Raw genomic sequence first — 72,089 nt, 5'->3', positions numbered from 1 at the left:
TCCTGTTTTCATATCCATTCTGTTAGCCTGTGTCTTTTTTTTTTTTTTTTTTTTTTTTTTTTTTTTTTTGGTTTTTCGAGACAGGGTTTCTCTGTGTAGCTTTGCGCCTTTCCTGGAGCTCACTTGGTAGCCCAGGCTGGCCTCGAACTCACAGAGATCCGCCTGCCTCCGCCTCCCGAGTGCTGGGATTAAAGGCGTGCGCCACCAACGCCCGGCAGCCTGTGTCTTTTTATATGTGAATTGCATCCATTGATATTAAGAGCTATTAATAAACAGTGATTGTTAATTCCTGTAATTTTTTGGTTTTGTTAGTGGTGGTGGTAGTGTGTGTGTGTGTGTGTGTGTGTGTGTGTGTGTGTGTGTGTGTGTTTCCCTTCTTTGGGATTTGCTGGTGTGAGGTTATCTGTTTCCTGTGTTTTTGTGGGTGCAACCAAGTTCTTTGTGTTGGAGTTTTCCTTCTATTACTTTCTGTAGGGCTGGATTTGTGGATAGGTATTGTTTAAATCTGGTTTTGTCATGGTATATCTTGTTTTCTCCATCTATGGTGACTGAAAGTTTTGCTGGGTATAGTAATATGAGCAGGCATCTGTGGTCTCTTAGTGTCTGCAAAATGTCTGTCCAGGATGTTCTGGCTTTCAGAGTCTCCACTGAGAAGTCAGGTATAATTCTGATAGGTCTGCCTTTATATGTTACTTGGCCTTTTTCAATTGCAGCTCTTAATATTTTTTCTTTATTCTGTATGTTTACTGTTTTGATTATTATGTGGCAAGGGGACTTTTTGTTGTTGTTGTTTTGGTCCAGTCTATTTGGTGTTCTGTAAGCTTCTTGTACTTTCATAGGCATGTCCTTCTTTAGGTTGGGAAAGTTTTCTTATATGATTTTGTTGAATATATTTTCTGTGCCTTTGAGCTGGAATTTTTCTCCTTCTATCCTTATTATTCTTAGGTTGGTCTTTTCATGGTGTCTCAGATTTCCTGAATGTTTTTTTTAAGGATTTGCTTGATTTAACATTTTCTTTGACTGATGAATCTCTTTCCTTTATTGTATCTTCTTCAATGCCTGAGATTCTCTCTTCTATCTCTTTTTTTTTTTTTTTTTTTTTTTGGTTTTTCAAGACAGGGTTTCTCTGTGTAGCTTTGCGCCTTTCCTGGAACTCACTTGGTAGCCCAGGCTGGCCTCGAACTCACAGAGATCTGCCTGCCTCTGCCTCCTGAGTGCTGGGATCAAAGGCGTGCGCCACCACCGCCCGGCCTCTTCTGTCTCTTGTATTCTGTTGGTTATGCTTGCATCTGTAATCCCTGTTCATTTACCCAGATTTTCTATTTCCAGAACTCCCTTGGTTTGTGTTTTCTTTATTGCCTCTATTTCAATTTTCAGATCTTGAAATGTTTCCTTCACCTGTTTGTTTTTTCTTGGCTTTCTTGACTTTCTGTGAGGGATTTAATGCTTTCTTCCAATTTTTTTGTTTGTCTTTTCCTCAATTTCTTTAAGGGAATTCTTCATTTCTTCTTTAGGGACCTCTGTCATCATAAAGTTATTTTTAAGGTCATTTTCTTCTGCTTCATCTGTATTGAGATGTTTAGGTCTTGCTGTTGTAAAATCACTGGGTTCTGGTGGTACCATATTGCTCTTTATGTTGTTGAATGTATTCCTACACTGCTGTTTATGAATCTGGGTTTAGGATAATCATAGGAATGGGTGTTGATTCTTGTGATGTCTTTGTTGGATGAGACTTTTTTCCTTTGTTGTCTGTTTCATTTATTGTTTTTTGGCCTGAATTGCCAAGTGTTCTGATGATTGGCTGGTTGTCAGGTCAAGTAGGGTTGTCTCAGCTGAGGTTTGTGTGCCTATATCTAGCATATCATCCAGGTCTTCTGTCTAGTATGGGCTTTACTTCTGCATATGGGGTCTGTTCTTCCAGCTGGTGTGGGTTGTGCCTGTGCCTATGGAGTCTGTTCTTCCAACTGGTGTAGGTTTGGCCTGTGCCTGTTCTTCCAATTGGTGTGGGTGGCATTTGTGCTTATAGGATCTGCTGATGTTGATGGAGAGGGCTGTTCATGGGGAGGCTGCTCTTCCAGTTGGTGCAGATGGTATTTGTGCCTCTAGGGGCTGTTGATTTTGTAAGGGATGGATGGCCAGGGGAGGACCATGGGTTCATTGGGTTTGAGTGGCAGAGTGGGTCTTGTAGGTTACAGGGTCCAATGGGTTGTGGCAGTGGTGGAGCGGCCTGCCTATAGGACTCTTAGATGCTGGGGCAGAGGAGAACTTATATCTTGATCCGCAAGTAGGAGGCATAGAGAGAAAATTCACTGGGAAGAGCTAGAGTCTTTTGAAACCTCAAATCCAGCCTCCAGTGACCCACCTCCTCAAAAAAAAGCCAGACCTTCTAATCCTTGCCAAATTGTTCCATCAACTGAAGACTAAATATTTGTATATTTGAGTCATTTGAGCCATTCTTAATCACTACATGGCAGGCGGGGTGGGAGGAGGCATAACACATGAGGGTTTTCTGGGCAGGGAGGAGCCAGTAGAAAGAAGTTGGCAACTTGGTGGTAAAGGAATGACCTGAGTTTTACCCCCAGGATCCACATAGTGAAGGAGAAAACTGACTCCATTACAAGATGTCCTCTGCCCTCCACACACATGCTATGGTGTGCACGCACACACATTTTTTTTCTGAGACAGGGTTTCTCTATAACCACCCTGAATATTCTGGAACTCTCTTTGGCCTTGAATGCACAGAGATCTGTCTGCTTCTGTCTCCAAAGTGCTGAGATTAAAGATTTGTGCCACCAACACCTGGCTTCATTTTTTTTTTTGTAATTATTTAAAGAGAAATTAAAGAGGAGTTAGTGGAATTTAGTAATGTCACCTCTTAGACCCTGTCTTAGTTAGGGTTTCTGTTACTGTGGTAAAACACCCGACCAAAAACAACTTTATATTTCTTCCAGGAACCTGGAGGTGGGAACTGAAGCAGAAGCCATGGAGGAGCACTGCTTATTGGTTTGTTTCTTCTGACTTAATCAGCATGCTTTCTTATACACCTCAGTACTACCTGCCCAGGGGTGGCACTGCCCAATGGGCTGGGCCCACCTACATTAATCACAAATTAAGAAAACACACCCTCTCTTTAGACTTGCCTATAGGCCAATCTTAATGGAAGCATTTTCTCAATTGAGAGTCCTTCCTCCCAAATGACCCTCATTTGTATCAAGTTGATATAAAAACTAACCAACCAACATCCCAAAAGTTTTCCTTGCCATCATCCTAGCCTTAGAGACAAAGATGTGTTGAGTGTTTGTTAGAAGTACAGGCCTGAAAGAAAGAAATTAACAGAGGGAATTCTGACTAATATTTTGTCATTGCTGCTACATCAGGCAACCATTTTTAAGATAACTGGCATTTGGATAGTTTCTCGAAAACCAAGGGTACAAGATGAACCTAGCAGGATTTCATCTTAAGTGTCAGGGGACAGATGTTTGGCTTAGTGGTTAAGAGCATGGACTATTCTTCCAGAGTACCTGGGTTCAAGTCCTACCACCCACATGGTGGCTCTCCATTATCCACAATTCCAGGGGATCCAGAATTCTCTTCTGGACTCTGCAGGCACCAGGCAAAACACCCATACATATAAAAATAATTTTAAAAAACTATAAAGGCTGTAAGAAGTCAAGTGGAATACACAGCTGTAAGCCTAGCAGTAGGCATGTGGAGAGATAGCTCAATCATTAAGAGCACTGGCCACTCTTCCAGAGGACCTAAGTTCAGTTCTCAGTACCTATGTCAGGCGACTCATGAGCACTTGTAATCCCAGCACTAGAAGATACCTTCTGCCCTCCATGGGCACCAGCATATATGTGGCATATATTCACCTAAGTACAGAAACATACATGATGTAGGGAAAAGATCATAGGTTAGAACCTACTGCCAGTGAATGGTAGCTGGTTAGAACTGCACCGGTTCACATTGCGAGGGTGCAGTCAAAATAAGGATTTTGCAGGTTCCACAATGCAATTTCCTATCTGCTTACTTTTTCCTCCCTGTCAGTGATCTACCATGGGCCAAAACAGCACCTTGAGATGTTCTTTAAGCTTAAAAACAGAGTTAACCTAAGTGTGGGTTCCTTGTGACTATGAGTAAATCAAGCTGCTTCCCCTATGTATATCTGTTTCTTTTTTGAAATGTTGGTAACACAAGGTGCCAGTTTTATAAAACCTTCTTGGGATTTTATTTCATCATTTGAATGTAAAATAGTAATGTTTTTGGTTGGATCCTGAGTGGACAGAATGAGGCTGTTTTGGGGAGGTGGAGATAATTCCTGAGGGCTGGAGATTTAGCTGAGTGGTAGAGCACTTGCCTATCATGAAGGAAGCTATGGTTTGAATCATCAGTACTGAAAAATCTTAAATTGTTAATACAATAACACTTTAAATGACAATATGTGTATATGCATGGAAGAATCATCCTACAAGTGAATAACTAGGCTGTGGTCACTTCTGATGTTTCCTATATCTGACCATTTAGATGACTTTTTTTAAACTTTTTTATCTTTGTGTGTATATGAGTGTAAGCATGAATATGTCATTCAGAGGGCAGCCTCTGAGGTTGGTCCTCACCTTATTCAAGGCAAGGACTCTTGTTCTCACTGCCTTATGTAACATCATCATCCACATGGTTCTGGCTCTAGAGTAATGAATAAAAGGGTTTGGAATCTTTCTCCAAGGTCAAGGAAAACCACTGAGGTAAGGCATGTGGTAAGAGTGTCCCTGCATGGAGGCCCTGAGAGGCCATTTTGTGGAGCTGTTAAAGTGAAGCCTGGATAGCATTGGAGATCCCAAGATGTTAGAGGGGCCAGAGCCACGGGATATTGGCCAACAAAAGTGGAACCAGCCCAAGACAGAGAAGTATGTCGCAGAGAGCAAAGCCCAATGGGCATAGTCGTCTAAATCTCTGACATTAGACATGGAGCTACAGGATTTAGAGTTTGCCCCCCTGGGTTTTAGTCTTGCTTTGGTCCAGTATTTCCTCACTATACCTCTTAGTTATTTAGCTGCGTTGTGTTCTTACCCTGCAAGGAAGTGTCACGAAACACGACAGAATCCGCTTATAAGAGTTTTATTAGAGATAAAGGGATAGAGAATGTGCAGGCCTGTGGGAGAGACACGTGTGTGGAGAAGAAGAGAGGAGAAGAGAGAACCGGGAACATGGTGCTCTGCTTTAAAACTGGCTGGGGGCGTGGCCAGGTCACGTCACTACTCCACGCGTGTGCGTAGATCACATGGTCACGTTGCGCGCTTACGTGGCCACATAACGTCCCGGATCCTGGTTACGCGAGACTCCTTGACCCGGAAATGGCTATCTTGACTTGGAGCTTGCTAGGTGGAGGTGTCCAGGTCTGCCGGGTATCCTGGTTACGAGAGACGCCCTGACCCAGAAATGCCTATCCTGACTGGAATTGGCTAGGCAGAAGTGTCCGCCTGGTATATGCGACCGTGGGGGTGTGTTGTGAACCCTTCATTCCCGACTCTTTCCTTTTTAAAAAAAGAAAAAAATTGTGGTTGACTGGGTACGGGGGCGACGTTTCTCTCAAAGACTGCTTCCAGATGAATAGTGGGTGTTGGTTGGCTCTTGGGGGGGATGAGGGGTATCTTGTGAAGTCCAGGGATGATGGTGGGGGTCCTGGAATGACGTTCTGCCATCTCCTCATTCTGCAGCTGTCCATCCGTGCTGTGGTTGGGGACCTCCTGTGCTGTGGCTGGGGACCTTCTGTTTGACAAGATACTGTTGACATAGAAAGAGCTTAGAGAGAAAGAATCATTATTATTTTATTTTGGAGTTGGCATTTGTCTGAGGTAGATCTGGCCTTAGTACTCTGCTTAATTTCTGAGACAAGCCTCATTAGAGGTGGTTTATTTAAGGCACCTGTTTTCCTTAGGCAAGCCTTGCTGGAGGTAGTTTATTTAAGGCACCTGTTTCCCTTATTAGGTTAGCACTTAGGAAACACAGGTGATCAGTTGCAGAGTATTGAACAATGATAAATTGTTGTATTACATTATTCCTTACCGCCTGGATATTTTTGATGGTCCTTTTGCCTCCAGCTCTGTGTGGCCCTAGTTGGGAAAGGAAGGGGTAATACCTTATTCCTCTGGAATTGGTGACGAGGCAATGGATCCTGATGTCCTCTGGAGCTTGAGAGTGAGAGGCCCTGTTTGTTTCACTGTATATGAAGAGAGATTTTTCTGGGATGGAGGTGAGATAAAAGGTTTTAGGTGAGACAGGTGGACCCAGTGAGGAAAGCCCTCGAGTTTAGCAGCTGTGGGGGTTACAAGAATTACTTTGAAGGGTCCCTGCCACTTAGGGGAAAGGGGGAAAGGGCGCTGGCCTGGAGGAAAGAGAAGAACCTGATCCCCAATGTGTATTGGAGATGGGCAAGGATTGTCACACACTGAGGCAGTGAACAGTCCACATAGCTCCATAGAATAGACTTTAGGTGACATAAAAGAGGAGTTAACAGACTATCTGGAACAGTTGGAGGCTTGGAAAAAAGACCTAGTGTTAGAACTGGTCTGAGGAGATATTTAACTTTTCCTGATGGTGGGCATCTGGGTAAAATCGAGCTGTAGCCCTGGGGAGGTGGGAAGCCTCCAGCATGGCCATTATATGGCCTGAGTTAGATACAGATCCTCCTTTTGCTGTGAGAAGTCCACGCTCCCTCCAAATAGCAGCGTGGGACAGGAGGATATGAAAAGCATATTTGGGGTCTGTAGAGTTAGTGGCTAGGAGAAGTGGGAGAGCTCCTGGCGTGTCTGGGAGGAGGCAAATGTGTGGAGTGAAAAGAAATGGATGCTCCTACCTTAGCTAGGAGATCCCTCCCCATTAAAGGTACAGGGCAACTTGGCACCACTAAGGTGAGAGGGATGCCTCTGAAAATACAATTAAATGGCGGTGTCTGCTGAGGTGGATAAGGCTGTCCCCTGTACCCGACAATAAAGGAGAGGTGGCATCCCAAAACTCCCAGGACTGAGTCAATGGCTCTGGTGTCCAGAAGGAAAGAAACGGATCGCTTCCCTGCTGCGTTCTGGGTTCCCTGTCATGTCTGTAGCCAAGCCTAGGTCTGTTGGAGGTCTTAGCTTGATGTACCCATGCATCTTGGTGCCTGGGGGCAGTCAGCTGACTCTGTCTTTCTAGGCGGCACTTTTAACAAGGCTGTTGATGGCCTGGCAGGGCATTTGCTAGCCCGTGGCCGTTTCCTCACTTAAAACAGGGACCCAACAGCTTTTGGAAGTCAGCGAGTGCCAGCACTTGGCAATTTTGTTTTCGGGCTTTTATCTTTTCCCTGGCACACCTTAAATGCCACAGATGACTCTTTTGCCTGTGGAGTCAGGAGCCTTGCTCTCCAGATGCTTAAGTTTTAGTCAGGTAGGTCTGGGGAACAAGAGACAGATTTTCGTATTTATCCTGAACTATTTACTGGTTTTAGGGCAGCCTTACGGAGGCCTGTCAGGAGACAGGTAATAAACCTATCTCTGGCTAGTCAGCCACTCTGGGTTTTGTAGTCCCAGTGTGGCTCTCGGTCAGGAACCACTTCAGCTCCTGGGGGGTGTGAAAGGTTAGTTCTGCATGAGTCCTAGCCTGCTCCCATATTCGCCTGAGCTCCTCAGGAAGTCATGAAAGGTGAGACTATAAGATTGAGTTATATATTGAAACTGTTTAATAAAGGAAGCAGAATTAGACGTGTAAGAACCCAGCTTACTTTGTATCTGAGAGAGTTCCATTAGAGAGAGAGGATGGAACATGAATTTTAATTATTGGTTCCTTAGCAAGATCTAGAGTCAGAAATTCCAGAGTCAGAGAATCCTCTGGTTTACGTACAGCTAGGAGCATATGAGCAGGAGAGAAGGAAACGAGAAAAGACAGTTTAGCATCGAGAAAGAAGAAAGCAACTCTTTCCATTTGCCTGAACGCCAACAGTAATTAGAGAGCTCCCGTAAAATATTGGGATCTAAGGAGCCGCTAGGCGGCCATTTTTTTGTTTTTCTCAAAAGCATATTTCGGCCACTTTTTTGAACATAAACGAGTTAGCTTGGAAATCTTTATGTAAGGCATTAAACTGAGAGGTTTTAAAGCTTCAACAAGACAGCCCAACGGAGAGGAAGGACTAACAGGGTTGGAAGCCTTGTTTCCCATGTCTGCAGCAGAGGCAGAAAATTAAAAAAGAAACGTGATCCGGAGCCAAGACCTCAGGCGTCCCCAGGGTCAAGGGCAGATACCAGGCACGACTTGCTTCACCGCTCGTCAGCGGGAGGCAGTGGCCTCCTCCACGGTGAGGGAGTGGAATTTCTGAGAATCTGGACAGCGTTTGCCTCCCTGTTGGGAGGAACAAACCCGTCGACCTCACGTGGCTCTCCGGGGCGCACCCCGATGGTGGCCCCAACGCGAAAAATATCTCAGGCTGCAGACGTGGGAGACGGCTAGAAAAGTTAGGCCTTTGATAGGGGCCGACCATAGTCAATGAAGACCGTGGTCGGGGGTTCCCCGGTCTCAAGAATACGTGTGAGGCGCCGGACGATCAACGGTCGTTCTCACAGATTCAGGAAACCGTTTACACTGGCCGAAAAATGGGGGAACTCACCAATCGAAGAAAGCGGTGTTGGATGCAATTTGGATGCGATTCAGGCGAATGGAGAGCGGTCTGTCGCGTACGGAGCAGATTCCCCAGTTCGCGGGTTTCCAGGCGCAGGGTGCCCGGAAGCGCCCGCTCGGTTTCAGCACCAAAATGTTAGTTATTTAGCTGCGTTGTGTTCTTACCCTGCAAGGAAGTGTCACGAAACACGACAGAATCCGCTTATAAGAGTTTATTAGAGATAAAGGGATAGAGAGTGCACAGGCCTGTGGGAGAGACACATGCGTGGAGGAGAGAGGAGAGAGAGAGGGCCGGGAACATGGCGCTCCACTTTAAAACTGGCTGGGGGCGTGGCCAGGTCACGTCACTACTCCACGCGTGTGTGCGTAGATCACATGGTCACGTTGCACGCTTACGTGGCCACATAACATCCCAGATCCTGGTTACGCGAGACTCCTTGACCCGGAAATGGCTATCTTGACCTGGAGCTTGCTAGGTGGAGGTGTCCAGGTCTGCTGGGTATCCTGGTTACGAGAGACACCCTGACCCGGAAATGCCTATCCTGACTGGAATTGGCTAGGCGGAAGTGTCCGCCTGGTATATGCGACCGTGGGGGCATGTTGTGAACCCTTCAATACCCCCATTTCTCTTTTTGGGAATAGTAATGTATATTCTATTCCACTGTATGTTGGAAGTATATAATTTGCCCTTTGATTTTACAGGGACTACAGTTATTAGGAGACTGCCTTGAATCTCAGAAGACACTGGACTTCTAAACAGTGTTAAGACTGTAAAACACTACGAGGACTTTTGAAGTTAGACTAAATGCAAATGTATTATGATATGGCCACAAGCCTACTGGGGCTGGGAAGTGGAATTGTTGGAATGAGAATGGCCCCCATTGCTGGTGGCCCTGTCAGAGGAGCAGCAGGTGGCAATTTTAGTTCAAGGTGTCAGCCCACCAGGATGCAAATCCCTGACAGATGAGTCAGATAGGCAAGCCCCACCCCCCACTGAGACCACAGACATCAGAATGTCTTTTGCTTTCTTTTGCTTCTGTTGTGTCTTTACATGTTTGCTGCTGTCATCTTTCTCTGGTATCTGGCATGGTGTGAATGGGTGTGGGGAGATCCCCACTGCCTGTAATGTGGTGTGTTTATCTCATGGATACATCCTGTTCTACTGGGCATTTTTACCTGTGGATTACTATGAAGATGATTTCTTTTTAAGTTTTACTCTCTAATTGATTATAATAATATTAGTTTAAATAAAGTTTTGATGATTAAAAATAAATACAAGGAAATGTTACACAGCTAGGGCCTATGGGCTTCACCCAAGGAGTTACATAGATCAGAGTTCAGGTTAATGATTAAGAAAAACAAATGAGGGACTGGCAAGATGGCTCAGCGGTTAAGAGCACTGGCTGTTCTTCCAAAGGTCCTGAGTTCAATTCCCAGCAACCACATGGTGGCTCCCAACCACCTGAAATGAGATCTGATGCCCTCTTCTGGCCTGCAGGCATACATGCAGACAGAATACTGTATACATAATAAATAAATAAATAAATCTTTTTTTAAAAAAGTAAACACTAAAAAAAAAAAAAAAAAAAAAAAAAAAAATGAGTCCCAAGAGCCAGGCTGGCTCGAATTCCTTTAATCTAAATGTTGAAAGATGCAGTCACAGGTGTCAGTGTGCATCATAGAGAAACAAAACCTCAAAATAACTTCAGGTTAGATCAGATGTTTTGATAATAGCTTTGAGATTAAAAACCTTAGAGAACAATCTAAAGTTTACAAGGATACAAAGCTGAGTTATAGATTCATTAGGTCAGGTTCAAAAATACAAAGCAGCTAGGATTGGTTGATGATCAAAGGTGATGATTAATTCCTTATACCCACTCTTGCCTTCAATCCCCAGATATAAAAAACTATTGATGAGCGGGTATGTACCCCAAAGATTTAAAGTAGAGCTGACCAATTGTGTTTCATGTATAAATGTTTGGGTTTGTGATTCCTTTAAGATTCCTCATAAGATTACCTTTCAAGATAATAAAGTGATTGATTTTTTTCTTTGTAACCACAGTATGTGGCCTGCCAACAAAAGGATGGGCTGAGAAAAAAAATTACACTATGTTTGCCCATATTCTGTTAATCTGTAACAAGTTACTCAGATGTAAATGTATGTGGGTTCATGGGATGACTTTGTTTTAATCATGTAAGGGAGATGAAAAAAAAATGTTTTTACCTGTATTCATTATAACCAATCACTTGAAAAATAGAATGTAACCACACTGTAATTCCTACTATTACCTGAAAATCTTTGTTGAGGTATATAATGTATAGAGAAGAAGTATACAGTAAAAGAATAAAGAAAAAACCATCAAGAGAGAGTGTGGGTGTCTTTTTCCCTTAACCCCCTCAGACAGAAAAATCTAGTATGCCAACTCTATGAATTCCTTTTGAGCCCTGCACTGCTAGAGGCTGCCCCCTAGTCAGCAAAACCCCATAGGCTCATATCTCTGAATAATTGGTCCCCAGTTTGTAGAATAGTTTGGGAAGGATTGGGAGATGGGAGGTGAGGCTTGATCCACCTCCTACTTGCAGATCAAGATGTGAGCTCTCAGCTGTTCATACCTTTGCTTCACCATCATGGAATCTAACCCTCTGGAACCACAAGCCCAATTAATTGCTTTCTTTTATAAGTCATGATGTTTTGTCACAGCAATAAAAAAAAAAAAAAACTAAGACAGGTGTCTCAGAAATGTCAGTAACTCCAGATCCAGGTGATATGATATCCTCTTCTGGCCATCATGGACACCTGCACACATCTGCAAACCCAAGAGCAGAAAGTAGCCACATTTGCCAGAATATCACAAGAAGTGTCTCTAGTCTGATTGCTAATATTGTTTCCCTCTTGAAAGCTCTTGAGCTCTGCCTCAAATCCACATTGCTCTCAGCACCGCGTCTTTCAAATTCCTACTAGGATGGTGGCCCATTAAGCTCTGCTTACAGCATACAAACACCTTTTTAGTGCAAAAGCTTCCACATCCCTCCAAAAGTAACATGAACAGGATTGTCACAGCAGTAACCCATTCCCTGGTACCAATTTTTATCTTTTCTTTTCACTACAAATTTGTGTCATATATACTACCTCAATCCATGTGTCTGCCCCCAACCCAGCTAATATAGCAGTTTGTTCATGAGGATACTGAGATGTGATTATGATACGTTTTCTGACATCAAAAGCAGTTTATTCCCTAGTAACAGGACCTTTTCACTAGGCATGGTGGCACACAGCTGTCATCACAGCACTTAGAAGGCAGAGGCAGAAAAATCTCTACGAGTTCGAGGCCAGCCTGATCTATATAGCAAGTTTCATGCCAGCCAAGGCTACATACATATTAAGACTCTGTTCCCAAAAATAAAAGTAAAAAAATAAGAATTGCAAAACAAAAGCTAAAAATAGGACCTCATCAAGATGGCTCCTGTGTAACATTCAGGGCTTGCTGAGAGATGGAGTGTATATTTTCTCAAAATCTAGCTTCTGTGTTGTAGAGGTTTGAGAATGCCCCCCATAGTCTTATATCTTCAAATGCTTTGTCTCCAATTGGTGCAACTGTTTGGGAAGAATTAGGAGTTATGGCCTTGTTGAAGGGGGTATGTTACCAAGGGTAGGCTTTAAGGTTTAAAAAGCCCACACCTGTAAATGGATATTTTCCATGTCCTGACTACCCTGTCCCAAATAACCGACTCAGAAGCTGAATATGAATTATAAATGCTTGGCCAATAACACAGGCTTATTACTAACTAGCTCTTATATTTTAAGTTAACCCGTATTTCTATTTATGCTTTGCCATGTGGTGGTACCTTTATTAGCATGCCATGTTCATCTCCTGCTCCCTCTGTATCTGGCTGGTGACTCCTGACTCCACCCTTCTCTTTCCCATCATCCTTAGTTTGGTTGCCCCACCTATACTTCCTGCATGGCTACTGGCCAATCATCATTTTATTAAACCAATTTGAGTGACAAATCTTTACAGTGTACAAGAGGATTATTCCACAGCATTTCTCCTTTTTTGTCTAATTAAAAAAGGTTTTAACTTTAACAATACAACAAAACAGTTATCTAGCAAGAATTATAGTTACAATATCTAGTCTATTTGTATTTGACAAAATCAGAGAACATTTAATTATCCATCTTATTTTGATGAGTCCAAAGTTTTAGATCTAATTTAGCCTTTTATCATATCTAAGAAAAAAATATGACTATTTAGTCTTCAACTTCATCAAATACTCCAGAAGGATGGAATGTTACCTTATGACAGGGACATTAGGCTGCCTGGACAGTCACACAAAGATTCTCTGCAACATTGGGGCATCCAACTCTGGTCTATAGGCCTAGCATATCTGACAGGCTCTCCTGTGAAGCAAGAGATTTTGAAGGACTGTTCTACCTTGTCTTGGCAAAGTTTGGCAGTTGCCTTTCTTGTATCCTGCTAGTCCAGCTTGGACAGTAACTGTCAGCAGTTGAAGAAAGGACAATTTCTTTGTCCATATGGCTAGCTTTTGCCATAAAGAAAACAAACTCCATGTGGAGTTTCTTTGATGCTCTTCATCTTCTCTGGAAGACATTGGTGCTGCTAGGAGCAGATGCGTTTCACTGTCATGAAAAGTCTAAGTTATTAAAATATTTTAAATGCCATATTCTGTAGGTCTTTGAAGTGTTTGAAAATTACATATTTATCTGAACTATATCTCTGAATACCTAGAAAACCTAACTAACATGACTATAAGTTTGACTATTAAAGATGACTATTAATCTTTATTTCTTAATTATACATTACATTTTAATGAGTTCCATAAACATAATACATTAAAAAGGCTAGAGTATACATATAACAAAATTAATTTTAAAATTGTATCAATAAATGAAAATCCATACCAATGTAAAATATATAAGATTAATAGTTGTTTTTTGGATTAAGGTGGATTCAAAAATCTACCATTTTATCCTATCATTTCTATATTCCCTCTTTTTCGTTTTAGAATGAGATCCATGAATCTAATCTCCTTTGTTCATCTTTTTTCCTGACCATCACCAACAACAACTTATAACCAATTCCACATATGTTGACAAATATCTGTAATACCCACTGAACGACAAAAACCATCCACCCCGCCTCTGGGGAATGTGGGTGTCGTGTTCTTAAAATTACTTTGTGCTGTCTAGGGGCAATGGCAACTTTAGAGGATCCTGAAGAAAAATTGGGATAATTGTCAAGTCCTGGGAGAGCTAGCTGCATCATTTGCTGTCCAGTCTCTGTGTAATGGGAAAATGCAGGGCTGTAGCTAGAGTTTTCTTGCCTGGCCTACAGTCAGGACAAATCTTTGTCACCTGCCAGTCCCACAGCCGCTCAGACCCAACCAAGTAAACACAGAGACTTATATTGCTTACAAACTGTATGGCCGTGGCAGGCTTCTTGCTAACTTGCTAACTGTTCTTATAGCTTAAATTAATCCATTTCCATAAATCTATACCTTGCCACGTGGCTGGTGGCTTACCGGCGTCTTCACATGCTGCTGGTCATGGCGGCAGCTGGCAGTGTCTCTCTGCCTCAGTCTTCTGCTTCCCAGAATTCTCCTTTCTCCTTGTCCCACCTACTTCCTGCCTAGCCACTGGCCAATCAGTGTTTTATTTGACATACAGACCATCCCACAGCACTTCCCCTTTTCTTTTTTTTAAAAAGGAAGGTTTTAACTTTTATACATCTCCAAAGTCAGCTTGGTATATTTGGGAATTTGGGCGTAGCTTCTCTTACTACTTCCTGCTGGAGGGGGGCGCTGTATCTTAAGGGGACACAAAGAAAATTTTAGGATCATGGAGTAGTCCATGAGGCTATATCGTCTGAGCCAGTTGCCTTGAAACTGTTCTGGATGTTGGATCATCTGGGCCATGGTGTTATCAGAGACCTTCAGGTGGTCTTGGCTGGTCAAACCTGATGTATCTTAATCTGGAACAAATCCATAGGCTCTGGCTTTCTGTACAAACAAAAGCAGAGCCTCTTTTCCAAAGCAACATATCCTTATAGCCAAATTTTGAAGTCAAGGTACCTTTAAAATACACATTTTGGCATAACTCAACAGCTTTTGCAATCAAATGTTTTTCTTCAGTTACGAATATCAAAGAGAATATAATCCAGATTCTCTGTGTGGTAGCCATCTTTACATGGCTTATTTTTTATATTACCTTGAGCCTATTGCTTTAAACTGCAGCCTTTTAAGCCTGCTGACTCCGCCCACTTCAGCTTCCCAACATGGCAGTGGTACGTTTTAGCCAGCTCTGGGAGCCATCGTGGGTCTATGCTTCTACCAATGCAGCATGTAGCCCAGAAACCTCTTTTTTTGTTTTGTACTAGCAAAGACTAAATCAACCACACAGCTTAATGTGCCACTTGCAGCGGCCTCATTCCCGCCATACTGCAGGTCGAGAGCACACGCCAGGAACCCGCCAGGAACTCAAACCGGCAGGCTGCCGCTCATTTGAGAAAGACAATTAGGAACTGTTTTTAGCTCCGTTTTAGAATCTTTTTTCTCAGGTTTTAGGTGGAAACTCTTGCCAACACGTTGGGCACCATTTGTAGCTAGAGTTTTCTTGCCTGGCCTACAGTCAGGACAAATCTTTGTCACCTGCCAGTCCCACAGCCGCTCAGACCCAACCAAGTAAACACAGAGACTTATATTGCTTACAAACTGTATGGCCGTGGCAGGCTTCTTGCTAACTTGCTAACTGTTCTTATAGCTTAAATTAATCCATTTCCATAAATCTATACCTTGCCACGTGGCTGGTGGCTTACCGGCGTCTTCACATGCTGCTGGTCATGGCGGCAGCTGGCAGTGTCTCTCTGCCTCAGTCTTCTGCTTCCCAGAATTCTCCTTTCTCCTTGTCCCACCTACTTCCTGCCTAGCCACTGGCCAATCAGTGTTTTATTTGACATACAGACTATCCCACAGCACAGGGCTTATGTCAAGTCCTGGCTAGAGTACTCTGTGAGGCTGGAGTATCTCAGCTAGCTACCTTAAAATTGTCCTGAACAGTTTGTAGTCAAAAGCTGATCTTTAGGTGGTGTTTGTCAGCTTAGTGGCATTATCACAGTCCATGTGGAATAATTGTTGTGGGTCCCCACCCTCCTTTTGGAGACATCCAAGGTCATTGTTAGGCATGGTCATGGTTCACTGCAGAAAATTTAAACATTTTAAATGTCATAAGCAGCACATCTTGAAGATGTTAAAGGATCAATATATGTTATGTATATCCAGAGTACAAAAACTTAATTCCTAGTTACCTGATAAAGACTCAAACCCAAAATCATGTACAGGAAGCTAGAGGAAACCTTTTTCTAGAATTAGTACTCTATATGACCACTAATATTACAACAAAAATTTTAAAATATATATATAAATATTATAAATTTTGAGATAATATTTATACCTTGAGAAACATATTAAATAGTCAAAATAAAATCAAAGGATTATGAAATTAGTGGCAATAGAATAGTCACTTTAGTTTTTCTTCTGTCCCATATCAGGTGGGTCTTCTGACATGAGACAGAGATTTTGGATTTTTCTTTAACAAGCATTTTGGAGGAATGGAAGAGGTAGGAAGTCACTGGTGGCTGCTCCCCTGCTTCTCTGATCTTTCAGATTTTTATCCTGATATCTGACTCATGGTTTTTATTGATAAGATTAATTAGATTTATGTAGTCAGAAGTTTCTGTCCCACCAACAACTCTCAAATACCTGGCAGCCACTTCCCCAATAATTGACTCAGAGGCTTAATTTTAATTACAAACTTGTGATTGCACTCCCACTGGGCTACACCTGGCCTGGCTCCAAAGAGAAGCACCTAGCCATCTTTTGTTGAACAGATACCTTCTGTTTCTCTTGTCACCCTATGTGAATCTTGTCTGAGAGTCTCCCAAGGATACAAAGGCCTATGCTGAAACTTGGTTCAGGAAACCTGAAAAACTGTGGTACCTGATGAACTGAAGAAATTACACTTGGGCCTTGTAGTTTTGGGAGCTTCTTTTAGGTTGTTTGTAACATATGGAAATTAAGTGGCTAAAGTGTAAATATTGAGAAAAATACATCGCCCTGTGCCCCGGCCAGCGGGGTCTTCAACAGGGACCTAAAGGGAGGGCTGGTGAATGAAAGGAACAAGAGACACAAAGAATGAGAGCAGGACAGGACGTCTGATCAAGCTCCAAATTTTTATTTTTCTCTCAAGGCATATATAGGTAGGCAAAGGGGGTTGAGAGCAGGAAGGCACTTAATTATGGGCTGTTCGGCCAGCAGGAAATGTTGCTCTGGGGGTTGTCTATCTACCCTTGTCTAACTGCCTAATTGCTTAACTGCAGCTCATTCACCTGATATCTGAGAAGAGGTTTTGGTATCTGTGGGAAGAGGTTCTGGTGTTATGAAGACTTAAGCAAAGTCTAGATCTAAGAAAAGAGGAGAGAAACCCAAATATGGCAGCATGTGTGTCAAGGTCGCTTAGGCTTATGGCTCCCGTCAGCCCTGGGTGGAGGAAAAGTGTTTCAGTCCTTAGAGACTGGATCCCTTGCAGCCCAGAAAGGCTAAATTCATACTCAAGGTGCCTCTGAGTTTTCATTCCACGGATCCATGTGAACCCACACACCCATGCCACCACACTTTGTGACACACACTGTTTAGCCTATGGCTCAGGCTTATTACTAACTAGCTCTTATACATCAATTAACCCATAATTCTTATCTGTGTTTAGCCAAGTGGCTTGGTACCTTTTCTCAATATGATATACTCATCTTGCTTCCTCTGTGTCTGGCTGGTGACTCCTTGACCCCGCCCCTCATTTTCCCAGCATTCTCAGTTTGGCTTTCCTGCCTAACTTCTTGCCCAGCTACCAGCTTGTCAGCCTTTTATTAATCAATGAGAGCAATACCTATTCACAGCATACAGAAGGACATCCCACATCAGATTTATGCATCACACACCATTCCCAGTTAGCGCTCTCTCTCTCTCTCTCTCTCTCTCTCTCTCTCTCTCTCTCTCTCTCTCTCTCTGGTTTTTTGAGACAGGGTTATGCAAAGCTTGTTATTAATTTATTTTTGTTTATATGTGGGCTCATTAAAGACTATTTACCTTTCCCATGTTCTGTTTGCTAGCCTCTTTCTCAATAGAATAGTGTCTTGAACAGTAGAGAATTTTTCTTTGTTTTGTTTTGATTAAGTGTCATAACCAGGCTGGCCTTGAACTTGCTACATAGCTGATGCTGGCCTTGAACTTCTGATCCTTCTGTCTCTATTTTCCAATTGCTGGAATTATAGCTTGTACCACCATGCCTAGCTAATAATAGAGTTTTCAATTATTGTATGTAAATAGGCAAGCTATCACCATGTTCCAAAGATTTGAAACATTGTTAGACATACTTTCTCTTTTTGGTTTTTTGAGACAGGGTTTCTCTGTAGCTTTGGAGTATGTCCTAGAACTTGCTTTGTAGACCAGGCTAGCCTTGAACTCACAGAGATCTGCCTGTCTCTGCCTCCTAAGTGCTAGGATTAAAGGTGTGCACCACCACACCCAGCAATTTATTTATTTTTATTTTGTGTGCATTTGTGTTTTGTCATGGGTGTCAGATCCCCTGGAACTGGAATTATAGACAGTTGTGAGCTGCTATGGCGATGCTGGGAATGCATGGGGATGCTCTCTTTGTTGTCAAGAAAAGATTCACAGTGGAGAAAAATCCTATCTGTGCAAGTTATATGGGAAAGCCTTCAGTTGTATTTAGATACCATAAAAGGATTCATAGTAGAGATAAACTATGTGGGAAAGCTTACATGCAATCATGTTCCTTACAAACATATGAACGAATTCATGCTGGGGTTGAATCCTATGAATGCAAATTTTGTTTAAAAGCCTTCACTATTCATAGTTCCCTTCAATATCATGCAAGGATTCACAGTGGAGAGAAACCCTACATATGCAAGCTGTGTGGAAAGCTTTTATTGATCATAGTTCCCTTCAATGTCATGAAAGGATTCATAATGGAGATAAACCATATGTGTGTGTGTGTGTGTGTGTGTGTGTGTGTGTGTGTGTGTGTGTGTGAACTGTGTGGGAAATCCTTCACTCATAGCAGTTCTCTTCAATATCATGCTAAAGTTCACAGTGGAGAGAAATCTCATGTTTGTAAACTATGTAGGAAAGCTTTTGTGCAATCAAGTTCCTTACAAACATATGAACAAATTCATACAGACATTAATGCCTGTGAATGCAAGCTATGTGGGAAAACCTTTACTAATCATGCTTATCTTTATTACCATTTGAAGATTCAGTGCAGAAAAGCCCTATATAAGTTATGTAGGAAAGCCTTCATTACTCACAGTTCTCTTCAAAGCCATGAAAGAATTCACAGTGGAGACAAACCCTGTGTATGTAAGCTATGTGGTAAATCCTTCACTTATAACAGTTCCTTTCAATAGTATAGAAAGATTCACAATGAACAGAAACCCTGTGTATATAAGGTGTATGGAAAAGCCTTCACTAGTCACAGTTCCCTTCTATTCCATGAAAAGTCTCACAGTAGAAGATATGTAATAAAGACTTCACAAATCACTTGCAATGCCAAGGAAACATTCACAGTGGAAAGAAACCATATGTATGTAAGCTATGTGGGCAATCCTTCACCCCTCTCAGTTCCTTTCAAAACCATGAAAGCGAGAGCCGGGCGGTGGTGGCGCACGCCTTTAATCCCAGCACTCGGGAGGCAGAGCCAGGTGGATCTCTGTGAGTTCGAGGCCAGCCTGGGCTACCAAGTGAGTCCCAGGAAAGGCGCAAAGCTACACAGAGAAACCCTGTCTCGAAAAACCAAAAAAAAAACAAAAAACATGAAAGCATTTACAGTGGAGAGAAACCTTATAAATGTAAGCAAAGTGAGAAAGACTTTTCTGCTTTATGTAATGTTTGGACACATGAATGACTTCATACTGGAGAGAAACCCCATGTATGTAAGCAATGTGGTAAAGCCTTCAGGTATCACACTTTCTTTTGACACCATGAAGGGTTTCATAGTGGATAGCAACCCTGTGTATGTTGGTAGTATGAGAAAGCCTTTCTTTACCATAGTACCCTTCAATGCCATAAATGGACTCTGGTAGAAAGAAACCATACATATAAGTAATACAAGAAAGCATTCACATTTTCCAGTTCCATTTGACATTATAAAGCACTTGGAACCTATGCATGAAAACTTGGAGTCAAAGAATTCATGCTTTGGAGTACCTTAAAATACTAAGCAAATTCAGTATGCAGTGAAAAACCTCTAAAATGCAAACTCTGGGGAAGTCCTGTTTTCTTAAGTAAAAATTTGAATACATGGACTCCACACTGGAAAGAAACCATGACTAACTAAGCAACATGAGAAAGCCTTCATATGTTCTTGTTCCTGTTCAAAATATAAAATCAGAAAATCCCTAATATAGAATGTGGGGAGGCCCCATTATCACAAGATTTTTCTAGGAAATATCAACAGTTCAAATGAAAAAAATTCATATCAACATAAACATGTGGGACACACCTCTTGTCATCTCAGTTTAATTAAAAAAATATAGAACCCACCATGCTAAAAAAGATTATTTTGAAGATATATGTAAGTCTTTAGTTGGCCATGTGTACACCTGAATCAAATCATGTAAATGTGAAATATAAAACAAAAATTTTACTTGTAACAAATAGATTGGTAGGTGTAAGAAAATTGTCCATAGTGGAATTCTACTAAAACAATGGTATCAAGTGTGGCCTGATGCTAAGTAATTTATAAACTGCTCTGAAAATTACACAATGTTAAAGGAAGCACTGTAAAGATTGTAAATATAATGTGCTTATCAGTGACCTGCTCCTAAAGTAGATCTCTGAACTACTATTTCTGATTTCAGTCTATGTATTTCTAATTTCAAAATTGAAAATAAATGTAAGCCTTTGAAATGGCTCAGTGGTAAAAGCACTTGTTGTACAAGTCTGATGGCCTGAGTTCAATCCCCAGAAAGATCAAAAACTTAAACTAATTCCACAAAGCTGTCCTGTAATCTCCATGTGCACACCATGGAATATACATACACACTCACACATGATAGTAAAAATTAATGCAAACAATATTAGGTCCAGCCTATATTGCTTGCTCCCAGGGTCCGCGGAAGAGTCTACCAACCAGCTGAGGATTCTAATCTGAGGGATATTCAATGAATCTAAGCACACTGAGTTCTTTAGTCCATTCGCTTTATTCTTCTATGACGATTCCATCTGCACAGTTTCTTTTCTGCTCTCTTACTTAGCTCCTCTCTGTCCCTCCTGCTCTCAGTCCCTTCTGCTGTTCTCTCTTCATTCTGCCTAGTTCTTTCCATCTCTGTCCTCATCTTAGTTCATCTCCATCAATCCTCTTCTCTCAGTGCTCTCAGAGAACAAGTATACATACCCACACAGTAATTCTTTGGTAAAGCAATGTGAGTGAGGCTTCAAGTTTTCAGGGTCTCAGAGAGGGGTGATAAGGACCCACACATAAAGCAATTAATTGTCAGCTTCCAATCACAACCCAAAAGGGGAGTGACTAAAGAGGAGTTCTCTGGTAGGGTCAACTAAAGGCTAAGATCATTAGGGAATTTATGTGCTCAAACTATAGTCTAGAAATGGCTAGGTAAAATGTTAGGGGTCAGTAAGTCACAAGAAAGTCAACTGTCTTTGGCACCGCTTTTCCTGCTCGTCCCAGCTGCAGCTGCTCTCTGATAGGGAGGGGGACATATGTTAGGTGGCTAAGCAACCTATGTCAGAGCATGTAGTATTTGGTTAGTAAAAGCACTTTCACTCAGAGTAATTGCTGAGGAGAAAATTTAGGATAGCACCTGTCTGAGGAGGAATAAAAACTTAATTTGCACAAGAAAGAAATTTGGCACCTATTGGGGAAAATTATAAAGGCCACTCCACGTAGTTAAAAGGAAGATTTATTTAGTGAATGACTTACAAATGAAGGAATGGATAGGTTGCGGGGGTCTGGGAAGGTGTATCGCAATCCAGCGGTGTTCTCTGGAGCTCTGCACAGTCAATCTCCACCGTCCAGGGTCCAGGCGCAGAGCCCGCACCCAGAGAGAGCGCTTGCCCATCCAGCTCTCGGGTTTCCAGCACCTCCCCTCGCCCTGCCTCATAGGCGTGACAGTTGCCAGAGTCTCAATGGGGGTTGGAACTTCCAGATCCAAGCTGGAATGGCTACCCACTACAGGCACCTATTGCCTGCCTGGCCTGAAGGCAATCTCCTTGGGTCAGTGGGAAGTAACTGCCTTAATTCAGTATCTAGCAAGTGGCTAAAACATCATCTCAGGAATGTGAGCAGTAAATCTCTTAAATTTTAAATTAGGGTCTTATGAAAATAACCCCGGGTGAAGGTAAGGGGTTGAGGATTTAATTGTTAGTGGTTCTTTTCTCTATCTGTGAGTGAGATGAGCTAATGTTTATCTATGTGCAGTTTTATCTATGTGCAGATATCTTGGAAAAAGATATCTTTGCTGAAATACTTTTGTCTGGAGAATGGCCCTGGCCAGATTTATGTTAATGAAAAATAAACACAGCTGGGGACAGTTGTCCAGTTACCCCAGATGTATAGGAAAAGCTGTGCCCAAGATTGAGATGCAATCGTGAGATTACATGTACACATAACATGGAGATGCACGGTAAATGGGGAGAATCATGGCTGTTATTGCACAAGAAGTTTACAACAAGAGACAGCCAGTTCATTCAAAAGGCAGTAATTCCATAACGCCTGGGTGATGGTTTCCTCTAACAGAACCCTTAGTTCTGGTAGGTTGGCCTTCTGAACACTAATTGCCACTGCTGTATGCTCCATGGACTTTCACTACCAGTGGCTCTTAATAAAAAATTAAAGAAAGAGGGCTGCAGAAAAGCATTTCTGCCAGGTTTGAGGAATAACAATTCACCAATATCAATAGTGAGTGCAGTAGGCAGTAATTTTAAATCAAGTTATATCATAAACATTTGGTTTTTTGCTTTTATTTTAAGCCATGTTAAATTCATTAGGGAATGAGGTGGTTTTCTAAGATGTCAATAGAATTAGTTTTTATAGTTTTAAAATTGTGGTTAATGGTATTAGATATATTGGGCTCACTTTGATAACACATATACTAAAATTTGAACTAGCAAAAGATATGGTCCCTGTGTGAGGATGAAATTGAAATTCATGAAGCTTTCCATATATATATATATATATATATATATATATATATATATATATATATATATATATATATATATATATTTTTGGAAAATAATTTGCTGATGTCCCTACTGGAGTGATGTGATAGTTTCTTATATATTTAGTCTGTGTTCAGAAAAAAAAAAAAAAAAAAACTTTTGTGTGTGTATTCACTAGTTTTACTTTTTATGTATGTTTTCTTCAAACAATTTCTGTACAATTTTCATAACTATTTCAATCAATGTGTTGATAAATATAATTTGTTTTTGAGGAAGGCATGAATATAATCAAAATATATTGTATGAAGTTTTCTAAGAACTACTAAGAAAGAAAGAAAATGTCCCTCAAGTTTGCCCTAATACAAAGGACGGCACAATCCATGAGAAAGTATACGGATGAGGGACTTAGAGGTCCCATACAGAAGCTATGATAATCAGAAAATGCTCTGCATTTGAATTGTCTGAATTGGTAAAGACTTAAATAGGAAAAGAAAGTCTCTCACAGCCTTGGGACATGTGGGCAAACTGGACCAATCTAGGTGCTATGGACGCAGAAAAATTGAATCTATGATTAACATACCATCTTTGTAATGAAACATTTTCCGAAAGGATGCCTTGTTATGGAGTGGTGTTAGTTGTCGGGCTTAAAATACTGTCGCCTTCTCAGTCCCTGTAAAGGTGGATGAAACAGGCTATTGTGTAAGAGTTCAAATGTTTTTCTTCCCTCTGTGAAACGCTGCTAGCCTATAACTCCAGTTTCCATACGCATTGACTGACTGTACTCTCTTGTTGGCATGTTTATCTTTTCTTGAGTGAAAATGAGTAGAATGAAAAAAAAAAAAATGTTTGAGAAAGTCTTGGCTCTGAACCAAACCGTCTCATCCCAAATTGCTCTAGAAGGGCGTTAGGCTGTCCCTGTTGCCGTGTGTCCTTGGCTAGCCTTCCTCTTCTCGGAGCGCAGGGACTGTCTCTGTGGGACTCGAACCTTGTGATTCACTTAACCTGGTGAGTTCACTTCCAAAGTGGGAGGCGTGCAGTGTGTGGAAATGCAGCAGGTGGCCGTTCGGCCACGTCAGAGGCAAATTCTGCTTCAGTGCAGTTGTATCCAAGGTCAGCGGGTCCTCACCAAGGGAAGACTGGGCACAGAGCGACGGTGGCCGGAACGCTTGCTCTGGTTCCAGCCAGCCAGGGGGGCACCCGTTGTTCCGCCACAGAGGGCTCCGTGTGTGAGTCTAGCGCCCCGACGGGATTTTCCTCACCACAGCGGTGAAACGCTCGTCAGGAGCTCGGGGAGCGCGGATTGTGCAACCGCACCGTGTGAAGCTGACCCCCTGGAATCATCCTGGGGGAGCAGCTGAGGCGGCCAGTACGAGTTGTCCGATGGGGACCGCGGGCAGGCGAAGCGGAAGAGCGTCACTCGCCATCTTTCTTCCTGGTGCCTCCAGAGCGGCGGCCCGGTCGTGTCAGTTTATGGAGCCGCCAGCGGTTCAGCCTCGGGGTGTTTGTAGGACCTCCACACCTAGTAAAAGAGTCAGGTGGCAGCAGTCCAGGGGTTCAGGCGTAAACAGTGGCGATCCGGTGCAACCAGTTTGATCAGGAGCGCGGGAGAACGGAGCGGAAGTTCCTCATCCGCCCTCTTTCTTCCTGGCAGCTCTCCTTCTTTGCAAGGCTGGCCAGTCAACCGAGGGAGTCCCGGGTCGCTGGAGCACAGCGGCTCCACGAGCCCTGAACCTAGGAGCTGCGAGCGTGAGGCCGCAGGAGGCCCCGAGCGAGCGCAGCCATGGTGAGCGCCGGGGGTGCGGGGCGAGCTGGGCTGTTGGACGGGACGGGCTGGGTAGCGGGGCCCCGGCGCCCCGGACTCCCCGAATACGCGGTGGCCGAGGGTCGGGGGCCCGAGCCCTGCGGGCCGATGCGCGATCGCTTTGTTTTTCCTGTCATTCCGTTCCTAAAACCCACGATTTTGTACCCCAGGCAAATGCTTTTTTTTCGGATTGACAGCTGAAATCCCTCAATTCTCAGGTCCTCCCCGACATTGCCAAGTTTACCGCCCCGGGCCATCCACCGGGCCCCGTGGAGAAACACGGAGCGGAGAAGTGTGGCCGTCAGTGATGCCATTAGACTGTTGGTCGGGGTTGATTCGATTTTTTAATGCTAATTAAGGTGAAATTAATTAAGTTAAATTTTCTCACATGAAAAGACTTACAAATAGAGAGAAGGCCCCGGATGTAAGGTGTGCAAGCGTATCAGGAGGTATTAAGGTGCTGACTTAAAAGAGCGTGCTTAGTAGTGTTTTGTCGTTTCTGGTCAGCCAATCATTTTGAGGCAACAAGTGAACAATTTATGAATTGATTTTTCTCTAGGGTCTAGTTTCTCTAGAGGTCTAGTTCCAGACATCTCCATGTAGAAATCCAGTGTTACCATCATCGTTTATCAGTTATTCCGTCCTTCCTGTGGAGTATCTTTTTGGCACCTTTGTTGAGAATCAACTGGCCAAACGTGTGGGTTTATTCCTGTGTCCTCTTTTCTCTTCCATTGGACTGCACATCTATATTGTAACAGTATTCTGTCGGATTTTGTTCTGTTGTATGTGTTTTGAAATCAGGTCATGTGAAGCATGCAGCATTTCTCTCTCTCTCTCTCTCTCTCTCTCTCTCTCTCTCTTTCTTTTTTTCCTTTGAGTCATTTTAGTGATATTGATTCTCCTATCCATGATCATGGTAGGTCTTTCTTCCTCTAATGTCTTGCTTAATTTTCTTAATTTTTTTTTGCCTTTTTTATTGAAAAAAATTTTCATGCAATATATTCTGGTCACACTTTTCCTCTCCCCCAGCTCCTCCCCAAACCTCCCCACCACCCTACCCACCTACCTTCACACCCTTTCTTTCTATTTCTTTCTTCAATGACCTAACACTGTCTTTGTTAAAGATTTTCACATAATCGGTGAGGTTTTCTTGGACATTATAGTTTATGTGTACATATATCATGACTTCCTGACAATCTGAACTATCTCTGTGAGATAGTTCATTATTCACTGGGAGAAAGTGTACTGGACATTGCCTATTGATTTTGTACCCCCCTGCCTATCTAAATAGTTTATAATCTATTAAAGCCTTTTTAGTATAATCTTTTGATCTGTCCTTGGTTTTCTTGAATGTGTTGCTGTGTACCCCAGCTGGCCTGAAACTCTTTTCTTGTTTTGTTTTGTTTCATTTTTTTTTTTCAAGACATGTTATCTCTGTATAGCTGTTGGAGCCTATTCTGGAACTTACTCTGTAGACCGGGCTGGCCTCGAACTCAGAGATCCGCCGGCACCTGCCTCCCATGTGTTGGGATTAAGGGCGTGCCACCACTGCCTGGTGGCCTGTAACTCTTAAATCTTGCTGTCTTAGCCTCCCTTGTACTGTGATTCCTGGTGTACCTGGTACTATAGTACCTAGTTATGGTTCTCTATTGAAACAAGTACCGTTTGACCTCCTTCTTTGTGATTCATATACTTATTATTGCTTTTGTTTGCATATTTGTTCTGGCTAATAGTTTAGTACTATACTCAAAAAGAGTCGTGGGTAGTCACCGAGATTTTTTTCTGATCTTTGAGAAAATGCTTTCAGTGTTTTCCCTCATTTAGCATGTTATTACTAGTTATGTGTTTGTCATGAAAGCCTTTATTATCTTAATCTATGATCCTCCTGTGCCTACCTACTAGATTCTGAGCTTTGATCATGACATGGATGGAATATTATTAAAGGCTCTCTTGCTTGCATCTAATGTCAATTATTAGATTTTTAATTCTTTTTTTTTTTTTTTTGGTTTTCGAGACAGGGTTTCTCTGTGTAACAGTTCTGGCTGTTCTGGAACTCGTTCTGTAGACCAGGCTAGCCTCAAACTCACCAAGATCCACCTGCCTCTACCTCCCAAGTACTGGGATTAAAGGCATGCACCACCACTGCTCGGTGCAGATTTTTAATTCTTGATTTTTTTTTTTTTTTTTTTTTGGTTTTTCAAGACAGGGTTTCTCTGTGTAGCTTTGTGCCTTTCCTGGAGCTCACTTGGTAGCCCAGGCTGGCCTCGAACTCACAGAGATCCGCCTGCCTCTGCCTCCCGAGTGCTGGGATTAAAGGCGTGCGCCACCAACGCCCGGCCTTTTTTTTTTTTTTTTTTTTTTTTTTATTTTGGTTTTTCGAGACAGGGTTTCTCTGTGTAGCTTTGCGCCTTTCCTAGAGCTCACTTGGTAGCCCAGGCTGGCCTCGAACTCACAGAGATCCGCCTGGCTCTGCCTCCCGAGTGCTGGGATTAAAGGCGTGCGCCACCAACGCCCGGCGATTTTTTTTTTTGTTTGTTTGTTTGTTTGGCATTATACTTACTAATCTGCATATCTTCTACATACCTAAATATGCATATCTAAAGGAAACTTTACACATCAAAAGATACTTGACTATGACTTCGCAAAACACTTGAATTTTGTCTTTTCCATTTCATTGTATAATTTGATTATTCTTCATGAGAAAGGGAAATCTGTACATGTTTCCAAGTAAATACTAATTTGTCCTAGAGTGTATTAAGCAGGTTGATTTCTGACATTAATGTTTGTACTGGCTTATTTTATGTCATCTTGACACCAGCTAGTCATTTTGGAAGAGGGACCCTCAATTGAGAAAATGCCTCCATCATATTGGCCTGTGTGGTACATTTTCTTGATTGATATGGAAGGACCCGTCTTACTATGGTTGGTGCCACTTCTGGGATGATGGTCCTGTGTACTACAAGAAACCAGGTTGACGGGCTGGAGAGATGGCTCAGTGGTTAAGAGCAAAGACTGCTCTTCCAGAGGTCCTGAGTTCAAATCCCAGCAACCACATGGTGGCTCACAACCACCTGTAATAAGATCTGGTGCCCTCTTCTGGCCTGCAAGGACACATGCAGACAGAACACTGTATGTATAATAATAAAATCTTTTTAAAAAATAAAAGAAAACAGGTTGAGCAAGCCATGAAAAGCAAGCCAGTAAGCACTGGTCCTCCATGGTCTCTGCTTCAGTTCCTACCCTGACTTTCCTTCCTGATAAACTGTGGTTCGTACATATAAGCTGAAAGAAACCTTTTCCATCCCAAGATGCTTTTGGTAATGATGTGTATCACAGTAACAGAAGCCCTAACTAAGACATTGTTGATATGTGCTACATTGTGAGTCAATTTTCTGCTTACATATGGATCACTTCAAGATTGTTTATCTTTCCTGTAATTACTTGCTTGTCCTTTCTTTATTAATATAATTTTTTTCAATTTCCTATAAGCATACAATTTTTTTTGTTTGTTTGTTTTTGAGACAGGGTTTCTCTGTGTAGTTTCGTGCCTGTCCTGGATCTCGCTCTGTGGACCAGGCTGGCCTCGAACTCACAGAGATCCACCTGGCTCTGCCTCCCAAGTGCTAGGATTAAAGTCATGAGCCACCGCCACCCAGCATACAATGTATTTTTATCATACTCACTTTCACTTCTCCTAATTCCTCCCAGATTCATCCCCAATTCCTACGTCTTCCCAATTTCCTGTCCTGTTTAGTCTCTTTTTCCATATGACATTATATTTGGTAAAGGCTTCTTTTCATTTATATTTGTTATCATATTTCATTCTACAAAACAATTGGCTTCATTTTATCTTCTAATAGCTTCACAACTACAGGTCTTCCAAGTCCCCAGCATACAGTGTGTGCCACCATCCCCAACTTTTTCTGTGAGTACTAGGGAACAAATTAGGTCTTTATGCTTAGGTGGCAAGCACTTTACCAACCAATCTGTCTTCCTGGCTCTGGATTTCTTAATATTTTTTTCCCCAAATTAAATATTTTGCAATTTGACTTTTGATCTGATATAATGTAAGAAAGCATTTTAGAGTATGTTTGGGTTTTTTGTTTTTTTAATTTGGTTAGTTAGTTGCTGTGTGTGTGTGTGTTTGAATTTGCTAATGCTTTGTCACCTAATATGTGATGTATTTTTGGAGAACCTTCCATCTTATGCTGAGAAGAATGTGTCTTCTGCAGTTGTTTGATAGACTGTTCTGTAAATGGCCATTAAGTGCATTTGATCTATGGTGCAGTTTAACTCTGAAGTTCCTTGGTTGATTTTTTTTTCTGGGTGATCTATTTGTGGTATCAGGGTATTGAAGCCACTTAGTATTATTTTGTTTAAACCCTTTTTGCCCAATACTGTTTGTTTGTAAAATATGCAGTTCATATATGTTTACATGGTACATTCTTTATGGGCTTTTCTATGTATTTATATGTAGGGATCTTCTGATAAAGGAAATTCTGGTTTAGTAGTCCACTCGATAAAGATGTATTGAGAAATAATTATAAATTATATTTCCTCAGTATATCTGACAGTAAGGCCCTTCTAACAATGCCATTTTCCTCATTTCTATTTCTCTTAGCATTTTTGAGGAAAAAGTAAAGTCTTTTCACATTATCATAGTAGATTATCCTTCATAGGTTTTTCAGAATATTTAAGATTACCTATAAGATATCAAGTACAAGTTTTCCTAAGTTTTCTCTGTGCAGCCAAAGATGTGCAGCTTCCTAAGGAAGAAGTTGGGAGATGAAGTGTTTATTCTATATTATCTGTCAGACCTGCTCATTGGAGACTAATCCTCCAGAGCATATTTTCATTCTGATCAAGTAGGATCCTCAACATGCATGTTGAGGTCAGAGGACAACCTTGGGTCATTCCTTAGGAATGCTGTCCACCTTTTGAGAAAGGACCTTTTTTTGCCTGAAGCTTACCAGTTGTACTAGATTGGCTGATCAGTATGCACTAGGGATCTACCTGTCTTCACCTGTAATCTCCAGTGCTGGGATTACAAGTGTGTTCCACTATACCCAGAAATTTTATGTGGAATCGTGGGGGTTCAAACTCAGGCCCTCATGCTTGAGAGTCAAGCACTTTTCCAAGCCCTGTTCTAAGAATAGTCTCCATATAGCTGATGTTAACTCTATTATGGATACTGACTAGTGGGATTTTTTTAAGACAGAGCCTCACTATGTAGCCCTAGCTGACCAGGAACTCAACAATATAAGACTGGCAGGTCAAGGAGATCCACCTGCCTCTGCCTCCTGAGTGCTGGGATTAAGGTGTGCACTGCTATGCCTGGCCTAGTAGGATTTTTTTTTTTATGAGAGGTGAAACAGAACCATTGTACAGACTTTACTGGGTGACCGAACAGCATAACAGGCATCTACTTTTGCTTTTTTTAAAAAATGATTTGTTTACTTTTTTATTTTATGTGCACTGGTGTTCTGCCTGCATGCGTGCCTGTGTGAGGCTGTCGGGTCCCCTGGAACTGGAGTTACAGACAGTTATGAGCTGCCATGTGGTTGCTGGGAATTAAACCCAGGTCCCGTGGAAGAGCAGTCAGTGCTCTTCACCGCTGAGCCATCTCTCCAGCCCCTTGGCTGCTACTTTTGCTTTATAATTTAGTTCCAGCCTAGCATTGGAATCACATTGTTGTTGAGTATTATTCTTTCAAGATCTGTAAAGAATTATGTTGAGCCAGGTGGTGGTGGCACACACCTTTAATCCTAGCATTGGAAGGCAGAGGCAGGCAGATCTCTGTGAGTTCGAGGCCAGCCTGGCCTACAGAGTGAGTTCCAGGACAGGAGCAAAGCTACACAGAGAAACCCTGTCTCAAAAAAAAAAAAAAAAAAAAGAAAAAGAAAAAAAAATGAGAGCATTGACCAGAACAGTGATGATGAGCATTACATAGATTTAACATTTAAACAACAGAACATTCTGTAAACATCATGTGCATTGAGTAGATATCTCCAATGTGTCTCACTCTTCCTCTTGAAAATAATGTCATTTTTCAGGAGTCTTTATCCTTTGAGGATGTGGCTGTGAATTTCACTTCAGAGGAGTGGGCTTTACTGAATTCTTCCCAAAAGAGGTTGCACAGAGATGTGATGCAGGAAACCTTCAGGAACCTGGCTGCCATAGGTAAGAGTGAAATCATTGCCTTGTTTAATCCATGAGAAAAAATGTATTTTTACTTATCAGTGCAGCTCCATTTTGTACAGACACAGAAATTTTGATGAATAAACCAGTCATGGTCATGTTGTACCAGAAACCTACTTAGAATCTAATACTTTTCTGTAGTGTTGTATTAACTCAAAGTGATTTTTCTGGATCTACATTCCAGCAAAAAAACAAGACAAGACCCTTGAAGATGACTATGAAAATTTAAGGAAAATTCTTCCCATTGCAGTTCAGACTGGATACAAACTATGTGAGAATCAAGAATATGCAGAGAAACCAGCCAAATATAAGGAATGTGAGAAAGTCTTTAGTTCTTCTCAGTGCTTTCTGGAACACATAAAGACTCATGTGGAAGAGAAAACTTATGAATGTAAGCAAACTGAGGAAGGTTTTAGTAGACACAGTAATGTTCAGGTCCCTGAAAGAATGCATGCTACAGAAAATCCTTGTGTTTTAAAGCAGAGTGAAAAAGACTTTTTGACTCTTGCTGATATTCAACAGCACATAACACAAAATGGACATGGGCCATATATATGTAAAGTATGTGGTAAAGCCTTTCACTCTTCCAGTTCTTTCTTGACACACGAAAAAACACATAATGGAGAACAGATTTATACATGTAAGCAATGTGGCAAAACCTTCACTTATTCCAGTGGCCTTCGCCGCCATGAAAGGACTCATAGTGGAGAGAAACCCTATGAATGCAAGCAATTTCTGAAAGTCTTTCCTTCTTTGAGTAAGGTTGAAAGTCATGAACAAACTAACAATGGAATAAAATACATATGTAATCAATGTGGGATAGCCTTCAGTGATCACAATTCCCTTCAATGCCATGAAAAGATTCACAGTTTAGAGAAACCCTATATATACAAGCAATGTGGAAAAGCATTCGCTTGTTCTAGTGCCTTGCGAAGACATGAGCGAATTCATACTGGAGTGAAACCCTATGAATGTAAGGTATGTGGGAAAGCTTTCATTGATTGCAGTTCTCTTCAATGTCATGAAAGGATTCATAGTGGAGAGAAACCTTATGTATGTAAGCTATGTGGGAAAGCATTCAGTCGTCAAGGTTCTCTTAAATGCCATGAAAGGATTCATAGTGGAGAGAAGCCCTATGCATGCAAGCAATGTGGGAAAAACTTCATGCATCACAATGCTCTTAGATACCATGAGCAGATTCACAGTGGAGAGAAATCCTATGGGTGTAAGCAATGTGGGAAAGCCTTTGTGTTGAGCAGCGCATTGAAAAAACATGAACGAATTCACAGCGGATTGAAACCTTGTTTGTGCAGGGTGTGTGGAAAAGCCTTCACATTTCATAGTTCCCTTCATTGCCATGAAAGGACTCACACCGGAGAGAAACCCTATGTATGTAAACAGTGCGGAAAAGCCTTTATGTATCACAGTTCTCTTCGTTGCCATGAAAATATTCACAGTACAGAGAAACCCTATGTATGTAAGTTATGTGGGACAGCATTCACTTATCATAGTTCTCTTCAACGCCATGAAAGAATCCACAGGGGCGAGAAACCATATGTATGTAAGTTCTGTGGGAAAGCCTTCACTGATCACAGTTCCCTTCGATGCCATGAAAGAATTCACACTGGAGAGAAACCCTATGTATGTAAACAATGTGGGAAATCCTACAGTACTCATGGTTCTCTTCGATACCATGAAAAGATGCACTGTGTGTAAACTACATTGGAAGAACTTCTCTTTGAATAAGTTTTAATCTCATTAACAACAACCAAAATAAAAAAACCAACTATATGGTTGTAAGCAATGTGAATAACCCTTAACATGTTGTGGTTCCCTTCAAAAACATGAATGGAGACACATTGGAGAATATCTCTAAATATAGAGTAAAGGAAAGCCCCATTGTTAGTTACGAGCTCTTTCTAGTAAGCATGATGGCATAGTGAATTTAATGCGTATCAATGTAAAGCATGTGGGATTATCTCTATTTGTCTCTGTTCAGTTCTCCAAAAAAAAAAAAAAAAAAACACTAGGAGGATGGGGAGATGGCTCAATCTGTATAGTGCCTGCCACAGAAGCATGAGATCCTGAGTTTAAATCCTTAGCACCCATATAAAAGCCAGACATGGTGACACATGCCTGTAATTCCAGTGCTAGGGAGGCAAAGACAAGAGATCCCTGAACTTGCTGGTTAACTAGTCTACTCAAATCTATTCAGATTCGGTGAGAGATCTCTCAAAAAGTAAAGTGGAGAATGATTAAGGAAGACATCCAACATTAACATCAACCTCTGGCCTCTACATGCAAGTACAATGTGCAGCCACACACATATGAACACTCATCCTCACATGTATGCACACCACACACACAAAAGGACACATTGGATCAAGAACCTTGATTAGAAGAAATCTGTAAGTCTTCACTTGGCCAGCATATACACAGTAAAACCTTGTAAATGTAAGTAGAATTGTCATTTGTAGCACGTGTCAAAAGCTGATGTAGTAGGATTCTATTAACATAACTAATGTGAAGAGCCTGGCATAAAATAACTTATGGACTGCTTTAGAAATTACACCCTTCAGAGGAAATGTTCTAATATTTATAAATGTTTGTCAGTGTCATATTCTTAAGTAGATCTAAACTGTGCTTTAATTTTTTTCTTGAAAATCAGTGTTTCACCTTTTTTTTTTTTTTTGAGCTGAGGATCGAACCCAGGGCCTTGCGCTTGTTAGGCAAGTGCTCATACCACTGAGCACTAAATCCCCAACCCTGAAAATCAATGTTTCATTGAAATTATTTGCTAAGGTTTACTTAAACAGTTACATGTGCTTAATCTGTAGTTTCAGTATTAGTAAATTCAGTTAATAACTTTCTGCTTTTAATTTAAAATGTTGAATTGAAATGTCTTTCTAATATGTGAGCAGTCATAATTTTTATGTAGTTTTAAAATAATTTTGCTAATGGACTTATAAAAAATTTTAAATTTGGGCTGGGAAAATGGCTCAATGGATAAGCTTCAGGACCTAGGCCAGATCCCCAGCACTCATGCAAAAAGCCAGAGATGACCAAACATGCCTGTATCCCCAGCGTTGAAAGGAGGGGTTCAGGAAGATTACTGGGGCTTGCTGGCCAACTAGTCTAGATGAAAACAAGCTCTAAGATTAGTTTAAGACCATGTCTCAAGCACATAAGGCAGACAGGTTGGAGAGAGTTACCTGATGTTGTCCTCTAGCTTCCACACATGCAAGCTCAGTGTTCACAGATATGAAAGGTTATTAATACTTGTGATTTTCCTACTAGGCTCTTGTCATAGGTCATATATGTATATAAATTCAGAACAAATGACTTTAAAGTAGATTTAACTATTTTTCACTTTTAATATTTTCTCCAAATAAGATTTCTGTACATATTTTATATTTTAACTGTTTTCAAAAGTGTATACATTGACACATGTTATTTTTCGTATATGGACAATATATCTGCAAAATAATCATCAAAAAGAGATCAGCTTTACAATTTTTCAAATTGTTCCTTTCATGTTATAGTCATTGTCAAAATACTGGTGAAATGTCCTTATGTAGTGGAATCCTACTAACGAATGCTCTTTTTATATTTATATTTATGTTATAGTTTTTTATCATAATTTTCCCTTTACTTCTCTCATCAAAAGATACATCCCACTGGTTTAAGTATGTTCTGGCCAGAGATAACCAGGGCCAAGTCTTTAGTCACAACGAATGTAATGGATTGCTGTAATAAATCTATCTACATACCATATTTGATTTGTTCATCAGAAAGATCATATTTTTTTTATTTTAAGTTTATTAATTTGTGCATGTGTGGTGTGTGTAAGCATTGTGGATGTGGTGAATGCATAGGTGTATGCAGATGTGTGACAAAGATTTGTCCTGACTATGGGCAAGTCAGGAAAACTCTAGTTACAAATGGCGCCCAACATGTTGGCAAGAGTTTCCACCTAAAACTTGAGTAAAAGGATACTAAAACAGAGCTAAAAACAGTTCCTAGTTGTCTCTTTCAAGTTAGCGGCAGCCTGTGTGTTTGAGCTACTATGGTGGGTTCCTGGTGTGCGTGCTCGACCAGCAGTATGGCGGGAATGAGGCCTCTGTAAGTGGCACATTAAGCTGCGTGGTGGATTTAGCCTTTGCTAGTACAAAACAAAAAAAAGGTTTCTGGGCTACATGCTGCTTTGATAGAAGCATAGACCCACTATTTCTGAGAGTTGATGGCGCCCAGAGATGGCGGAAAACATACCACTGCCATGTTGGGAAGCTGAAGTGGGCAGAGCCAGCAGCCACAGCTCTGTTTCAGTCTTAGAATGCTGCAGTTTAAAGCAATAGGCTCAAGATAATATGAAAAATAAGCCATGTAAAGATGGCTACCACACCGAGAATCTGGATTATGTTCTCTCTGATATTTGTAACTGAAGAAAAACATTTGACTGCAAAAGCTGTTGAGTTATGCCAAAATGTATATTTTAAAGGTACCTTGACTTCAAAATTTGGATGTAAGGATATGTTGCTTTGGAAAGGAGGCTCTGCTCTTGTTTCCACAGAAAGCCAGAGGCTACAGATTTGTTCCAGATTAAGATACATCAGGTTTGACCAGCCAAGACCCCCTGAAAGGTCTCCGATGACACCAAGGCCCAGATGATCCAACATCCAGAACCATTTCAAGGCAACTGGCTCAGATGATACACCCTCACAGACTACTCCATAATCCTAAAATTTTCTTTGTGTCCTATAAGATACAGCACCCCTCTCCAGCAGGAAGTAGTAAGAGAAGCTACGCCCAAATTTCCAAATATACCAAGCTGGCTTTGGAGATGTGTAAAAGTTAAAACCTTCTTCTTTAAAAAAAAAAAAGAAAGAAAGAAAAGAGGAAGTGCTGTGGGATGGTCTGTATGTCAAATTGCTCTGATTGGTCAATAAATAAAACACTGATTGGCCAGTGGCCAGGCAGGAAGTATAGGCGGAACTAACAGAGAGAAGAATTGAGAGAACAGGAAGGCGGAAGGAGTCACTGCCAGCCGCCGCCATGACAAGCAGCATGCGAAGTTGCCAGAAAGCCACGAGCCACGTGGCAAGGTATAGATTTACGGAAATGGATTAATTTAAGCTATAAGAACAGTTAGCAAGAAGCCTGCCACGGCCATACAGTTTGTAAGCAATATAAGTCTCTGTGTTTACTTGGTTGGGTCTGAGCAGCTGTGGGACTGGTAGGTGACAAAGATTTGTCCTGACTGTGGGCAAGGCAGGAAAACTCGAGTCACAGATGTGTGTGCCTGTGCGCCTTTGGAGACCAGAGGAAGATGTCATCCTGCTGTATCATGCTTTGCCTTATTCCCTTGAATAAAAAAAAAAAAAGTCTTTCCTTGAACCAAGAGCTAGGCTAATAATCATCCCCTGGTTCTGTTTCTTCAGAGAACCCTGACTAAAGCACTAAGAAAGCAATATGTTTAGGTAAATTGCCAGGGTAGAAACCTAGGAAAGTGCATGAAGAGCCCTGGATTGCAGTACAGCTCTCACTGCTTGACAGCTTTGTAAAGTAGGAACATAGAAATGAGTACAGATCATGTAGATGTATGTAAGAACATACTATTTGCAAATATGAATGCTTCCATTTTTGTGACACAAGAAAGTTGGTGAACCAAGATTGAAACACCAACTCGGAGCTATAAAGAAAAGTAGGCATTAGCAGGTGACATCATGCTGAGGTGCATGTCAGTCTTCATGGAAACTCACTGTGTAAAGAAGCTTTCACTGTTGGACTAATATGTCAGCTTGTGTCCTTGGCACTGGCACACATAAATACAGGAGCAGGTGATAAATCTTGTTATGTGTTTCAGCAAATGTGTCATCAGTTAGTCATCTTTCAATGTTATAGTCAGTTCACATTGGCCTTGAGTATAAACATACTGTTTATGCATGAAAATCATCTTGGCTGGGGAGATGGCACAGTAAGAGTGCTTGCTGTACACTTGTGAGGACCTGAGTTTGAGTCCCCAGCACCCACATAAAAAGCTGAGCACTGACAAGGCTAACCCAGCAGAGCCAAGGGTTCTGTTGGAAGTTAAAGCCAAAACTTGAGTTCTGGAGATACTGGCTTTTGAATGTATTAGCTGTTTCCTACAGTGAATTTCTGGTGTGCTATTGTACCCTTCCCATCTGATTCTTATCCCAAGAACTTCTAACAGTATGATTGATCATTTATTGGGCACAGTTTCCCCTATACATTCCAGGTGTTTGGATAATATCCCCCAGCTTTGTATGAAAACATTCACACAGTCAAAACCTGTTTTTTGCCAGGTCTTTGTTCCTCTTCCAACGTAAAACTGAGAGGTCTGCCTTTCTGCAATTATCTTCATTGGCAGGCATTTGGTCAGTGTTAAGTGTCCAGGCAAAAGTATCTCATTTGAAACATTCTCAGACACCCAAGGACATTTGTTGATTCACAGCCTTTAGATAGACAGGGAACAAATGTGCCCTGGGCTTAGCCTGCCTATAGACAGGAAAGTGCTGCCCCAGGCTAACCTCACACTAACCAATTCTTAACTCCTTTTACTTTCACCTTGGTTTACTAATCAGGTTATTATCTAACCACACTTAGGAGTGCAGTATTACACACAGATTCCTCTTTTTCCCTTCTTAGATTTCCCTAATTGATTTAAGGTCTCTCCCTCATTGACCCCATTCCCTTTAAGAGTTCACTGAGGCCTTTACAAGTCACCCCCTCCTTGAGTCATAAGAAAGCCTGACAATCACTCCCTGGTGTAAACACTTATCTACTTTTATGACCCTGAAAGAATTCAAGCCTTGTGGCCTTGCTTTGGCCAGATAATTGCTGTATGTGTATAAAAACTGGAAACTTCAGAGACTCAAGGTAGAACAAAGAACAGCACAGACATGTATGAGAGAAAAGTTGTAGACTGAGAATTGACTTAGAAGAATAAAATGAATGGACTGAAGAGCCTGGTGTGTGTAGATTCATTCAGTATTCCTAAGATTAGATTCTCAGCTGGTGGTAATTCTTGCCCACACCCTGGGAGAGGGCTATCTGGGGCTTGACCCCAATAGACCTTGTTAACTGGTAATCTCAGCAGAGAGGGACAGACACCGAGTATGGCTGTGGCTTCCTGTCTGCCAGCCTAACTCTGGGTCCAGTGAGACCTTGTCTCAAGAGAGTAAGATGGAGAGTGATAGAGAATGAGGCTCTCTGGCCTCTGTGCACCCACAGGTGTGCAGGCACATACACACATGCAAAGAGTTTTTTTTTAATTCCCTGGATTTTAAAGACAGGAAAGCTGCCTAGACATAGTAGTGTCCACAGTGGTAGACTGAGCCCTCCTACATCATTTAGCAAGGAAATGATGCACATACATGCCTGTTGTATGATGGGAGCAATTCTTCAATTGAGGTTTCCTCTTCTCTGGTGTGTCAACACCTAGGCAGTCTCTGTCTAGGTTGGTCCCACCCACCATTGACTTCAGCCAGTGTCTGCTTTGATATGTTAATAGGCACCTAGGTTAACCATTTCCTGTATTTCTTTGAGGCCTGAGACCCTGGCCCTGAGATGGGCCAGTTTGAGACAAGAGAGAAGAACCCAAGCTACTGTGGCTGATTTGCACTAGCCTGCTTCTTCAGGCCTGATCCCATAGCCCCTCTGCAGCTGTCTCGGACAGAATTAGGAAGCAGTGTGCTGTGACTTGACAGTTCTCTGGAGCGCCTGTCTCCGTGCTCCCCGTCGTGTGCACTGTGCTGAACCAAATCACACGGTGTGAAAGACCCTGCCCACTAAAAGGTTATTTTTTAAGAAATCAGACTTTCAATTTGTTCTGGAGAGTAATCTGAGACAACTCAGGATGATAGCTCAGGGATGAAGGCTGCTCTCTGAAGCTCTTCTGCCCTCACCTCCCCTTCTCAAGGTCAGTCTGTCAGCCTCTGCCTGCCCCTGGCGCCCTCACCTCCCCCTCTTTTAAGGCCCTGTGTTTAGATCTGCATAAATTGTATTGCCGCTGTCTAGTGCCCTCCCTTCCACCTTGAGGACGGATCATGGCCTGGGGCACTTCATAATAAACCCGAGAAGAATGCATGTGTCGGCTTCCCTTTGTTGAAGGACCGCTGCAGCTTTTTACTTCCTCACTGCCGGGATGTATCGTTTATAACGTTTCCATTAGCATACATTAATTATATGTAATATTTCACGGTAACGTTTTCATTCATGTGCATAATGTATCTTGTTTATATCACATACACAGACCCCCTCCCTCTTGTCCCTCTCCCTCTCTCCTGGACTCCTTTCATCTATCATGTCTGTGTGGGTCTCACTGAGTTTCCTTAGTGATGTAGACAGGAGAGGAAGTGGTGGTGTCAGTTAGAGGTGGAAGGATAACGATATCCCATCACTCCGAGACTGAATCCGCGGGCACCAGCAACGCCGGCCGCAGAAGCGGCTGGTGCGGACGGTCCGGTCAGGCGTGCCGAGAGGCAGGGCCGTGTGAGCCGCCTGTCTTCCCGGCGGCTCTCAGCAACGCACCGAGGGAGCCCGGCTCGGTTTAGCCTCCTAGACTGTGTGACGTCAATCCCGAGGAGCCGTCTTCCGGTGCGGACGGAAGACCTCTGCGGGTTGTGTGCGTTGCCCAATCAGGAGCGCCGGTGGGCTGAGCGAAGGCGCCTCCCGCGCCATCTTTCTCCCTGGCGCCTCCATCCATCCTCGCCGCTGTGGGTTGTGTGCCACCCAAGCCAGGGCTGTGGCCGAGCCTCGGGGCCGCGTGAACGCTAGCCCAGGAGCCTCCGTGGGGCCGCGGCAGACATGGTGAGCGGCGGGCAGGGCGAGGAGGAGGCGGGCGGGCAGGGCAGGGCTGGGCGAGCCCCTCGGGTCCCGCTCCCCGCGGGAGCCTCTGCGCAGCGGTGCCCGGGATGCCACGGCGGGGCGGAGGGGCGGAGGCGCGGCACAGCTCCGTGGCCTCCCGGTCCTGGAGAGTGAGTGAGTGCCCTTTCCGCTTGGGGACCTCCAGGCAGACAAAAGCAGGGGTCGGGGCTTCGCCACGGGAAAGATTTCGAGACTGGATGATGTGAAGCCGAGTTGGAGGTTTAGGGGTTTAAGGGACAGTCCCTTTGTGAGAGACTTTACGCCCCGGCATGCACGAGGCCAGAGCAGGACATCTGGTGGCTTGTTTTGTCAAGGCTCGCCTTATTCCCGTGAGACAGGGTCCCTCACCGAACCCATGGCTAAGCTGACAAGCTCCGGCGATCCTCCTGTCCCCGTCCCACCCACAGTGCTGGGTTTACAGTCACCTGTGATGACGCCTAGCTTCTACTTGGGTGCTTTTGAGAATGCAGGTCCTCACCCTTGCTCAGCGAGCATTCTTAACCACTGAGGCTTCCGAGTCACAAAGATTTTACTCCCTGCTGAATAGCATTGGCCACAGCGTTCTTGACCCATATAGACCTCACTACTGCCAAATCTGAGCATCATCTGCCATATCACTCTATCCAAGGATCCATCATGGCCTGGGACCTAGATCCCTTTCTTTTCTTCAGCATGGAAATTATGTCTGGGAGGGATCATGCTAGCTGACCAGAACTGCAGTCAGTCCAGAGTGCTAGTCCCCAAAGCCACAGGCGAGCTCCACCCAGCTCTGTGACCATCCTACATCCAACGCCGCTGCTCTCCTTGATTCATTCATCCCCATCCTCACTTTCTCACTCCAAGATATCATTATATAGCCCTGACTAGCTTGAAATTCCCTATGTAGACCAAGCTATGACCTTGAACTCACTGAGTCACCCTGCCTCTGCCTACCAGGTTCTGGGATTAAAGACACACTAACACAACTTCTTTTTTATGATAAGAAAAATTGTTAAGCCGGGTGGTGGTGGCCCATGCCTTTAATTCCAGCACTTGGGAGGCAGAGCCTGGCAGATCTCTGTGATTTTCAGGCTAGCCTGGTCTATAGAGTGAGATCCAGGACAGGAACCAAAAAACTACACAAAGAAACCCTGTCGGAAAAAAAAAAAAAAAAGAAAGAAAGAAAAGAAAAATTCTTTGTTGCATCCTAAAGATTTGACTGATTTTTCAAAGCATTAGAGTTTTATTGTTTTCATTTAATTATATAGTGAGTTGATTCCTGGACATGAAATATAGATAAATATAAAACAGTACCCAATTAGATACCAGTTTGTCCTTGCCCCATAGGTATTAAAGTGTTCTTCAATTCTGTCAACATACCACAGTACCTGTTCTATCATCAGTCTATTTTCTGTGTATGTGGTGCATAACACAGCATTCCATTGTATTAGAAAGTCAAATTCTCAAAAAAAAAGGGGGGGAGGGGCTGGGAATTTAGCTCAGTGGTAGAGCACTTGCCTAGCCAAAAAAAAAAAAGTGTTGAGCCATCTCTCCAGAAAGTCAAATTCTCTGCTGCATTTTGAAATATGCATTAAATTATTGTCAATGATAATTATACTATTGTACTATAGAACACTTATCTTTCTTTAATCTTGTGTATCATTTAATTCATTTGAACTATTGTATACTATGTTCATGCTCCCAAATGTTGTTGGTTAGTGTAATCATAGAAATTATATATTTCTCAAATGACAAGTTGTGACAACAGGTATGAAAATGTGTCTTTAGAAGAAGCTTATTAGACATGGTACCCAGGAAGAATAGGGAGCTGACCAAGGAGGCTTTTTCTTTCTGGTTTTTTTTTTTTTGTTGTTGTTGTTTTTATTTTATTTTATTTTATTTTATTTTATTTTATTTTATTTTATTTTACAATACCATTCAGTTCTACATATCAGCCACGGGTTCCCCTATTCTCCCCCCTCCCACCCCCTCCCCTTACCGCCAGCACACCCCCCATTCCCACCTCCTCCAGGGCAAATCCTCCCCCAGGGCAAATCCTCCCTGAGGACTGCGATCAACCTGGTAGACTCAGTCCAGGCAGGTCCAGTCCCTTCCTCCCAGACTGAGCCAAGTGTCCCTGCATAAGCTCCAGGTTTCAAACAGCCAACTCATGCAATGAGCACAGGACTTTGTCCCACTGCCTAGTTGCCTCCCAAACTGATCAAGCCAATCAACTGTCTCACCTATTCAGAGGGCCTGATCCAGCTGGGGGCCCCTCAGCCTTTGGTTCATAGTTCATGTGTTTCCATTCATTTGGCTATTTTTTTTTTCAATAATTGAGTAAAACCGAAATTTATTATAAGCCACAGTCGTCCTAGGGACCTCCATGCTATATATATAGCCTCTATGGTTCTATGGGTTGTGGTCTGATTGTTCTTTATTTTATATCTAGAATCCACTTATGAGTGAGTACATACCATGACTGTCTTTCTGGGTTTGGGTTACCTCACTCAGGATGATTTTTTCTAGTTCCATCCATTTGCCTGCAAATTTCATGCTTTCATTGTTTTTCTCTGCTGAGTCGTACTCCATTGTGTATATGTACCACATTTTTTCATCCATTCTTCCGTTGATGGGCATCTAGGTTGTTTCCAGGTTCTGGCTATTACAAATAGTGCTGCTATGAACATAGCTGAGCATGTATCTTTATGGTATGAATCAGCATTCCTTGGGTATATGCCCAAGAGTGGGATGGCTGGGTCTTGAGGTAGTTCGATTCCTAATTTTCTGAGAAACCGCCATACTGATTTCCACAGTGGTTGTACAAGTTTACATTCCCACCAACAGTGGAGGAGTGTTCCCTTTGCTCCACATCCTCTCCAACATTGGCTGTCATTGGTGTTTTTGATCGTAGCCAAGGAGGCTTTTTCTACTGAGTGTCTAAAAAGGCGCCAACTTTAAGAGTGGAAGCTAGTAAACAAATACAAGAAGTGTTTTGGCAAATTAAGCTCCTTTGGCAGCTATACTGATGAAGCCTGACATCTAAACACAAGTAAAGGAGATGGAACTGTGTAAACACCTACATTTAATGAATTTGAAGCCTCTAAACTTCTGACAGTAACTGTTGTGTACACTGAGTAGTACATGCTGCAGACCCGCTATGCAATGAAACCTCAGGGATGACCCAACAACATATCACAACTCACCAGATGTCACTGTTCTGTCATTTCTTCAAGGGAATGTTCAAATGCAGCAGCAGGAAAATTGTGTGATAGTGGTCAGAATATAATAATCAATTCACAGAATAAATGTCAGAATTTCCAGTAACGTGAGAATTTCCTGTGAATTGAGTATAGGTCCCCAATACTGTCAGTCTCACCTTTTCTCCTGAAAACACATGTGATCTGTTTTAGGAGTCAGTGACCTTTGAGGATGTGGCTGTGAAGTTCACCCTGGAGGAGTGGACTTTGCTGAGTCCTTTACAGAAAAATCTCTACAGAACTGTGATGAGAGAAACCATCAGGAATCTGCATGCTATAGGTAAGAGGGATATAATTTCTTCACACAATGTCTACTGCCAATCATTGCTGTTCTGTGACTTGGGATATGAAATGGAATACTTAGATGAATAAACTTTGTGGCCACAGTGTAACAAGAACTTGAATCATAATTTTGCATAATAACTCATAATAATGAGTTTTCTGGGTCTACTTTTAGGACAGAAATTGGGAGAACAGAACACTGAAAATGAGTACAAGAATCCTGGAGGAAATCTGAGGTAATTTGCACTCACGAGAAAAACTAATGCTGCTCAGAAAACCTGAAATTGTAGAAAATATTTCAAACAAACACAACAAAGTAAGCCAAGCTTCAAACTGATTTGTTTTCAAAATATCTTTAAATATACCTACAGACTGAGCATTTATAATTCAAAAATTTAAATATGAATCTGTTGAGTATAAACATGACACCACAAATGACACTTTCTGATGTTTTAATATATACAAACTTTGTTTCATACACAAAATTATTAAAGAGATTATATGACGTTACCTTTATGTTTTGGATGCAAGGTATATTTGAAACTTCAATGAATGTTTGCACTTAGATATTAGGTCTAATATTTTAAAATCTAACACATCTGTCCTTTGTGTTTTAGATGAGGAACACTTAAGCTATATTTAAATGTAACAGATTTTTCAATTTTTGCAATAGAATTAACTTTGGAAAAATTACATAGAAACTCCACATGATATCACTTAGACTATTACTAATTAAACCATCTTACTGAGCTTTCACTGTATCATTGTACACAATTTATACAGGATATAAAGCTTACACTTTTCCTGATATAATGTAAAATTATTTTGTAATGTGCTTTACTTTTGTTGCAGATGTCAAGTGGTAGAGAGGCTCTGTGACTATGAAGGTAGTCATTGGGAAGAAATCTTTAAAGAGATGCCAGATCCTGTGGTGAACCAAAAAACTGGAGAAAAGCCATGTGAGAGCCCTGAGTATGAAGACTTCATTGGTCCTTCATCCCTAAATGTGTCCCACAGATATCAGAATAGATGCATAACTCATATGTATAAAGAACATGGTGGGAAGCCATATAAATGTAAGGAATGTGGGGAGGCTTTCTGTTCTCCCCAAAGCTTTCGGAAGCATGAACAAATTCATATGAGAGAGAAATCCTATGTCTGTAAACAGTGTGATAAAGCCTTTAGCAATCTCAGTTCTCTTCAAAATCATAAAAGGATTCACACTAGAGAGAGAAAGCATGAATGTAAACAATGTGGGAAATCTTTTAAGAGACACAGTGATGTTCAAGTACACGAGAGAAGTCACACAGGAGAGAAACCCTATGTATGTAAACATTGTGGGAAAGCCTTCACTCAATCCAGATACCTTCAAATACATGAAAGAAGTCACACAGGAGAGAAACCCTTCGTGTGTAAGCAATGTGGGAAAGCCTTCACTTGTTCCAGCAACCTTCAAATACATAAAAGAAGTCACACAGGAGAAAAACCCTATGTATGTAAGCATTGTGGGAAAGCCTTCGCTCAATCCAGTTACCTTCACATACATCAAAGAAGTCACACTGGAGAGAAACCTTACTCATGTAAGCAGTGTGGGAAATCCTTCACTTTTTCTAATTCCCTTCAAAGTCATGTTGTAATCCACACAGGAGAAAAACCCCATATATGTAAGCATTGTGGAAAAGCCTTCGCTCAATCCAGTTACCTTTACATACATCAAAGAAGTCACAGTGGAGAAAAACCTTACTCATGTAAGCAGTGTGGGAAATCCTTCACTTTTCCTAGTTCCCTTCGTAGTCATGAAGTAGTACACACAGGAGAAAAACCCTATGTTTGTAAGCATTGTGGGAAAACCTTTGCTCGTTACAGTAGCTTTCACAAACATGAGAAGACTCATAGTGAAAAATAGACTGTTAGTATAATAAATGTGATTTCCACACTTCAGTTGCTCTGATTACTTTCAAATAATAGCTGACATTTGGTAAGAAACCCAAGGTTTGTATGCAATATGGGATGCCTTCGTTTATCCAGTTCTCATTGATATCATGAATGGATTCACACTGTAGAATATTATTTTGAGATGTGTTACATTTGTTTCTACTGTGAAACATTTGTTTTAATGATGCAAAGATGTATGTAGTGTGAATTCTAATTGGTCTTAACAATAAAAACCTGGAGTCAGATATCAGGGTGAAAGCTGAAAGATCAGAGAAGCAGAACAGCCAGCCACTAGAAAGACCTTATCTCTAAGAATCCTCAGACTGAAATGGCTGAGCTGTCTCCATCTTGCCTTATCACTTCTTCTCTCTGCCCAACCATATCACTTCCTGCTTCCTCCTCCTCCCAAGTACTGGGATTAAAGGCATGTGCTTCCCAATTACTGGCAGCAAAGGCATGAGATCCCAAGTAATGGGATTAAATGTGTGTGCCACCACTACCTGGCCTCTAGTGGTTGGATCTGCATTCTGATCTCCAGGCAAGCTTTATTTGTTAGAGCACAAACAAAATATCACATTTCTCCCTTTTTGTCTAAAATAAAAAAGGTTATAACTAATATAAGAAAAACTATATACAATAAGTACAATAATTATATACAATATATACAGGCAATAAATATATCAACAATGTCTAGTCCATAAACGTTTGGCAAATTCAGAGAAAAGACTCCATTATCTATCCTATTTTGGTGACTCCAAAGTGCTATACCCAATTCACTTCCTATCCTAACTTGTATTACCAACCCCGAACTATCTTTTGATGTATATCTTTATACACTTTATACCTCTTTAGTGAATTTCTTTTCTGAATCTAGTAACAAGGAAAATTATAACTATAATAATAAAGTCTTCAACTCTATCCAAGACCCAAAAAGGAAATATTACCTGAGTAAGCAGGAAGTGCAAGCAAGCACTTCCAAAAAATGTAAAAAATGACAGAAACGTCTGACTGCCTGGACAGTCACCAAAGATTCGTCTGTAACATTGGGGCATCCATCTTTGGCCTACAGGCCTAGCATATCTGACAGAGTTCTGTAAAACAGGATATTCTGAAGGGCTGTCCTACCTTGTCTTGGCAAAGTTCAGCAGTCCTTTATTTTGCATACTGCTTGTCCATTTTGGACAGCATATTGTCAGCAGTCGAGGCAAGGACATTTTCTTACACAGTGGCTAACTTTTGCCACAAAGAAAGCAAACTCCATATGGAGTTTCTTTGATGTCCATCATCTCTGAAGTAGATTGGTGCTGCCAGGAGCAGACATCTCATTATCTTAAAAAAAAAAACCAAAACAAACAAACAAAAAAACTATGTTATTAAAGCATTAAATGCCATAGTCTGTAGATCTCCAAAGTCTCTGAAGATGACCTGTCTAAAATATATCTTTTGTTTCACCTTGAAAACATACCTAATATGACTACAAGTTCAATTGTAATAGGTGAACAATTACTAACTTGCATTTCCTTATTATTCTAAATAGTTGGTAATAATAACTTTTAAGGACATTGTTAAATGAGTTGTATAGGTACAGTACCTTGAACAAGAGTAGAAATGGATGTACAGTATGTTCTAACAAAATCAATTTAAAATTTGTATCAATATACAAAGATCTATATCAATGTAAAATATTTAAATAGAGTAGTTGCTTTTTTTGGTTTAAAAGTAGATTCAATAATCCACCTTTTTATTTTATTTCTATATCCCCCGTTTCTTTCTAGATTCAATAATCGACCCTTCTATTTTATCATATCTATATCCCCTTTTTTCCTTTGTAAAACAAGAATCTTGAGCCTAAACTCCTTGTTCATCCTTTTTCCTGAGCATTACCAATAGCAACTTATAACCCAGCACCCTAAATGATGACAAATACTCATAACCCATTGAAAGACAGAAAACCACTGACCTCACCTCCTGGAAATGTGGGTGGCATCTTCTTAAGTTTACTTCCTGATGACTGGGGGTGATGGCATCTTTAGGGGTCCTGAAAAGAAAACTTTGAGTTAATTGTCAAATCCTGGGAGGGGTAGCTGTATCATTTGTTATCTAGTCTCTGTGTAATAAGAAAGTGCAGGGCTTGTCTCAGGTCCTGGCTAGAGTAGTCTGTGATGCTGGATCATCTCAGCTAGTCACCTCAAATTTATCCTGAGCAGTTTGCAGTTTGTACAAAGCTGATCTTTGGGTGGTGTTTGTCAGCTTAGTGGTATTATCATAGTTCTGGGGGAATTGTTGTGGGGCCCATCCTTTTGGAGACTTCAAAGGTTGCTGTTAGGTGTAGTCATGGTTCATTGCAGAAAACTTAAACACTTTAGATGTTTGAGCAAATCTCAGAGAGATTAAAGGATCAATATTTGTTACAAACATCCAGAATACAAAAACTTAATTCCTACTTACCTGATAAAGATTCAAACCTGAAATCATGTACAGGAAGCTAGATGAAGCCTTTTTCGACAATTAGTTAGTACTCTATATGACCATTAACATTATGACAAAAGTTTAAAATATGTATTAATTTTATAAATTTTGAAATAGTATTTATACCTTAAGAAAAGCTGTTGAAAAGTCAAAATAAAGGCACATGCCTTTAATCCCAACACCCAAAAGGCAGAGTCAGGCAGATCTCTCTGAGTTTGAGGCCAGCCTAATCTACAGAGCTGAGATCAAGGACAGGCACCAAAACTACACAGAGAAACCCTGTCTTGAAAACAAACAAACAAACAAACAAAAAAGATTCTGAGATTAGTGGCAATAAAATAGTCCCTAAATTTTGGCTTTTCTTTTATCCAATACCAGGTGGCTCTTCCAACATGAGACAGATTTTAGATTTTACTTTACTGAACATGCTTGGATTTAGAGAAGGAGAAAGCCACACTCCCAACTTCAAAGCCAGCTTTGATTTTTTAGTTGGACTGGGACTACTAAAAGACCAGCTTAGCCGGATAGTGGTGGTGCATGCCTTTAATCCCAGCACTCTGGAGGCAGAGCCAGGCAGATCTCTGTGAGTTCGAGGCCAGCCTGGTCTACAAAGTGAGTTCCAGGAAAGGCACAAAGCTACACAGAGAAATATATCAGGAATCTTAAAGAGTCTTTATTAATAAAACAAACCCGGAGCCAAGTATTGGGGTGAACACTGGAAGATCAGAGAGACAGAACAAGCCACAGCTAACCTCACCTGTCCAACTTCTCAGCTGATCTTGTTTCCTCATACTGGAAACCTCTGTGTGCTCATATCCAAATGGCTCTCAGCTGAACTGCTGCTAGAAAGCCTGAAGCTTAACCAGCTAAAAGCTTCTAGTTTCTGGTCCTCACACCTTATATATCTTTCTGCTTTGTGGTGGTAATCTAATTGTACTGAAATGTGATTTTGATTGTATGTTAATAAATAAAGTTGCCCGGGGGTCAGAGCTATTAGAGCCATAGCAAGAGTGTGGCGGTGGTGGCACACGCCTTTAATCCCATAGATCTCTGTGTGTTCAGGGATACAGCCAGCATTGGAGACATATGCCTTTAAGACCTAGGGGGCTGTACATTCAGACAGTGACGAGGCAGTCACGTGTTTGGGTTTACAACCAATGAGAAGGCAGAACAAAGTACTATAAAAAGACGAACAGACAGGATATAGCTCTCTTTCGGGAAGCTGGGATGCCACAGGAGGAAGGGTGAGATTTTAGCTCTGAGCTCTGACCTCTCAGCTTTCTCTTTTACATTGTTTCTGTGTTTCTTATTTAATAAGACTGTTGGATACATCTACACTGCTTTCTGCCTCACTCCCTGGGATTAAAGGCTCGCTTTCTGGGATTAAAGACGTGAGTCACCATGCTTGGCTGTATCCTTGAACACATGGATTTCTGCCTCTGGAATGCTAGGATTAAAGGCGTGTGCTGCCACTGCCTATCCTCTATGTTTAATATTGTGGCTGTTCTGTCACTGACCCCAGATAAGTTTATTAGGGTGCACAATATTTTGGGGAACACAATACCACCTCAGAGAAACCCTGTCTTGAAAAAAAAAAAAAAAACAACAACAAAAAAAAAAAGAGAATAGCAAAAACAAACATTTGGGAAGATTAATGAAATTTTATCCTGTTGGAGATGGGACAATTATTCCTGGATGATTTGTCATTTTTCTACAGATGTCTCATTTGTCCAGTGGTCTTCAGACTCCTTAGCTGATAAAATCAAAAACCCTTCCCCAAACCTAACTTTGGGGAGGTCCCATTTGGCAAGTTATATCCTATCAAATGAAAAGCATTTGTTAGTCTGAAAGTTAGTTTAGATTGAATGGCCATGCTGATTGATGAACTATATCATCTTTTTTAATTAAGAGGTCTCTCTTGTTCAATTCAAACCTTTATAAATCTTGATGATATTCATAGCCTTTCTTCTCCTGTGGAAACAAAAGCAAAACCTCTTCCCAACATAACACATATCCTAGTTTCCATTCTAAGGTCAACACATCTTTAAAGTATACAGGTTGACGTAATTCTGTAGATTTTTTTTTCTATTGTCCAATGTCTCTCTGCAGCTGTTCCTTTCTCATTAGAATTTAGAAAACTCAAAGTTAATAAAACATTATGTAATCTATTTCTGAAGGTCTTTATTACCCCCTCTGTTTATTTAGCATATCCTTTCGAGTTCAGTTTGATCTTTGTATAGTTGCTTGGCTTGTATGATTCTGTGATATACCTTTAATATGCTTTATATTGTAATAAGAAAAAGCTGTTTCATTTACCAGAGACATATGCTAGAGAACTGTCAGTCTTACTTTGTACAGGTATACCCATGATGGCCATAACTTCTAGCAAATTTGTGATTATAGAATCAACCTTTTCAGAACTCAAAGCAGCTGCCCATTGAAATCCTGAATAGGTATCAATGGCTTGGTGTCCGTATTTTATTTTTCCAAATTCTGAAAAACTGAAACAAATATGTCTGCCAAATTTCATTCCTTTGAGTACCCTATGGGTTACTTCCTGTGGGTAATGGAGTTTGGTTTTATAAAGAACAAGTAGGACATTTACTTATCATTTCCTTGCCTTGTTGTCAAGTGATGGAAAAATCCTTTTTCAAATCCTTGCTATGGACATGTTTTTTATGAAACTCTGAGGTCTCTAGCACATTTCCTATCAATAGTTGATCAATTTCATCATTGCCTTGTGCTAGAGGGCCTGGCAGACCCGTATGGGATCTGATGCATGTTATATATAAGGAATGATTCCTATTTCTGATTTTCTTTTTTTTTTTTTTTTAATTTTCCAAGACAGGGTTGCTATATATAACAGTCCTAGCTGTCATGTAACTCACTTTGTAGACCAAGCTGGCCTCAAACTCACAGAGATCCACCTGCCTCTGCTTCCTGAGTGCTGGGATTAAAGGCATGTGCCGCCACCACCAGGCTTCTGATTATTTTTTGTAACTGGATAAATAATGAATTTAATTCTGACTCATTAGAAATAAATTCAGCAGTTTAAATATGTAAAAGAACTCTGTATACTGAGAGAGAGTAACTTTGTTAAGAGGTTCTATAAAAATCCATTAATACCATCACCATATAATTTCAACTTTTGGACCGATTCATAAGGGCTTTGAGCCACTTTAGTTTAATTTCCTAATTTATAAACTGCCTTTCCTGGTTTGTTTGCATCAGTATAAAATGTAGAGACTCCAGAAATTGGTGCTCCCCATACAATATGAGAAAGAATCCAGTTAGTTCCTTTTTTTTTTTTTTTTTTTTTTTTTTTTTGGTTTTTTCGAGATAGGATTTCTCCATGTAACGGCTGTAGCTGTCCTAGAACTCACTTTGTGGACCAGGCTGGCCTTGAACTCACAGAGATCCACCTACCTCTGCCTCCCGAGTGCTGGGATTAAAGGCGTGCACCACCATGCCTGGCTCAGTTAGTTCGTTCTCTCTCTCTCTCTCTCTCTCTCTCTCTCTCTCTCTCTCTCTCTCTCTCTCTCTCTCTCTCTCTCTCTGGTTTTTTGAGACAGGGTTTCTCTGTGTAGCTTTGTGCCTCTCCTGGAACTCACTCTGTAGCCCAGACTGGCCTCGAACTCACAGAGATCCGCCTGCCTCTGCCTCCCGAGTGCTGGGATTAAAAGCATGTGCCACCACCCGGCCAGTTAGTAATCTTTATAAACTGAATTCTCTTGCTTTTGGGATATTTGTTGTTAATCTTTCCCAGAAAAATTACTGCAAGCTCTTTGCCAAGGTTCATTTTCTGCTCATAATTTGTCCATTTCATCATTAGTAAAAGATACTACAATTTTTGCTGGGTCTATTCCTGCTAATTGATGAAGTCTCAATTTTACTTTTAGAATCAACTCAGAAATCTTTTTCACATAAGTTTTTAATTTGTTATTCTGTTTATGTGGTAAAAGATCCATTCTAAGATAATGTCTTCCCTCTGCATTAATATTCCTGAAGGAGAATGCATAGAGGTCAAAATAACCAGGATGCAATTGAGCTCTGGATCCAAATGATCCACATGTGTATCCTGTAATTTCTTTTCCACCAAAGCCAATTTAATTCTCTCTCAGCATCAGATGATAATTCTCTTGGACTATTTCAGTCACCATATAAGGTTTTAAATAAATAATCAGTTCGTTATTTTTTATGACAATAGTGGGCCGTAGATTGAAAATATCTCCTAGCAATCTTTGAAAGTCATTAAGAGCCTGCAATCACTCTCTCCTAATTTTCAACTTTTGGGGTTTAATTTTTTGTAGACCCATTTTACATCCTAAATAATTAATAGAATCTCCTGTTTGTATTTTTTCAGGAGCACTTTGTAATCCCCAACAATTCAAATTTTTCTTTACTTCTTCAAACATTCTTTCTAAAGTATCTACATTTGAATCAGCTAGTAAAATGTCATTCATGTAATGGTAAACTATAGAGTGAGAAGGTTGCTTGTGATTTTTTTTGTTGTTGTTTTTGAGAGAGTTTCTCTATGCAGCCTTGGCTGTCCTGGAACTCATAGAGATGCACCCACCTCTGCCTCCTGGGTGCTAAGATTAAAGGTGTGGACCACCAACACCCAGCTTTTATTACGATTATTAATAATGCCAAGACCAATTAATGCTGACTATGTGCACATGGTTATGGGGACATTCACTGTGGGGGCAGGGTTAATGGGCAATCTACCAGCAAGCACATCACCAAAGAAAACTAGCTCTCCCTCCCTCAGCAGCCATCAACTGACAATAGTTCCTCCACTTGCAGTGAGGCCTTATGATCCTTTCCCTCATCCATGCTGGAATTTTGACAGGCTTGATCTTGTGTAGGTAACCATAGCTGATGTAAGTTGATGTGTGTAGCAGCCATGTCCTGTCTAGAAGGCAGAATTTCACACTCTCCTCTGAAAGATTGTTGTAGAATATTATTTGAAGATGTGATACATTTGTTTATGCAGTGGAACTTTTTTTTTTTTTTTTTTGGTTTTTAGAGACAGGGTTTCTCTGTGTAGCTTTGTGCCTTTCCTGGAACTCACTTGGTAGTCCAGGTTGGCCTAGAACTCACAGAGATCCACCTAGCTCTGCCTCCCGAGTGCTGGGATTAAAGGCATGCGCCACCACCGCCCGGCCTTGGAATATTTGTTTTAATGATGCAAAGACATGTTGCATTCTTTTATGATGCATTTGTTTAACTCTTTGAAGCTGTGATTCTTTAGCTATCTAAAACACCTGATGTAGAGCTGAATGGCCAATAGCAAGGCAGGAGAAAGGATAGGCAGGGCTGACAGGCAGAGAGAATAAATAGAAGGATGGAGCAAGAGAACAAGAAGAAGACACTAGGGGCCAGTCACCTAGCCACACATAGAGTAAGAAGTAAAGAAAAGGTATACAGAAAAAGAGAAAGATAAAAGCCTGGAGGTAAAAGATAGACAGGATAATGTGGGTTAAGAAAAGTTGGCAAGAAACAAGCCAAGCTAAGGCTGGGCATTTATAAGTTATAATAGGTCTCTCTGTGTGTTATTTATTTGGGAGCTAGGTGGCAGGCCCCCGAAAAGCCAAAGAGCCTAAAGAGGAAAACACAAACAAGAAGAATGAGGTCAAAGAAACCATGGACACCAAAATGAGGAACAGTAAAGAACTCAGCTTATTCAAGAAGCAGAGTACAGAGTCTTTATTCTTAGCCCTATTATACTGTTACAGCTCTAATTACAAAATTTATAGTGCATAAGACACTAATCTGTAATGTTTGTTTTTTTCTTACTGAATAAAGAACAGTTTGTTATGTGTTGCTGAGACTTTCCCCAAAAGATAAATCCAAAGAACATGACAACTGGCCAAGAAATATTTGTTGGAGTGTGAAGGTAGCATTCTGCCCAAATTCTGCAAACATCCTCTCGTTTTCAAGGAATGTCTGGCAAGTGCATTGTCCTGGCCTGGCATCAGTTCAACAAATCTTCATTTTCCCCTTTTTATTTAACTATATTTTGTAACATAATATTGAGTACAGCTGCTCAATGTTGAGTCATTTCTTGATTCTCAGTTTTTTCCTCAGACTATTAAAAATAACAAAACCAAACAATCAATATAAACATTACAGCATAGGAGGAGCTTGCACTCTTAAGTTGATTAAATGAATTTAACTTCCCCAGGCCATTAGCAATATCCACCAATAATTTATCTCCAGACAATCCATGCATTTGTTTTGCAATGTGAATAATATCAGACTGTAACTTCAATATTACCTGAGTGATATACTATATTAGCATATTAGTCATATACTAATACAATGTTTTCTAGCCTTGTCCCAGTGGAAGGAGATCTTGTTCATTGCACAGGAGAAAAACACAATTGAGTCACATTCCAATCACATCTTTTTTTACTTTATTTATTTTTACGACAGTTTCCCCTCCTTTCTCTCCTCTCATTCCTTCCCCATACCTCTCCTCTGCCATGCCCCCCTCAATCCACTCCTCCTCTGTTTCTGTTCAGAAAGGACAGGTCTCCCATGGGTATCAATAAAGCATGGCATATCGAGTTGCAGTAAGACCTTTGTATTAAAGCTGGCAAGGTGACCCAATCTGAGGAGTAGGGTCCCAGTAGCCAGTAAAGAGTCAGAGACAGCCCCTGTTCTCACTGTTAGGAGTCACACAAGAGGACCAAGCTACACAACTGTCACATATATACAGAGGGCCTAGATCAGTCCCATTCAGGCTCCCTGGTTGTTGGTTCAGACTCTGTGAGTTCCTGTGAACCCAGGTCAGTTGTTTCTGTGGGTTTTCTTGGGAAGTCCTCTACCCCTTTGGCTCCTACAATCTTTGCTTCCTTTCTTCAACAGGATTCCCCAAGCTTGACCTAATGTTTGTCTGTAGGTCTCTGCATCTGTTTCCATCAGTTACCAGAAGAAGGCTTTCTGATGACAATTTGGGTAGCCACCAATCTGATCACAGGAGATGGCCAGTTCAGGCTATGCATCCACTATTGATAGGGGTCTTAGTTAGGGTCATCCTTGTAGATTTGTGGGAGTTTCCCCTGCATCAGGTGTCTACCTGACCCTGAAATGCACCCCCTTCAATCATCTCTTTCAGTACTCTCCCCCAACATCTACCCCAAACCTGATCCTTCATGTACCCATCGCCACCTGCCCCCAGTCTACCAGGAGATCTCTTCTATTCCCCGCCCCCTTACTAGGGAGAACCATGTGCCCCCCCCCAAGGCCCTCCTTGTTACCTAGCCCCTCTGGGACTGTGGACTGTAGCATGGTTATCCTTTACTTTAGAGCTAATATACACTTATGGGTGAGTATCTCTATATCTGGGTTACCTCACTCAGGATGATCTTTTCTAGTTTCATCCATTTGCCTTCAAATTTCCTAATGTCATTGTTTTTAATAACTGGGTAATACTCCATTGTGCAAATGTGCAACATTTTCTTTATCTATTCTTCAGTTGAGGGGCATCTAAGTTGTTTCCAGGTTCTGGCTATTACAAACAAAGCTGCAAGTGTCCTTGCGATATGATTGAGCATCCTTTGGGTATATGCACAAGAGTGGTATAGCTGGGTCTTAAGGTAGATTGATTCCCAGTTTACAGAGAAACTGCCAAATTGATTTACATAGTAGCTGTACAAGTTTATGCTCCCACCAGCAGTGGAGGAGTGATACTCTTATTCCACATGCTCTCAGATATATGCTGTCCTCAGTGGTTTTGATCTTAGCCATTCTGTCAGGTGTAAGATGCAATTTCAGAGTCATTTTGATTTGCATTTCCCTGGAGGCTAAGGATGTTGAACATTTCTTTAAGTGTTTCTCTGCCATTTGAGATTCTTCTGTTGAGAATTCTCTGTTTAAGTCTGTACCACATTTTGTTTTGTTTTGTTCTGTTTTTGTTTTTCAAGACAGGGTTTCTCTGTGTAGTTTTGGTGCCTGTCCTGGATCTCACTCTGTAGGCTAAGCTGGCCTCCAACTCACACAGATCTGCCTGGCTCTGCCTCCCGAGTGCTGGGATTAAAGGCATATGCCAGTGTTGCCCAACCCCTGTACCACATTTTTAATTAAATTATTTGGTTTTGTGATGTCTAGTTTCTTGAGTTCTTTATATATTTTGGAGATCATCCCTCTGTTGAATAGGGGGTTGGTGAAGATCTTTTCCCATTCTGTATGCTGCCATTTTGGTCTATTGACAATGTCCTTTGCCTTACAGAAGCTTTTCAGTTTCATGAGGTCCCATTTATTGTCAATCTTAGTGTCTGTGCTAGTCTGTGCTATTTAGGAAGTTGTCTCCTGTGCCAATGAATTCAAAGCTATTTCCCATTTTCTCTTCTATCAAGTTCAGTATAACTGGATTTATGTTGAGGTTTTTTATCCTCTTGGACTTGAGTTTTGCACAGGGTGATAAATATGGATCTGTTTGCATTCTTCTGCATGCCAACATTCAGTTATGCCAGCACCATTTGTTGAAAATGCTTTCTTTTTTCCATTGTATAATTTTGGTTTATTTGTCAAAGATCAGGTGTTCATAGATCTATATATTTATGTCTGGGTCATCAAGTCAATTCCATTGATCCATGTGGCTGTTTCTATGCCAATACCATGCTGTTTTTATTACTATAACTCTTTAGTAGAGCTTGAAATCAGGGATGGTGATACCGCCGGAAGTTCTTTTATTGTACAGGTTTGGTTTAGCTATCCTGGGTTTTTTTTTTTTTTTGTTTTTTTTTATATTGTTTTTTGTTTTGTTTTTTTTTTTTTTTTTGTCTTTCCATATGTAGTTGAGTATTATTCTTTCAAGATCTGTAAAGAATTATGTTGAGCCAGGTGGTGGTGGCACACACCTTTAATCCTAGCACTTGGAAGGCAGAGACAGGCAGATCTCTGTGAGTTCAAGACCAGCCTATCTACAGAGTTAGTTCCAGGACAGCCAGGGCTACACAAAGAAATCCTGTCTTGAAAAACCAAAAAAAAAATTATGTTGAAATTTTATGGTGAATCTGTAGATTTGGTAAGATGACCATTTTTACTATGTTAATCCTACCAACCTGTGATCATGGGAGATCTTTCCTTTTTCTGATATCTACTCCAGTTTCTTTTTTCGAAGACTTGAAGTTCTTGTCATAAAGGCCTTTCACTTGCTTAGTTAGAGTTACCCCCAAGATACTTTATATTGTTTGTGGCTATTGTGAAGGTTGTTGTTTCCCTGATTTCTTTCTCAGTCTTTTCATCGATAAGAGTGCTACTGATTTTTTTAGTTAATATTGTATCCAGCCACTTCACTAAAGGTGTTTATCAGCTGTAGGACTTCCCTGGCAGAATTTCTCTGGTCTCTTATGTATACTCTCATGTCATCTGCAAATAGTGATACTTTGACTTCGCCTTTTCCAATTTGTATTCCCTCGATTTCCTTTTGTTGTCTTATTGCTCTAGCTAGAACTTCAAGTACTATATTGAATAGATATGGAGAGAATGGACAGCCTTGTCTTGTTCCTGGTTTTAGTGGAATTGCTTTGAGTTTCTCTCCATTTAATTTGATATTGGCTGTTGCCTTGCTGTATATTGCTTTTATTATATTTAGGAATATTCCTTGTATCCATGATCTCTCCACAACTTTTATCATGAAGGGATGTTGGATTTTGTCAAAGGCTTTTTCAGCATCTAATAAGATGATCTCTCTTTTTTTTTCTTTTCAGTGGTTTATATGGTGGATTACATTGACAGATTTTCATATGTCGAACCATCCTTGCATCCCTGGGATAAAGCCTATGTGATCATGATGGATGATCTTTTCAATTTGGTTTGCCACCATTTTATTGAGTTTTTTTGCATTAATGTTCATGAAGGAAATTGTTCTGTAATTCTCTTTCTTTGTTGCATCTTTGTGTGGTTTGGGTATCAGAGTGACTGTGGCCTCATAAAAAGAATTTGGCAATGTTCCTTCTGTTTCTATTTTGTGGGATACTTTGAGGAGTATAGATATTAGCTCTTCTTTGAAAATCTGGTAGAATTCTGTGCTGAAACCATCTGGCCATGGACTTATTATAGTTAGGAGACTTTTAATGACTAATTCTATTTCCTTAGGGGTTATAGGTCTATTTAAATAGTTTATCTGGTCTCAATTTAATTTTCGTATGTGATATCTATCAAGAAATTTGTCCATTTCTTTTAGTTTTTCCAATTTTGTGGAGTACAGTTTTTTGAAGTATGACCTAATGATTGTCTGGTTTTCCTCAGTGTCTATTGTTATTTGTCCCTTTTCATTCTGATTTTAGTAATTTGGATATTCTTTCTGCCTTTTAGTCAGTTTGGATAGGCATTTGTCTATCTTTCAGATTTTCTCAAAGAACCAACTCTTTGTTTTATTGATTCTTTGCATTGTTCTCTCTGTTCCTATTTTATTGACTTCAGCCCTCAGTTTGATTATTTCTTGCCATTTACTCCTCTTGGAGTATGTTTGCTTTTTTTCTTCTAGAACTTTTAGGTGTGCCATTAAGTTGCTAGTATGAGATTTCTCCAAATTCTTTATGCAGGCACTTAGTACTTTGAATTAGCACTAAACACCACTTTCATTGTGTCCCATAAGTTTGGGTGTGTCGTGCATTCATTTTCATTGAATTATAGGAAGTTTTTAATTACTTTATTTCTTCCTTGACCCAGTGGGATTCAGTTGAGACTTGTTCAGTTTCCATGAGTTTGTAGGCTTTCTGTTGTTTCTCTGGCTATTGAAATTCAACTTTAATCCATGGTGATCTGATAAGATACAGGGAGTTATTCCAATTTTTTTTATATCATTAAGACTTGCTTGTGGTCAATTTTAGAAAAGGTTCCATGAAGTGATTGGAAGAATGTATAGTTTTTGGTGTTTGAGTAAAATGTTCTGTGAATATCTGTTAGGTCCATTTGAGTTATAACTTCTGTTAGTTCTTTTATTTCTCTGTTTAGTTTCTTTCTGGATGACTTGTCCATTGGTGACAGTGGGGTATTGAAGTCTCCTGCTATTAATGTGTGGTGTTTAATATGTGATTTAAGCTTTAGTAATGTTTATTTTACAAATGTGGGTGCCCTTGTATTTGGGGCATAAGTGTTCAGAATTGAGACATCATCTTGGTGGATTTGTCCTTTAATGAATATGAAATCTCCATCATTTTTTCATTAATTGTGGTTTGAAGACTATCTTGTTAGATATTAGGATAGCTACACCAGCTTGCTTCTTAGGTATGTTTGATTGGAAAATCTTTTTCCAACCCTTTACTCTGTGGTAATGTCTCTCTTTGATGTTGAGGTGTGTTTCTTGTATGCTGCAGAAGGATGGATCCACTTTTCATATCCATTCTGTTGGTCTATGTCTTTTTATTGCCAAAATGAGTCCATTGATATTGAGGGATACTAATGACCAGTGATTGTTATTTCCTGTTATTGTTGTTATTTTGCTGCTGCTGCTGCTGTTGTTGTTGTTGTTGTTGTTATTGGTGGTGGTGGTGGTGGTGGTGGTGGTGGTGGTGGTGGTGGTGTGTGTGTGTATTTCCCTTCTTTGAGTTTTACTGGTATTGGATTATCTATTGCTTTGGTTTTCATTTGTGTAGCTAATTTCCCTGGTTGGAGTTTTCCTTCTAATACCTTCTTTAGGGCTGTATTTGTGGATAGATATTGATTAAATTTGACTTTGTCATGAAATATATTGTTTTCCCCATCTATGGTGATTGAAAGTTTTGCTGGTTGTAGTAGTCTGGGCTGGAATCTATGTTCTCTTAAAATCTGCAAGACATCAGACCAGACCCTTCTGGATTTTAGAGTTTCCATTGAGAAGTCAGGTGTGATTCTAATAGGTCTGCCTTTATATGTTACTTGGCCCTTTTCCTTTGTAGTTTTTAATATTCTTTCTTTTTTTTAAAATTTATTTATTTATTATGTATACAGTGTTCTGCTTGTGTATATCCCTTCAGGCCAAAAGAGGGAGCCAGATCTCATTACAGATGGTTGTGAGCCACCATGTGGTTGCTGGGAATTGAACTCAGGACCTCTGGAAGAGCAGACTCTGAGCCATCTCTCCAGCCCCTTAATATTCTTTCTTTGAGCTGTATGTTAGTGTTTTGATTTTTTTCTGTTTGTTTGTTTTGTTTGTTTTTTGAGACAGGGTTTCACTGTAGCTTTGGAGCCTGTCCTGGACTAGCTCTGTAGACCAGGCTAGCCTCAAACTCACAGAGATCCGCCTGGCTCTGCCTCCTGAGTGCTGGGATTAAAGGCATGTGCCACCACCACCCAGCAGTGTTTTGATTATTATGTGGCAAGGGGACTTTTTTCTGGTCCAGTCTATGTAGTGTTCTGTGATCTTCTTGTATCTTTATAGGTACGTTGTTCTTTTTTTTTTTTTTTTTTTTTTAAGATTTATTTATTTATTTTGTATACCGCATGTATGACCAGAAGAGGGCACCAGATCTCATTACAGATGGTTGTGAGCCACCATGTGGTTGCTGGGAATTGAACTCAGGACCTCTGGAAGAGCAGTCAGTGCTCTTAACCTCTGAGCCATCTCTCCAGCCCAGTATGTTGCTCTTTAGGTTGGGAAATTTTTATTTTATTATTCTGTTGAACATATTTCCTGGGCATTGGAGCTGGGATTCTTCTCCTTCTATTCCCGTTATTCTTAGGTTTGGTTTTTTCATAGTGTCCCAGATTTCCTGCATGTTTTATGTTAGGCGTTTTTTAGATTTAACACTTTCTTTGACCGATGGATTTATTTATTCTATCATATCTGCAACTCCTGAGAGTCTTTCTTCCATCTCTTGTATTCTGTTGGTGATTCTTGCATCTGTAGTTCCTGTTGCTTACCAAGATTTTCTATTTCTAGAATTCCCTTGTTTGTGTTTTCTTTATTGCTTCTATTTCCATTTTCAGGTTTGAAAACTTTAATTTGTTTCCATCACCTGTTTGTTTTTCCCCCTGGTTTTCTTGACATTCTTTAAGAGATTTATTTATTTCCTCTAATTTTTTGTTTATCTTTTCCTCGATTTCTTCGAGGGATTTTTTTCATTTCCTCTTTAAGGACCCCTATCATCTTCATAAGGTCATTTTCTTGTGCTTCAGCTGCATTTGAATATTCAGGTCTTGCTGTCATAAGATAGCTGGGCTCTGGGGGTGACATATTGCCCTTTCTGTTATTGATTGTCTTATACTGGCCTTTAGGCATCTGGATCTAGGATGATTGTAGGTCAAGGTGTTGATTACTATGTTTGTCTCTGTTGGATGGGTGTTTTGTTCCTTGATTTCTGTTTCCTCTGATCTTCTGGCTAAGTGGTCAAAGGTGACTGGTGAGTCTTCCGGTCCAGTAGGGTGTCTCTGCTGGGGTTTTGGGGGTCCTTTGATCTGGTCTGGTCTCTGGTAAAGTTGAAGTCTTCTTGGGTCTCTAGATACAGCCTGCCCTCCAATAAAGCCTGAGTCTTTTTCTAAGGTACTTAGGACCAGCCTGGCCTCTAGTAGAGCTGCTGGCACTGTTTTTCCAACTGGTTTGGACTATGTGTTGGGATTCTGCCGTGCTCCAGCTGCATGAACACACATGCGCAGTTCAGGAGCTAAGCAAAGGGTCTTGTGTCTTAAGTCATCAGTGTGTGCTGTTATTGACTATGTGCATGCAGCATGGTCACACAATCAGCGCATGCCTGGCATAACTTCATAAGCTCACCTGTGCCTTAAAAGCCAAACATAGACCCCCTCCTTCTCCTCTCTATTCTGTTCTCTCTGCCCCCCATCTCTATCTCTCTCCTTCTCTCTGTTCTCTGCACATGCTTCCCCCAGGCCTGGGTCTCCCCCCGCTTTCCTCCTAATAAAGCTCTGATACTGGGTTTTATCATGCCTCATGACCTTTCAGCGCTGGTAGCCAGTGCCACCTTATCATTTTAAAACCATCACTGTGTCTGGGCCTGTGGAGTGTGCTGGAGCTCTGGGAAATGGTTGGTCACAGGGGTTTGATGGGGTGGGAGGGGTTGGGTGTCTCTTGGTGGAGCAGAATTCAGGGGTTGCAGCAGTCCAGCTGGCAGATCGGTCACTCCCCAGCGCCTTGACTGGTGAGGGCTGCACCAGAGCAGTGGGATTCCTCTGGGTTTGGGGGAAGGGCCCAGCAGTTGGCACAGGTGCTGAGATGGGAAGCGGTGGGCCATGGGACAGAAGGATCACTTACCAGCTGTGTCTGGTGTGGTCTGTGCCTCAGTGACAGAAGCCCACTGGGATTAGGACCAGGCCTAGAAGCAGCAGGGCCAGGGACAAGCTGGGGTGGCATGGGCTTGGAAAGGGTCAAGGGGGACAGAATCCAGGAAGGGGTACAGTTTGGCTGGCAGGTGGATCGCTTACCAGTTCTGATGTCTCTAATCACATCTTAATGATAATTATCTTTGGATTTTTTGTTTGTTTGGTTGGTTGGTTTGGTTTTTTGAGATAGTGTTTCTCTGGTTATCCTTGGTTGTCCTAGAGTTTCCTTTGTAGACCAGGTTGGCCTCATACTCAGATATATGGCTGTCTCTGCCTCTTGAGTGAAGGGACTATAGGCATGCACCACCACCACCCAGCTCATAATTGTCTTTGTAAGCTAACAACTTGATCACCTATCATAACCACAGCTGACTCTAAATCAGTGATTTCAGCATGAAGCATACTGTCTTTGAGTGTTCCATAATTTTTCTGAATCAGAGTGTCATCTTTAACTGCAATATACAATTTGCATGCTTTGATGCAGGACTAGTCCAGCAGTAGCAGCAATGGCAGTAATGGTAATGATTCCCAATACAGTGGCAAATAATAGTCCAGTCATATTTTAGTCCTTTTCTTCATTTGATCCAATATATGATAAAGCATAGACTTGGAGGGAGATTCTTCCAAGGCTTAATCCATCTCTACAGGTATCCAAACACCAATCCAGGCTCAGAGTATATAAATGCTCTGGGAGCTCAAATTAAAAGGTGTACAAGCATTTAAACATATATATAAATTGGAACAAGTCACATGTCCTTCAGATCAGTTCCATGTAGTTTCTCCAATCATAAACAAATAAGGAAGATGAACACATGATAAATTTTTCATAAAAGAGAAAACAGTAATTATTAGAAGTATTTTTTCATATGTTTCCTTTTCAGTTCCAAATGTTATCCAATGCTGATATTAGTTTTCATGTATGTTCTTGAGTAGTTCCTCTTTCCACATGGAGAAGGAGGGTAATCCCCTCCATGCCACACCAACCCCTCAGGCCCATCACAATGGGTGGTGACAGTATTATTATTAAAGAACCATCTTAATTTTTTATCTTCCTATTTGATATGAGCAGAACCTACAGGGCTCTAATCTATGACACTGCCGTATGAAGTATCACTAAGAACTCACACCTCTGGCCCTGTGCAGAGACAACAGGAATGGGGCGGAGTGAAAGGGTCATTAGTAATATTTCCTTTAAACCCTTTAGCCACTAAAACGAACAGGTTTTCCTTCCCTTCTTTTTTGTTCCGTTATGAATAATTGATAACCATTCCCTAGATATAGCTTTCGAACAATGGACTTCATGTCCAATACAAATAGGAAGTCCTTCCACCCGTATTTCATGAGTTTACATTTAAACCCTCTTCTTTGGGAAAAAAAAAAAAAAGAACCTCTACTGTTATAAAGTCATTAGTACAAATTAGAATAGTGGAATCCCCAATGTACCAGTCTGCTTAATGGAGGGTTAGGAATATGAGCCCAGTAAGAAAAATTCTTTGCCTCACTATTTGAACTGTGGGGATTGATAACAAGGCCAAAAACAAGGTTTCAGATGTTTTGTTTTGCCCCAGATTACGAACCATCTCATCTCATTCACTGGCTAATTTTTTTTCAGCTGTCTCCAGGTAGGAAAGGTGCCATTTATTGTGGAAGGTAATGGTTTCACAATTGTTTTGGATGTTTGACCAAGAGTCAGATGAGCCACTTGTTCAGTAGGCAAGTTAGGGTCAAACAGTGGTCGCTTGCTCACCTCTCAATTTCGGCAGTCTCTCTGGAAACCAATAGTCACCTGAATCTGTGGAAACATAAGCATATCCTTTATATCCCATTTATAACATTTCCTTGATTCCACTATGAAGAGTTTTGCTCTTTATACCTAATAGGTTGTAGTATATTACCCTCAATACTTTCTTCAGTAATACATTGCCAATGAAGTTCAGCTGGCAGAAGATCACTGTCCTTACAATTCAAAAACTTAAAGTTAATAATGAATCTAATATGATGTTCCTAGGATTAAGGGTCATCTTTCCCCCTTTTTGTCTAATTAGCATCTCTCTTAATGTCTTTTTAAATCTATTAGTAATGATCTATCCTTGAGAATTACTAAGGAAATTGGTAATATGTTTACTATTCCAATATTTTAAAACTCTTTAAATTTTTGTGGCATACAAACTGGAGCATTATCCATTTTAATTTGTTGAGGAATACCCTTGACATTAAAAGCTCCTTTTTTTTAAGTAATATAATTGATGAAGACTTTTCATTTCTTAACGAAGTGGTGGTCTATTGAAATGCTGAAAATGTGTCAAGAGAATGATGTACATATTGTAATTTACCAAAAAATTAATGTGTATTACATCCATTTGACATATCTTATTTTATTTATTTTTTGTTTGTTTTTTGAGACAGGGTTTCTCCTTGTGTAGCCCAGGCCATTCTCAAACTTGCTTTATAGACCAAGATGGCCTTGAACTCAGAGATCTGCCTGGCTTTGCCTCCTGAATTCTAGAATTAAAGGCATGTGCCACCACCACCCAGCCCATTTGCCATATCTTACTCAATATATTACCTCTGGGGTTGTTACCAGAAGGTAATTGAGGCCTATGAAGAGTTTTTGACAAGTTTCACAATGTGAAGTTTTTAATTTTGCCATTTTTTGAGTTGTAGGAATTTTTTTATTTATTTTCTTAATTACACTCATGATATTCATTAATTACACTCGTGATATTAATTACATTTGTGGTATTCACTGATTACATTTGTAGTATTCATTCAATAACTATATTTATGATATTCATTAATTACATTAATTGTATTGATTAATTGCTCTCATGGTGGTAGCGTGGTGGCATTCTGCTGCGGCAAATGACTCTCTGTCTCTTGTCTCTTATTTTTTAATCCACAGCCCCTTGCTTGGACATGGTGAATGGGTGGCGGTAGCGTTACCACAACAATTCATGATATTATGTCCTGATACTACTGTCCATTTGTGGGGCTTTTCCATCACACAAAACAGAGATTCTGTACTTAGGAAATGATGGCTCTATATTCCTTTCTTTTCCATCTTGAGATAATGTCTAATCTTTCTGTCTCTATGAATTTGTGTAGCCAGAGTTTTTCTGGTCCTGCCTGGCCCATGGTCAGGACAAATCTCTCTCACCTGCCAGTCCCACAGCTGCTCAGACCCAACTGAGTAAACACACAGAGGCTTATATTTCTTATAAACTGTGTGGACATGGCAGACTTCCTGCTAACTGTTCTTATATCTTAAATCAACCCATTTCTATTAATCTATAAGTTGCCACATGGCTCAGTAGGCAGCTGGAAGCCTCTCTCTGCCTCAGCCTTCCACTTCCCAGAATTCTCCTCTCTCCTTGTCCCACCTATAATTCCTGCCTGGCTACTGGCCAATCAATGTTTTATTTATTAAGCAATCAGAGCTACACATTTAACATACAGAACATCCCACAGCAAATTTGTATATTCTATATATTTTATTAATACAATTCTATAGTATTTGTCCTTATTTAATGTAAAATATTTTATATACAACTGCAGGAAAAATAATACACAGATAACTTGAAAAAAAAAGTCCAGGGTTATTTGAAACTGGAAAATATTTTCTCTGTAGAAAATAGGAAAAATGATAACATTTCCCAATAAGCCCTGTTAAGCCAAATAATAGCTGAATTATACATATAAATATTGATTAGATCCTGGGATACAGAAGAAACCTTTCTTCATCTGTTCAGAAAGCTATGTTTTACTTAAGTTGTATAAGTGAGATTCCTATTTATCTCCCCCTTCACCATTTGTTTATTGGCAGACATTTTTCTATAGGCTAATCCATAATCTAAAAAGATTTTAGCCTCTCCTCCTGAAAGTACAGCCAGCATTTTCTTTCATCAGCTTGATACAGTATAAATTCTTATCCTAAGAGTGAAATGTTTCACTAAAGCTTGCCCAGTGATTGGGCAAAACCAAAACTTATTATAAGGCACAGTCATCCTAGGGTCCCCCCTGCTATGTAGCCTCCCTGGATCTGTGGGTTGCAGTCTGACTGTCCTTTGCTTTATATCTAGTATCCACTTACAAATGAGTACATACCATGTTTGTCCTTCTGGGCCTGGGTTACCTCACTCAGGATGATATTTTCTAGTTCCATCCATTTGCCTGCAAATTTCATGCTGTCATTGTTTTTCTCTGCTGAGTAGTACTCCATTGTGTATATGTACCACATTTTCTTAATCCATTCTTTAGTTGACGGGCATCTAGGTTGTTTCCAGGTTCTGGCTATTACAAATAATGCTGCTATGAACATAGTTGAGCATGTATCTTTGTGGTATAATTGAGCATTCCTTGAGTATATGCCCAAGAGTGGTATGGCTGGGTCTTGAGACAGATCAATACCCAATTTTCTGAGAAACAGCTATACTGATTTCCACAGTGGTTGTACAAGTTTGCATTTCCACAAACAGTGGAGGAGTGTTCCCCTTGCTCCATATCCTCTCCAATATTGACTGTCATTGGTGTTTGTGATCATAGCCATTCTGACAGGTGTGAGGTGGTATCTCAGAGTCATTTTGATTTGCATTTCTCTGATGACTAAGGATGTTGAGCTTTTCCTTAAATGTCTTTCAGCCATTTGAGATTATTCCGTTGAAGAAAAAGCCAGGCAGTGGTGGCGCACACCTTTAATCCCAGCACTGGGAGGCAGAGGCAGGCGGTTCTCTGTGAGTTTGAGGCCAGCCTGGTTTACAAAGTGACTTCCAGGAAAGGCACAAAAATTACATAGAGAAACCCTGTCTCAGAAAAAAGAAGAGAGAGAGAATTCTCTGTTTAGCTCTGTAGCCCATTTTTTAGTTGGACTGTTCAGTATTTTGATGTCTAGTTTCTTGAGTTCTTTATATACTTTGGAGATCAGTCCTCTGTCAGATGTGGGGTTGGTGAAGGTCTTTTCCCATTCTGTAGGCTGTCTTTTTGTCTTATTGACTGTGTCTTTTGCCAAGTTGTAGGAAAATTTTTAAGGCTCTCCAGTTAGCATGTATATATGGATGAAACTTAGTAGTTTCAGGTAAAAAGGTACAAGAATATAATTGATATGCATTGATTAAAGAATCTATGAATTGATTAGCATCAGCCACAGGGCAGGGAGATTGGTGTGCTCTAATGTGTGTAATTAAAGGTGAGTTAAGCCAGGTGGTAGTGGTGGTGCAAGCCTTTAATCCCAGCACTTGGGAGGCAGAGGCAGGTAGATCTCTGTGAGTTCAAGGTCAGGCTGGGCTACAAAGTAAGTTCTAAGAAAGGCACAAAGCTACACGGAGAAACCCTGTCTCAAAAAACAAACAAAAGTGAGTTAATGTGCCGGGTGGTGATGGTGCATGTCTTTAGTCCCAGTACTCGAGAGGCAGAGGCAGGCAGATCTCTGTGAGTCTGAGGCCAGCCTGTGCAGGGAGCCGCCATTCCAAGATGGCGCCGACTTCCTGGTAGCCTAGCTGTAAACAACTCCATATTTGGCTATGCTCCTAGGACTACGTGTCCCGAGGCCCATGCATGCGCGTATATGGTAATTGGCTCAATGTCCTCAGCCTATCCTGTGGCTCCCCGTGCTCGCATTCTGACGGGAACCAATCACGGACTGACCCATTTGCTTGAATCCTCATATAAGCAGCTGCAATTTAGTCCTCAGGGCCCCTCACCTCCCACTCTCCCTTAACCAAGAGGCACTCCAATAAAGTGTGATCTGAGAAGAATCCTCGGGTGGTGGTCGTTCTTCCTCACTGGCTGAGGAGCTCACCGCAAGCCTGGGCTACAGCATGAGTTCCAGCAAAGGTGCCAAAGCTACACAGAGAAACCCTGTCTCAAAGAACCAAAAAAATAAAAATAAAATAAAGGGAAAAAATATGGGTTAATGTGATGAATCAATAGTTGTAGCTATGGAATGAAAGAAATAATTCTCTATCAACAAGATAAAGAAAAACAGTGTAGGGGCTGGGGATTTAGCTCAGTGGTAGAGTGCAAAGCCCTGGGTTCAGTCCTCAGCTCTGGAAAAAGAAAAACAATGTAAATACGTTGAACCGTATATGTTGTATATTGTGAATCTGTAATAATATTTAAAGGTTGGGGGAAATCTGGCAAGTTGCCAATCAGCATTTGGACAGAGAAGTAAGGGGTTTACAACACTTTGGAAATATCTTTTCTGTCAGAATATCCAGCAATTTCAAATGTATTACCATCAGCCTAGAAAGTTAGTGTTTGATCAAGAGATTTGTGCTTAACAATGGTGTAAATAATAACATCTGTTCATTTTAAAATGGAAAAGGCTTGTGTTTTGGATACTGATTACTAATTTTTCCTATGTAATCACTTGAAGCTATCTGCCAATTTTCATTAATTTTCCAAAGATCCTGTGTTTGCCTTATTAGTTTAAAAAGGAGATACAATGATAAGTAGGGGGCTCAATAGGACTAAGAAGTCTTCAGTTACCTTTTTGTTACAGAATTTTAACTATATCTAATAAATGTACAAATCTCGAGGTAAGTTTGTATTTTAGCAAAAGTTTTAGAGCAGTGTCACATTTACATCACAATTCATAACAGTAGCAAAATTACAGTTATGAAGTAGCAATTGGGGGTCACCACAATATGAGAAATTGTATTTAAAGGTCGCAGCATTAGGGAGGTTAGAATCACTGGTTTAGAGAGTTAAAACTAAGAAAAAGAGTATGAGGTAAGAAATTTATTATTTTTTTAATTTCAAATCACTAATATTTCCTGTCTTTATAATGTAATTCATTAATTGAAAAAGATGGGCACCATTTTCATAGTATTTCAATTCCCAGAAGATCCACTTCATGGGTCTTTATAAAGAGGAAATAAAGAAGCCAAAGCCAATGATGGAATTTGACAAGATATAACTTAACATTTAGGATGATACCTATGGTTGTTGACCGCTTCCTCAGAACCACACTGGACCTTCAACCACGTCTTCATGAGCACTCTGAAATCAAGTGAATGGAAAGAATAGCAACATGACACTAATCAACATAATTAATGTGAATGTGTAGGGAGGAATATCCAACAATTTGACATACACTAAACTTTACAATACCAAAATGAATCTGTTTGCATTCCATCAGAACCCTGTGAATATGCCTCCAGCATTTCCTGTGAGCACCCCATTTCTAAATATAAAAGGTAACATGGGAAAACATAATGTATGCCCCAGGGAAGCTGGTCTCTTGACATCATACATCCAAGAATTTTAAATTTAGTATTGGCCTCTGATTGGGTGCAAAAGGTTATACCTTCTCCATCTTCGACTTCTGAGCAATAATGTAGAAATCTATACAAGGGCATAGTCTGTTCTGATTGTTTTAAAGCACGTGTCTTTTCCTGGGCTATTCTATTTGTTCTGTCTTCTACCTTAGAGTCAAATGGCCTTGTGACCCAGGACAGAGATTTGAGGAAACTTTTAAACAAGCATGATTGGGTCAGGAGAGGAAGGGCCATAATGCAACACCAGAGCCAGCCTTTTAATAACGAAGAACAGCATTAAACAATACTATTCATGCCCCCAAAGTCACCTGAATCCCTGAAAAAATGGAATCAAGTGACCAGAGGAAGGGACCAGAACAACCAGAGAACAAAGAAAGCTCAGAGATAAGAGATTTAGCAGGACTTAAACAGCAGGCTTCACTGAATCAAGAAAAGGGACAGAGACTGAGCAAGGAGAGAGCTGGGAGACAGACCTACAACAAAACTTGTACATATAGACAAAGACAACACAAGACAACTACATTTCGAGGGAGTCCAGAGAGGGACTTGCCTTACCCAAATACAAACAGAAATAATAATCAGATGAGCAACAGCCAGCCACCAAGCTCTGAAAAAAAAAGAAGAAAAAAGAAAAAGGCTTAGAAAACTTGGAATTGGGGCTGGAGAGATGGCTCAGAGGTTAAGAGCACTGACTGCTCTTCCAGAGGTCCTGAGTTCAATTCTCAGCAACCACATGGTAGCTCACAACCATCTGTAATGAGATCTGGCACCCTCCTCTTATACATAATAAATAAAAAATATATTTAAAAAAAGAAAGAAAGAAAACTTGGAATTACATGCAGGAGGTCGATCAGGAAGAACCTCATCACCTGGACCCTCGCCCATCTGAATAACTTTTCTTTTTTTTACATTGATTTTTTGAAATAACAATCTCTTCTTCTGAAGAGGAATGTTTTTTCTTAATGCCTTCCTCCTCCTGCTCATCATAAAAGGTATCAGAACCTCAGTGACTCTGAGTTCTAACATGCCGAGTTTACGTAGTGAGGGCAGAAAGATAAGTGCTGGCTGTGTCAACTGTCAAATACCTGGATTTGTTCTTGTCTTTTATTTCCATAGCCTTTTTTCTCTAACTCACTATCAGTCATAGCCTAATTAGACAAGCTTTTGGCATCAGTCTGTAATGGTGCTTAAAAGCATTGGAAATTAAAGTGCAAGGGGACCAAACAGCAATGGGAATATTTTTCCCCTCTTTGATGAGCTCTCTTTAGAGATTTCATTATTTGCATCCACGTCTTATAAATTAAAATAGGCCGGGCGACGGCGGCGGCGCACGCCTTTAATCCCAGCACTCGGGAGGCAGAGCCAGGCAGATCTCTGTGAGTTCGAGGCCAGCCTCGTCTACAAAGCAAGATCCAGGAAAGGCTCAAAACTACACAGAGAAACCCTGTCTCAAAAAAAAAAAAAATTAAAATAGTTCTCTCTTCTGGGTGGAACCAATAGCAACACCTGTTTAAAAATTGTGATGGCCGGGCGGTGGTGGCGGCGCACGCCTTTAATCCCAGCACTCGGGAGGCAGAGCCAGGCGGATCTCTGTGAGTTCGAGGCCAGCCTGGGCTACCAAGTGAGCTCCAGGAAAGGCGCAAAGCTACACAGAGAAACCCTGTCTCAATAAAACCAAAAAAAAAAAAAAAAAAAAAAATTGTGGAAAAGTTTCATTTTTTATACATATCCCACCTCCTTAAGAAAAGCTTTGAGATATTCTCTTCAATTGACAGAAATTTCCCATTTCTTTGCTGTTAATACTGAAAGTTTCCCTGACTTCTGAGTGGACTATTTTCCTTTGGTTTCAGATGCCTTTACAGGGATGTGTTGATTATACACACACACTCTCTCTCTGGCTTTCTAAGAGAGGACCTCTTTTATTTATCCTTCTAATAATGAAATCATTATTTGCAGCAAGGCATGTAAAGCCTGGGTTTTACATAATCAGTTCCCAAAAACTTTCAAGATTAAATCATAATGTTCCCCAAGCCTTCTACCACTTTTTCCTTCCATGTCCATGGTAGCTTGCACGGTACATTCCTATTTGGGTCTAGGGGCAAGTCTCATTACTTTAAGGGACGTAGGTCCAGTAGGTAAACCATCTAAAAGATGGTTTAAAAAGATGGTTAATAAGGAAAAGGAGCACTCAAGGGAAGGAGCTAGAGTGGGAGGGACAAGAAGGCCACACATAAGAGGAGGCTTGTCATTGAGTTTTTGTCTGGTCCCTGCATCTTTGAGCCTCATCTTAAGCCAGTTAGGACTTGCTGGTAAGGAGCATCACTTTTTGTGGAGGAGGACACAAATCCCATCTTTAGCCATACTCAGATCTAGCTTCCTTTAATTTTGGAGTACCCAGCAATGGAAGAATGGAACTGATCTTGAAAGATGTTAAGATGATTATGTTATGCCCAGATCTCGGGGACCCCCAAAAGACCACCACGGAGACCAAATCCCATATGTAAAAGCAAAGAGCCTTTATTTTCAAGCTCCACATTTGCTCTCTCTCTCTCTCTCTCTCTCTCTCTCTCTCTCTCTCTCTCTCTCTCTCTCTCTCTCTCTCTCTCTCTGATGGAGAAGTGAGAGCAGAGAGCCCTGAGCTCAGTCGAGGGTTTTATCATAGCAGAGGTTGGGGTGAGGGGGATTTCCAGGGTTCAGTACCCTGATTGGCTGACATTTGTCTAGGGATATCTGTAAAACGGAAATAGGTGTGTGCTAGACTCAGGGACATCTGGCCATCTTACCTAACCTTATCTAATGGTTGGAATGTTTGGGATGTTAGGTATT

General features: G+C 40.9%; 2 protein-coding genes across 3 annotated transcripts; both read left to right on the top strand.

Moving 5' to 3' along the window:
• Nucleotides 1–23,804: 23,804 nt before the first annotated feature.
• On the top strand, nt 23,805–34,684 carry LOC102923860 (uncharacterized). Of its 2 annotated transcripts, none has more exons than XM_076553236.1 (3): nt 23,805–23,916; nt 30,766–30,892; nt 31,095–34,684. In XM_076553236.1, exons 2-3 carry the CDS (start codon nt 30,859–30,861, stop codon nt 32,624–32,626), a joined length of 1,566 nt encoding a protein of 521 aa, XP_076409351.1. In that variant the 5' UTR covers nt 23,805–23,916; nt 30,766–30,858; the 3' UTR covers nt 32,627–34,684. The 2 variants fall into 2 exon arrangements, with proteins under 2 accessions (XP_076409351.1, XP_015863681.1); XM_016008195.3 differs by lacking the exon at nt 23,805–23,916 and adding an exon at nt 23,967–24,694.
• A 4,864-nt stretch (nt 34,685–39,548) lies between these two features.
• LOC107402814 (uncharacterized) lies at nt 39,549–45,258 on the top strand. Its single transcript, XM_076553237.1, has 4 exons — nt 39,549–39,739; nt 43,189–43,315; nt 43,493–43,553; nt 44,170–45,258. Exons 1-4 carry the CDS (start codon nt 39,737–39,739, stop codon nt 45,221–45,223), a joined length of 1,245 nt encoding a protein of 414 aa, XP_076409352.1. The 5' UTR covers nt 39,549–39,736; the 3' UTR covers nt 45,224–45,258.
• Nucleotides 45,259–72,089: the final 26,831 nt, after the last annotated feature.

Source organism: Peromyscus maniculatus, chromosome 17, assembly GCF_049852395.1.
Source record: "Peromyscus maniculatus bairdii isolate BWxNUB_F1_BW_parent chromosome 17, HU_Pman_BW_mat_3.1, whole genome shotgun sequence".
Taxonomy (NCBI): Eukaryota; Metazoa; Chordata; class Mammalia; order Rodentia; family Cricetidae; genus Peromyscus; species Peromyscus maniculatus.
The sequence above is the reverse complement of the archived record's forward strand: the minus strand, read 5'-3'. Positions and strand labels throughout refer to the sequence as shown.

Coding starts and splice junctions, on each gene's coding strand:
- LOC102923860 (XM_016008195.3), top strand. Junction 30,893..31,094: donor CAGGAACCTGGCTGCCATAG/GTAAGAGTGAAA, acceptor TCTACATTCCAG/CAAAAAAACAAGACAAGACC.
- LOC107402814 (XM_076553237.1), top strand. Junction 43,316..43,492: donor CAGGAATCTGCATGCTATAG/GTAAGAGGGATA, acceptor GTCTACTTTTAG/GACAGAAATTGGGAGAACAG. Junction 43,554..44,169: donor AATCCTGGAGGAAATCTGAG/GTAATTTGCACT, acceptor CTTTTGTTGCAG/ATGTCAAGTGGTAGAGAGGC.